General features: G+C 47.7%; 3 protein-coding genes across 4 annotated transcripts in view; all 3 read right to left on the bottom strand.

Moving 5' to 3' along the window:
- Window positions 1–6,603, bottom strand: part of LOC118966155 (transmembrane protein 151A) — a 49,272-nt gene extending 42,669 nt beyond the window's left edge. The window contains exon 1 of the mRNA XM_036989241.1: window positions 6,034–6,603. Coding sequence (XP_036845136.1) covers window positions 6,034–6,105 — 72 coding nt within the window. The 5' untranslated portion in view covers window positions 6,106–6,603. The remainder of the gene's footprint in view (window positions 1–6,033) is intronic.
- A 7,940-nt stretch (window positions 6,604–14,543) lies between these two features.
- On the bottom strand, window positions 14,544–38,495 carry mus81 (MUS81 structure-specific endonuclease subunit). Of its 2 annotated transcripts, XR_005053156.1 has the most exons (17): window positions 38,359–38,495; window positions 37,736–37,912; window positions 37,192–37,321; window positions 36,853–37,049; window positions 32,178–32,258; window positions 31,665–31,753; window positions 31,269–31,430; window positions 30,972–31,148; window positions 29,665–29,792; window positions 27,786–27,898; window positions 27,537–27,656; window positions 25,854–25,949; window positions 22,343–22,483; window positions 19,134–19,237; window positions 15,746–15,829; window positions 15,454–15,669; window positions 14,544–14,560 (listed from the first exon to the last, which is right to left on the bottom strand). XR_005053156.1 is itself a non-coding variant. In XM_036987212.1 (16 exons), exons 2-16 carry the CDS (start codon window positions 37,874–37,876, stop codon window positions 15,603–15,605), a joined length of 1,830 nt encoding a protein of 609 aa, XP_036843107.1. In that variant the 5' UTR covers window positions 37,877–37,912; window positions 38,359–38,495; the 3' UTR covers window positions 15,366–15,602. The 2 variants fall into 2 exon arrangements, 1 of the variants encoding a protein (XP_036843107.1); XM_036987212.1 differs by lacking the exon at window positions 14,544–14,560 and having other exon boundaries at window positions 15,366–15,669.
- A 4,180-nt stretch (window positions 38,496–42,675) lies between these two features.
- Window positions 42,676–62,101, bottom strand: ovol1a (ovo-like zinc finger 1a). Its single transcript, XM_036987211.1, has 5 exons — window positions 61,570–62,101; window positions 56,692–56,921; window positions 56,385–56,543; window positions 48,228–48,372; window positions 42,676–45,090 (listed from the first exon to the last, which is right to left on the bottom strand). Exons 1-5 carry the CDS (start codon window positions 61,667–61,669, stop codon window positions 44,765–44,767), a joined length of 960 nt encoding a protein of 319 aa, XP_036843106.1. The 5' UTR covers window positions 61,670–62,101; the 3' UTR covers window positions 42,676–44,764.
- Window positions 62,102–72,089: the final 9,988 nt, after the last annotated feature.

The following is a 72,089-nucleotide window of genomic DNA, read 5'->3' as shown; positions in this document are numbered from 1 at the left end:
GCAGACATGCAGCAGACTGCACAGGAAATATGGAGGGGGAGATGAAGGGAGAGAGAAAGGGAACGGAGGAGGGATGCAGGCATGGCTGAGGATAGAGAGATGGGAATATCAGCCAAAAGAAACTTCCAGGCTGTCGTCTTGAGTAGGACTAGATCCATATGCTGTGGAATAGGGCAGGCTACAGCCTATTGATAATGTGTTTAGGACAGGCTACAGCTGCCTATTGATAATGTGTTTAGGACAGGCTACAGCTGCCTATTGATAATGTGTTTAGGACAGGCTACAGCTGCCTATTGATAATGTGTTTAGGACAGGCTACAGCTGCCTATTGATAATGTGTTAAGGACAGGCTACAGCTGCCTATTGATAATGTGTTTAGGACAGGCTACAGCTGCCTATTGATAATGTGTTTAGGACAGGCTACAGCTGCGTATTGATAATGTGTTTAGGACAAGCTACAGCTGCCTATTGATAATGTGTGTAGGACATGCTACAGCTGCATATTGATAATGTGTTTAGGACAGGCTACAGCTGCCTATTGATAATGTGTTTAGGACAGGCTACAGCTGCCTATTGATAATGTTTTTAGGACAGGCTACAGCTGCCTATTGATAATGTGTTTAGGACAGGCTACAGCTACCTATTGATAATGTGTTTTGGACAGGCTACAGCTGCCTATTGATAATGTGTTAAGGACAGGCTACAGCTGCCTATTGATAATGTGTTTAGGACAGGCTACAGCTGCCTATTGATAATGTGTGTAGGACATGCTACAGCTGCATATTGATAATGTGTTTAGGACAGGCTACAGCTGCCTATTGATAATGTGTTTAGGACAGGCTACATCTGCCTATTGATAATGTGTTTAGGACAGGCTACAGCTGCCTATTGATAATGTGTTTAGGGCAGGTTACAGCTGCCTATTGATAATGTGTTTAGGACAGGCTACAGCTGCCTATTGATAATGTGTTTAGGACAGGCTACAGCTGCCTATTGATAATGTTTTTAGGACAGGCTACAGCTGCCTCTTGATAATGTGTTTAGGACAGGCTACAGCTACCTATTGATAATGTGTTTAGGACAGGCTACAGCTGCCTATTGATAATGTGTTAAGGACAGGCTACAGCTGCCTATTGATAATGTGTTTAGGACAGGCTACAGCTGCCTATTGATAATGTGTTAGGACAGGCTACAGCTGCCTATTGATAATGTGTTTAGGACAGGCTACAGCTGCCTATTGATAATGTGTTTAGGGCAGGTTACAGCTGCCTATTGATAATGTGTTTAGGACAGGCTACAGCTGCCTATTGATAATGTGTTTATGACAGGCTACAGCTGCCTATTGATAATGTGTTTAGGGCAGGTTACAGCTGCCTATTGATAATGTGTTTAGGACAGGCTACAGCTGCCTATTGATAATGTGTTTAGGGCAGGCTACAGCTGCCTATTGATAATGTGTTTAGGACAGGCTACAGCTACCTATTGATAATGTGTTTAGGACAGGCTACAGCTGCCTATTGATAATGTGTTTAGGACAGGCTACAGCTGCCTATTGATAATGTGTTTAGGACAGGCTACAGCTGCCTATTGATAATGTGTTTAGGACAGGCTACAGCTGCCTATTGATAATGTGTTTAGGGCAGGTTACAGCTGCCTATTGATAATGTGTTTAGGACAGGCTACAGCTGCCTATTGATAATGTGTTTAGGACAGGCTACAGCTGCCTATTGATAATGTGTTTAGGACAGGCTACAGCTGCCTATTGATAATGTGTTTAGGACAGGCTACAGCTGCCTATTGATAATGTGTTTAGGACAGGCTACAGCTGCCTATTGATAATGTGTTTAGGGCAGGCTACAGCTGCCTATTGATGTGTTTAGGACAGGCTACAGCTGCCTATTGATGTGTTTAGGACAGGCTACAGCTGCCTATTCATAATGTTTTTAGGACAGGCTACCGCTGCCTATTGATAATGTGTTTAGGACAGGCTACAGCTGCCTATTGATAATGTTTTTAGGACAGGCTACAGCTGCCTATTGATAATGTGTTTAGGACAGGCTACAGCTACCTATTGATAATGTGTTTAGGACAGGCTACAGCTGCCTATTGATAATGTGTTAAGGACAGGCTACAGCTGCCTATTGATAATGTGTTTAGGACAGGCTACAGCTGCCTATTGATAATGTGTTTAGGACAGGCTACAGCTGCCTATTGATAATGTGTTTAGGGCAGGTTACAGCTGCCTATTGATAATGTGTTTAGGGCAGGTTACAGCTGCCTATTGATAATGTGTTTAGGACAGGCTACAGCTGTCTATTGATAATGTGTTTAGGACAGGCTACAGCTGCCTATTGATAATGTGTTTAGGACAGGCTACAGCTGCCTATTGATAATGTGTTTAGGGCAGGCTACAGCTGCCTATTGATGTGTTTAGGACAGGCTACAGCTGCCTATTGATGTGTTTAGGACAGGCTACAGCTGCCTATTCATAATGTTTTTAGGACAGGCTACCGCTGCCTATTGATAATGTGTTTAGGACAGGCTACAGCTGCCTATTGATAATGTTTTTAGGACAGGCTACCGCTGCCTATTGATAATGAGTTTCAGAGGGCTGCATCAAACATCCTGAAATACACTACATGGCCAAAAGTATGTGGACACCCCTTCAAATTGGTGGATTCTACTATTTCAGCCACACCCGTTGCTGACAGATGTATAAAATAGAGCACACAGCCATGCAATCTCCATAGACAAACATTGGCAGTAGATTGGTCTTACTGAAGAGCTCAGTGTCTTTCAACGTGGCACCGTCATAGGATGCCACCTTTCCAACAAGTCAGTTCATCAAATTTCTGCCCTGCTAGAGCTGCCCCGGTCCACTGTAAGTCCTGTTATTGTGAAGTGGATTCATTTAGGAGCAACAACGGCTCAACCGCAAAGTGGTAGGCCACACAAGCTCACAGAACGGAACCGCAGAGTGTTGAAGCATGTAGCGCATGAAATTTGTCTGTCCTCGGTTGCAACACTCACTCCCCAGTTCCAAAATGCCTCTGGAACCAATTTCAGCACAATAACTGTTCATCGGGAGCTTCACGAAATGGGTTTCCATGGCTGAGCAGCTGCACACAAGCCTAAGTTCACCATGCGCAACGTCAAGCGTCGGCTTTAGTGGTGTGGGGCTGTTTTTCATGGTTCAGGCTAGGCCCCTTAGTTCCAGTGAAGGGAAATCGTAATGCTACAGCATAGAATGACATTCTAGATGATTCTGTGCTTCCAACTTTGTGGCAACAGTTTGGGGAAGGCCCTTTCCTGTTTCAGCATGACAATGCCCCCGTGCACAAAGCGAGATCCATACAGAAATGGTTTGTCGAGATCAGTGCGAAAGAACTTGACTGGCTTGCACAGAGCCCTGACCTCAACCCCGTCAAACACCTTTGGGATGAATTGGAAGGCCGATGGAAGGCTGTTGGAAGGCTGTTGTAGCAGCAATGTTCCAACATCTAGTGGAAAGCCTTCCCAGAAGAGTTGAGGCTGTTATAGCAGCAATGTTCCAACATCTAGTGGAAAGCCTTCCCAGAAGAGTGGAGGCTGTTATAGCAGCAATGTTCCAACATCTAGTGGAAAGCCTTCCCAGAAGAGTGGAGGCTGTTATAGCAGCAATGTTCCAACATCTAGTGGAAAGCCTTCCCCAGAAGAGTGGAGGCTGTTATAGCAGCAATGTTCCAACATCTAGTGGAAAGCCTTCCCAGAAGAGTGGAGGCTGTTATAGCAGCAATGTTCCAACATCTAGTGGAAAGCCTTCCCAGAAGAGTGGAGGCTGTTACAGCAGCAAAGGTGGGGGACCAACTACATATTAATGCCCATGATTTTGGAAGGAGATGTTGGACCAGCAGACATTTTGTAGTACTATGTAGCATATTATACAGAGAGACATTATAGTGCCTGTAAGAGTATTTAGACACGTAAAACTAGTTGTTTTGAATTTTTCACTCTTTTTAGTTAATTTTAATCTTTGCTTATCGACAACAGGTCCACGCTCAGACATAATGTAATTTACAGTAGGCCCCTCTATATGTAGGCCATAATTGTAAATAAGAATTTGTTCTTAACTGACATGTCAAGTTAAATAAATAAAATAAAGAATAAAATATATGTCAGTATGAATGCTATGTCCACAAACCTCTGGTCATGTAGTGTATTTTGGTGAAAGAGGGGCGCATTGCTTTTTACTGCCCTTTTCCCACACCGTGGTAATGGTTTGTCCCTATTTGGATGTGGTAATGGTTTGTCCCTATTTGGATGTGGTAATGGTTTGTCCCTATTTGGATGTGGTAATGTGGTAATGTATTTGGATGTGGTAATGTATTTGGATGTGGTAATGTATTTGGATGTGGTAATGGTTTGTCCCTATTTGGATGTGGTAATGGTTTGTCCCTATTTGGATGTGGTAATGTATTTGAATGTGGTAATGTATTTGAATGTGGTAATGTATTTGGATGGGGTAATGTATTTGGATGTGGTAATGTATTTGGATGTGGTAATGTATTTGGATGTGGTAATGTATTTGGATGTGGTAATGTGGTAATGTATTTGAATGTGGTAATGTATTTGGATGTGGTAATGTGGTAATGTATTTGGATGTGGTAATGTATTTGGATGCAGTAATGTATTTGAATGTGGTAATGTATTTGAATGTGGTAATGTATTTGGATGTGGTAATGTATTTGGATGTGATAATGTGGTAATGTATTTGAATGTGGTAATGTATTTGAATGTGGTAATGTATTTGGATGCGGTAATGTATTTGGATGTGGTAATGTATTTGGATGTGGTAATGTATTTGGATGTGGTAATGTGGTAATGTATTTGGATGTGGTAATGTATTTGGATGCGGTTATGTATTTGAATGTGGTAATGTGGTAATGTATTTGGATGCGGTAATGTATTTGAATGTGGTAATGTATTTTAATGTGGTAATGTATTTGGATGTGGTAATGTATTTGAATGCGGTAATGTATTTGGATGCGGTAATGTATTTGAATGTGGTAATGTATTTGAATGTGGTAATGTATTTGGATGTGGTAATGTATTTGAATGTGGTAATGTATTTGAATGTGGTAATGTATTTGAATGTGGTAATGTATTTGAATGTGGTTATGTATTTGGATGTGGTAATGTATTTGGATGTGGTAATGTATTTGAATGTGGTAATGTATTTGAATGTGGTAATGTATTTGAATGTGGTAATGTATTTGAATGTGCTATAAGGCAACATTACATTAACCAATAATGTATGTTGATGCTACTACTATGTACAATATTCAATTGTGTTTCCATATGATAACAATGGCCTAATATATTTAATATGCCATAACCATATTGGTTTAAATTCACTCAATTCATCCTAATTAACTTAATAATTATGACACACCCTTCGTTGTTGTCATTGGTTACGCTAATTGCATTGTTTTGTGTAAATAACCTGGTTAAAGCATTCATGACGTCACCCTGAAGAAGACACAGTGATGCAGAAACGCTGGTGGGTTGTTTTTTCTACTCAATAAATGACTGGGAGTTTATATATAGAGCTGTTACTTTTTATAGCTTCTAGTTTATTCCCCGTTAGTCAGCACCTCAACATAAAATACGTTTCTCTGGGTGTGCGCCAGCTCATGTTTTTTTATAGGACTATAGACCTACCGTGCCTATAAATTGGCAATTCCTTTCTAGGCTAAAAGTGTTGAGTAGGCCAAGGCATGCGTCTTCAGTCACATGTTATCATCTACAGTAAAACTTGCACCATCACCCATAACAACAAGGCCACGGGAAGCAAAGGTGTCCAATCTATTAAAAAGAAGGATAAATTAAAAAGGCGCGTCTGATCTATTGCTGGACCTTAAAGACAATTAGGCTAAACGCGCGTGTCCCCCATGTAGCCTATACACGCAGCCAGTCAGTCACCCAGTCACACCGCAGTGTTCCCCATGTAGCCTATACACGCAGCCAGTCAGTCACACCGCAGTGTTCCCCTACCTCCTCTCTCCCTGCTCCGTCTTCTAAGGTCTCCTCTCCTGTCTCCGGTGGTACCGGCACCTCCGTCTGCATTTTATCTTTCCTCTTCCACCCTGACACGTGTTCTCCCGTTAGCCCTACGGTTAACGGTGCCAGGGATGGGGACCCACCCCAGCAGTGGCGGCCCTGGCCAGAGGCTGGGACCACCTCCTCGGCACTGCGGGAGTCACCCCATCCGTCGCCGGTCGAGATCCGGTTTCACTGTAGTGATGACAGTACAGCCTGCGGCAAATGCGCATAATCCACGCCGACTGAAAGTCGTCTCTGTCGGGATCAAAAGAGTTCATTCACTCGGTGCCTCTCGGTTCATCTTCACGCCTTCCATGTATGATGAATACACCTTTCCCATACAAACATAGCATAGATTAGACAAAACCCAGATTTCTTCCGTTAATAAAGATTATATTAACGTCTGTTCGTTAGCCCTGTGCGCTTCAGTGCTTGGCCGTGATAAACGCGAAGCTTCTAGGCTTCGTTCTAGGCGCAGGTGGGGCGGTGTGAGTGCATACGCTCGAGATGACTAATGCTGAGTTCATGTGCTAGTCGGAATTAGAAAACTCTGAAATGTCCAACTTGCTAACTGGTTGTAGATATACACGTGCCGCGTTCAACCGGTTAGCAAGTCGAACATTTCCGAGTGTCCTAGTTCCGACTCGCGCATGAACGCGGCATTAGCCAACGGTTACGGTTTCGTTCAGAGTGAGCACGAGGGGAAGGCACGAGAGCGCTGATGTGAAAGATGGATGGGTAGGAGGAGGATGTTTTTCCGAAGGCAGACAGCGATCTCGGTAAAAGGCAAAACCAGGAACAACCGATTCCTTTTCTATTGTAAACTGTTTATGAATTTAAAAACAATTAAAATAACAACGATAAAACCATCTGTGGTAGTTATTTCCTTTCTATTTGTCTCCTTAGAACTAGAAGGTTTCACCTACTCATCCTTCTGTATGCCCACTGACGTCACCCACCACCTGAGCATATAGCCTACATACATTAGAGATGCGCAGGTCAGCTGTTTGTTCACCTGGTCAAGCAGCGTTTGCTAATAACAACATTCTCAACCGCATAATTATATGTGATCAAGTGAACATCTGAGACATGCAAATAGCCTACTGAAAAGTCAGGAAAATCATAAGCAGAAACATAGGACTATCTATATAAAAAAAGAGAGGTTGCTGATGGGTTATTAACAATTGTGGGTGAGGTTGACCAAACAGCTGACCCATGCATCACTAATCCACCACAGGAGGTTGGTGGCATCGTAATTGGGGAGGACAGGCTCATGGTAATGGAGTGGAATGCTATCAAATACATCAAACACATGTAATCCACACAGTATTTCATGACCCTAAAACCGCCAACCACAGCTTCGGACTGCAGTAATGAGCCAACCGGTGGATAACTAATATACATCAACAACATATACAGTAGGTTAGATCTACAGACAACTTACACTGAGTATACCAAACATTAAGAACACCTTGCTAATAGGTGTTCTAGAACACACCTCCCCCTTGTCCTCAGTTCGTTGTGGCATGGACTCTACAAGGTGTCAAAAGTGTTCCACAGGAATGCTGGCCCATATTGACTCTATTGCTTCCCACAGTTGTGTCAAGTTGGCTGAATGACCTGTCGTGGAGGGACACTTGAAGCCAATATTACATTCATAATTCTTTATTATCAGCAAGCTGGAGAGGTTCCAACAAACGCAAACGTAATGCACCATAGTAGACGTCGGTCAGAAGCTCTTCTGAGTAAGTCCCATTAGTTCTCTCATATACGGCTATACAAACAAGTTATATCACCATGATTTACATTATTCATCATTAACTCTGGTGCCTGCATGTGACTGACCAATACCTCACAAGGTTTCTTCTCTCAAAGCTGACGACTTGAAACTGAGATACCCCTTTCGGTTCTCAAAACAATGTTCTGGGCATACTGACAAATTGCTTATACTTATAGTGAGGATCCCTCCAAGGCACGATCAGTCACTCGCATGAATCCAGTGAAATTAGTTGGCAGAAAAGCAACTGTGTACAATCTGATACACACAAACATAACATGTTCCCTCACAGTTCTTTGGGTGAAGGACCATTCTAGATACACACCGGAAACTGTTGAGGATGAAAAACCCAGTAGTGTTGCAGTTCTTGACACAAACCGGTGTGCCTGGCACCTACTACCCGACCTTCTGAATAGCACACATCCATGTCTCAAGGATTAAAAGTCCTCCTTTAACCTGTCTCCTTCATAGTGGGGTTTTAGCATGTAAATCTTGGTTGTGCAAACACATTTTTTTAATGCATGCCAAAGCCACTACACAACACAATATATTCATTGCACTATAACGGTGACGAACGGTGCTACAAATTGTAAACATAATGCTGTCCCAACACCTGACCACTGCTACACCTGGCTTTCAGCGGAGCCTTGTCTGGCAGCGAAACAGTTAATTCAGTCTCATTTACTGCCTTTTAAGAAAACATAACTATTATTGCTGACTTGCTTAAACAAATGTGTTTTTTCTACTGACAATTGAAATGTACAAACTATGGCATAAGGGGACGACGAGTGGATAAGAGGCAATTCGTTATTTAGATTGACATTAATGAGCGAGCTAGGACGGACGTAGTCAATATGGCTTCCGAGTGGCGCAGCGGTCTATGGCACTTCATCTTGGCGCTAGAGGCATCACTACAGACCCTGGTTCGATCCCAGGCTGTATCACAATCGGCTGTGATTGGGAGTCCCATAGGGCGACGCACAATTGGCCCAGAGTTATTCAGGTTAGGGAAGGGTTTGGCTGCTGAAGGCCTTCATTGTTAAATAAGAATTTGTTCTGAACTGACTTGCCTAGTTAAATAAAGGTTTAAAAAATTGTTCGGCACTTTTGAAATGTACAGCGACAGAATTCAGAACATGGTTCGTTCTTCAGTATTCTCCCTGTACACCAAGTCAGAACCATAGGATAAATAAAGGGGGCTTATAAGCAGACAATGAAAGCTCTTACAATATTCGATGATAACATTTATCTAAAACAGGTTATGGGCTACATATGCTCTACCAGGTCAGAACAGTAGGCTAAATTATGAGAGGGAAAAGGGACAAATTATTTGGGTGAGGCACATGGACTAACAGCTTACTACACAACATACACTTAGTATTACTAAGTGCAAATCAACAAGATGAAACAATAACAAAACGACCGCCCCGTCTCTGTTTTGGTAAAAAGCTGAGGGGTGGGCCTGGAGAAATCTAACCACTCTCAGATGAATAGACAAAGCTATGGATGCAAGGACTGACCATCAATGATGTAAAAAAATATAGTTTTAACCATGTTATGAGGCTATGCAGTGTTTGTTTACATTTACAATGTTTAAAAACATTGGGAGTAAAACAAGCTTATATTTTGGGTTCTCATGGAGTGTGACAGCTGAACTAAGCTCATGAGGCATTTATAAGTTATATTCTTCAAGAATCAATGAATATAAAAACATATATATAATTTATAATAAATCCAAAAATGGATGTTGCAACTACAGATTGCCCCTTTAAGTCTATTAAAAGTGTGCGAGTTTGAGCATGACATTAGTCCTACGAATGTTTCACTTTTATTCCATAGGCTGGGATCTGCAATATGCAGCTGTTGTTCCATAGGCTGGGATCTGCACTATACAGCTGTTATTCCATAGGCTGGGATCTGCACTATGCAGCTGTTATTCCATAGGCTGGGATCTGCACTATGCAGCTGTTATTCTATAGGCTGGGATCCACACTATACAGCTGTTATTCCATAGGCTGGGATCTGCAATATGCAGCTGTTATTCCATAGGCTGGGATCTGCACTATGCAGCTGTTATTCTATAGGCTGGGATCCACACTATACAGCTGTTATTCCATAGGCTGGGATCCACACTATACAGCTGTTATTCCATAGGCTGGGATCCACACTATACAGCTGTTATTCTATAGGCTGGGATCCACACTATGCAGCTGTTATTCTATAGGCTGGGATCCACACTATACAGCTGTTATTCTATAGGCTGGGATCCACACTATACAGCTGTTATTCCATAGGTTGGGATCCACACTATACAGCTGTTATTCTATAGGCTGGGATCCACACTATGCAGCTGTTATTCTATAGGCTGGGATCCACACTATACAGCTGTTGTTCTATAGGTTGGGATCCACACTATACAGCTGTTATTCCATAGGCTGGAATCCTCACTATACAGCTGTTATTCTATAGGCTGGGATCCACACTATACAGCTGTTGCAAGATCGCATTTTTCACTGGCTGTCCACTGATTTGAAAAACAATGAATGATAATCAGCTTAAACTTCTGAATTCAACCATTGTTGGGTTCAAATACACATTTAGATTTGTGAACAGCCGTCCAGAATCACCACAATCCGTAAAGCGCAAATAGCTAAATGAGAGAGCAGCAGTGTGATTCACATCAATGCGGTATGTAGATATCAATAAGAAGTGACATCCGTATCGCCGTAGACTACACCACTACTGTCATCCTTACCTCCAAGCGTTTATTCAAGTTGGATAATCTTTGGATGCCGACAGCAGTCGCACCATTGGACGACATAGCTTGGGACTGTGGCCTACAAAAGCCTATTCTTGCTCTTTTCCCACAATCCATCAAACACATTTTATGTGTCATCATAGTGGTCTCTGACATCATAGTGGTCTCTGAATTATGGTCAGACTCGCTCACATTTAACAAATGTAAACATGCTCCTTTTTCAATGCTGATTTGAATGTCATTCAAAAAATATATATATATATATATTTTTTTTTTGTAATCTTCTCGCAAACATCCTTTTTGAATGTAAAAGTAATCAAGTTTTTCAAAAGTATCTAATCTGATTACAATGTTTTTTTTCTGGTAATGTAACGGAATCCCTTACATGTTACTGTCATCAGTTACTCCTCAACCCTGCTGGCATATTACATCATTTCTGAAACAATTAAAGTATTCTCCCTGTACACCAAGTCAGAACCGTAAGATAAATAAAGGGGGCATACAAGGAGACAGGTAAAGCTCTTACAATATTCAATAATTACATTTCTCTAAAACAGGATATAGGCTACATGTGCACCACCAAGTCAGAACAGTAGGTGAAATTAAGAGGTGAAAATAGACTAAATTATCAGGGTGAGGCACATGGGCTACTAAACAGCTTACTACACAACATACACTGAGTATTACTTTCTTAGCTACAGTATACATTTCTCCCTGGTATATTACATCATTAATGCAGCTACATACAATACATTTTTGGACTCATCTTGTGATGTGCTCACTTGAACAGGAAGTTGGCGCGACAATCCTTGTGGGCAAATTCTGTCATCAAACTTTGACATCAAAGTCTGTCATTCTCTGGATTTGTGCTGCTTTCAAGACAACTGGGAACTCGGGGGGGAAAAAACAAGGTTGAATCATGACGTCAGTGATCTTCATGTCGTAGCTCTAGAAAGAGTCCAGAATTCCCGACTTGTAATTGTGAGTTGGATTTGGATTTGACAAAGTATTTTCTCAGTCGGAGCTCATTTGTTCCCCGATGTCTTGAACTCACTGAAGTCATATTTCCCCGTTTCCAGTCGTTTTGAACACGGCACAAATCATGCTTCATTGACAGCATGGCCAATGTTGAATGTTTATTATTTTAAACTAGGAAAATAGACCCTTAATCTTAGACTTGGGACCACACAGCTACTCCACTGAATAGCAGGCTAATGATTGCTTTGAAAATCTTGCAGTTAGCCACTGATTCCTTCCAAACCACTCATTGTTGGATTTGCGATTTCCAGTTTTGTAATTATTTACCTAGGCAAGTCAGTTAAGAACAAATTCTTATTTTCAATGACAGCCTAGGAACAGTGGGTTAACTGCCTGTCCAGGAACAGAACGACAGATTTGTACCTTGTCAGCTCGGGGGTATGAACTTGCAACCTTTTGGTTACTAGTCCAACGCTCTAACCACCAGGCTACCCTGCTGCCTCTACACTCTAACCACCAGGCTACCCTGCTGCCTCTACACTCTAACCACCAGGCTACCCTGCTGCCTCTACACTCTAACCACTAGGTTACCCTGCTGCCTCTACACTCTAACCACTAGGCTACCCTGCTGCCTCTACACTCTAACCACTAGGCTACCCTGCCGCCTCTACACTCTAACCACTAGGCTACCCTGCCACCTCTACACTCTAACCACTAGGCTACCCTGCCGACTCTACACTCTAACCACTAGGCTACCCTGCCGACTCTACACTCTAACCACTAGGCTACCCTGCCACCTCTACACTCTAACCACTAGGCTACCCTGCCGCCTATACACTCTAACCACTAGGCTACCCTGCCGCCTCTACACTCTAACCACTAGGCTACCCTGCCGCCTCTACACTCTAACCACTAGGCTACCCTGCCGCCTCTACACTCTAACCACTAGGCTACCCTGCTGTTTATATTCTTTGGCCGCTGAGCACCGATACATTTGATCTATAATTCATCTTCATATGACAAGGGTTAAAAAAGATTTGCCAGTAGATTGTCGAAGTGATTCATGACGATTGTCTCGCTTGCTAACTAAGATTTAGAAAGTATGATGTTGACATGATCAGTCCCATCAAAGATACGGTAGATATCACGTGATCTGATGTCATTTTATCTGTGGCCAATGATCTTTGAGCCTTCTTGGATGGGCACTTCTTAATGTAACTGCTATTGCAGCACCCAATGGGTTTGAATTTTCAAACTCTCCCCATAGATTTTGCGGCGACGTAGTGTCCTCATGAGTGACAGAACACTGGGCCAATCACAGCTCAACTAGAGAACATCAACCCCTAAGCTCCGTATCTTCCTCTGGCAGCCCCACCACCACAGAAAGCAGCTGAGCTAGACTGGAACACCTGTATTTTGGAGCTGCCTTACTCAAGAAAACAAAACAAAAAAGAGACCATGGTTTGTATGCGGCTTTATTACATTGTTTACATTCTCTGCAAACTGATGTGTGACACACGTAATCAACGCCAAAATAACATAAAAACAAACTTCTTTTCAGCTTAAAAGGCAGGGTTCAAAACAGAATGACGTGTCGCCACTGTCCCTCCTCTTCATCAGCACTAACTGAACCTGTCCCTCCTCTTCATCAGCACTGAACCCGTCTCCTCCTCTTCAGCACTGACTGAACTCGTCTCCTCTTCAGCACTGACTGAATCTGTCCCTCCTCAGCACTGAACCCGTCTCCTCCTCTTCATCAGCACTGAGCCCGTCTCCTCCTCTTCATCAGCACTGACTGAACCCGTCTCCTCCTCTTCATCAGCACTGACTGAACCTGTCTCCTCCTCTTCATCAGCACTGACTGAACCCGTCTCCTCCTCTTCATCAGCACTGACTGAACCCGTCTCCTCCTCTTCATCAGCACTGACTGAACCCGTCTCCTCCTCTTCATCAGCACTGACTGAACCTGTCCCCTCTTCAGCACTGACTGAATCGGTCCCTCCTCCTCAGCAATGAACCCGTCTCCTCCTCTTCATCACTGACTGAACCCGTCTCCTCTTCAGCACTGACTGAATCTGTCCCTCCTCAGCACTGAACCCGTCTCCTCCTCTTCATCAGCACTGAGCCCGTCTCCTCCTCTTCATCAGCACTGACTGAACCCGTCTCCTCTTCATCAGCACTGACTGAACCCGTCTCCTCTTCATCATCACTGACTGAACCCGTCTCCTCCTCTTCATCAGCACTGACTGAACCCGTCTCCTCCTCTTCATCAGCACTGACTGAACCCGTCTCCTCCTCTTCATCAGCACTGACTGAACCCGTCTCCTCCTCTTCATCAGCACTGACTGAACCCGTCTCCTCTTCATCAGCACTGACTGAACCTGTCCCTCTTCATCAGCACTGACTGAACCCGTCTCCTCCTCTTCATCAGCACTGACTGAAGTGGATTTAACAAGTGACATCAATAAGGGATCATAGTTTTCACCTGGATTCACCTGGTCAGTCTCATGGAAAGAGTAGGTGTTCTTAATGTTTTGTACACTCAGTATATTAGGGCCGTTTTAAGCAGAAAATGCTTTAATGTGATAAACTGGAACAGCTCTGGGAGTTATGGGTAATAAATGCATTTATAACAGTGACGACAACAACAAAGAATATTTCTCCAAACTACAGCCAAGACTTTAATTCATTCTTAAACATAATTTCTGGAACTTTTTAAAAACAATACTTTATTTGTTTTATTTTTATCCTTTATTTAACTAGGCAAGTCAGTTAAGAACAAATTCTTATTTTCAATGATGGCCTTGGAACAGTGGGTTAACTGCCTGTTCAGGGGCAGAACGACAGATTTGTACCTTGTCAGCTCGGGGATTCGATCACGCAACCTTACGGTTACTAGTCCAACGCTCTAACCACTAGGCTACCTGCTCTAACCACTAGGCTACCTGCTCTAACCACTAGGCTACCTGCTCTAACCACTAGGCTACCTGCTCTAACCACTAGGCTACCTGCTCTAACCACTAGGCTACCCTGTCTCTAACCACTAGGCTACCTGCTCTAACCACTAGGCTACCCTGTCTCTAACCACTAGGCTACCTGCTCTAACCACTAGGCTACCTGCTCTAACCACTAGGCTACCTGCTCTAACCACTAGGCTACCCTGTCTCTAACCACTAGGCTACCTGCTCTAACCACTAGGCTACCCTGTCTCTAACCACTAGGCTACCTGCTCTAACCACTAGGCTACCCTGTCTCTAACCACCAGGCTACCTGCTCTAACCACTAGGCTACCTGCTCCAACCACCAGGCTACCTGCCTCTAACCACTAGGCTACCTGACTCTAACCACTAGGCTACCCTGCCTCTAACCACTAGGCTACCTGCTCTAACCACTAGGCTACCCTGTCTCTAACCACCAGACTACCTGCTCTAACCACTAGGCTACCTGCTCCAACCACCAGGCTACCTGCCTCTAACCACTAGGCTACCTGACTCTAACCACTAGGCTACCCTGCCTCTAACCACCAGGCTACCTGCTCTAACCACTAGGCTACCTGCTCCAACCACCAGGCTACCTGCCTCTAACCACTAGGCTACCTGACTCTAACCACTAGGCTACCCTGCCTCTAACCACCAGGCTACCTGCTCTAACCACTAGGCTACCTGCTCCAACCACCAGGCTACCTGCCTCTAACCACTAGGCTACCTGACTCTAACCACTAGGCTACCCTGCCTCTAACCACTAGGCTACCTGCCTCTAACCACTAGGCTACCTGCTCCAACCACCAGGCTACCCTGTCTCTAACCACCAGGCTACCTGCCTCTAACCACTAGGCTACCTGCTCCAACCACCAGGCTACCCTGCTGCCCCACTTGACTAGAAAATAGTAGAAAAATCACAACAATAGCAGCATTTTCATATAGGTTTACATTGGCAGGGAATGACTTAAACACTACATTGTAGAGGTGTGTGTGTGTGTGTTGTGAGTGTGAGCGAGAGTGTGTGTGTCTATGACAGTGCTCCTTTCGTACAGTAGAGCTGGTAAACTGTGCGACTCAAAGCTGGACCCAAGTTCCTGAAATGCAAACAGAACCAACAATAAGCAGTCCATTAAATCTCACAAGTCTGCAGTTCTTTTCATACCTTCTCACCTTTTCAGTTTTCCATATCGGATGGAGGAGAGTAGTTTCTCTCTTTCTGTGTCGCTGGGGCACTGCTCATACGCTTTCAACAGACTGGAGGGATGAGAGGAGAGAGAGATGAGTGAGAGATGAGAGAGAGAGAGATGAAAGGAGAGATAGAAAGGACAAGTATAGCCCATCTATAAATAGCCCATCTGTACATAGCCCACCTGTACATAGCCCATCTGTACATAGCCCATCTGTACATAGCCCATCTGTACATAGCCCATCTGTGAATAGCCCATCTGTACATAGCCCATCTGTAAATAGCCCATCTGTGAATAGCCCATCTGTGAATAGCCCATCTGTACATAGCCCATCTGTACATAGCCCATCTGTACATAGCCCATCTGTACATAGCCCATCTGTACATAGCCCATCTGTAAATAGCCCATCTGTACATAGCCCATCTGTACATAGCCCATCTGTACATAGCCCATCTGTGAATAGCCCATCTGTGAATAGCCCATCTGTACATAGCCCATCTGTACATAGCCCATCTGTACATAGCCCATCTGTACATAGCCCATCTGTACATAGCCCATCTGTACATAGCCCATCTGTGAATAGCCCATCTGTGAATAGCCCATCTGTACATAGCCCATCTGTACATAGCCCATCTGTACATAGCCCATCTGTACATAGCCCATCTGTACATAGCCCATCTGTACATAGCCCATCTGTACATAGCCCATCTGTACATAGCCCATCTGTACATAGCCCATCTGTACATAGCCCATCCGTAAACAGTCCATCCAACTACCTCATCCCCATATTGTTATTTATTTATTTATGTATCTTGCTTCTTTTCACCCCAGTATCTCTACTTGCATATCCATCTTCTGCACATCTACCATTCCAGTGTTAAATTGCTATATTGTAATTACTTCGCCACTACGGCCTATTTATTGCCTTACCTCTCTTATCTTACCTCATTTGCCCTCACTGTATATAGACTTTATTGTGTTATCGACTGTACGTTTGTTTATTCCATGTGTAACTCTGTGTTGTTGTTTGTGTCGAACTGCTTTGCTTTATCTTGGCCAGATCACAGTTGTAAATGAGAACTTGTTCTCAACTAGCCTACCTGGATAAATAAAGGTTATATAAATAAAAAATTGAAAGTAGTCAGGCCTCTCTCACCTACGTCAACGGAGGAACCAGCCCTCTCTCACCTACGACAACGGAGGAACCAGCCCTCTCTCACCTATGACAACGGAGGAACCAGCCCTCTCTCACCTATGACAACGGAGGAACCAGCCCTCTCTCACCTATGACAACGGAGGAACCAGCCCTCTCTCACCTACGACAACGGAGGAACCAGCCCTCTCTCACCTACGACAACGGAGGAACCAGCCCTCTCTCACCTATGACAACGGAGGAACCAGCCCTCTCTCACCTACGACAACGGAGGAACCAGCCCTCTCTCACCTACGACAACGGAGGAACCAGCCCTCTCTCACCTACGACAACGGAGGAACCAGCCCTCTCTCACCTACGTCAACGGAGAGACCAGCCCTCTCTCACCTACGACAACGGAGGAGCCAGCCCTCTCTCACCTACGACAACGGAGGAACCAGCCCTCTCTCACCTACGTCAACGGAGGAACCAGCCCTCTCTCACCTACGACAACGGAGGAGCCAGCCCTCTCTCACCTACGACAACGGAGGAGCCAGCCCTCTCTCACCTACGACAAAGGAGGAACCAGCCCTCTCTCACCTACGACAACGGAGGAACCAGCCCTCTCTCACCTACGACAACGGAGGAACCAGCCCTCTCTCACCTACGACAACGGAGGAACCAGCCCTCTCTCACCTACGTCAACGGAGGAACCAGCCCTCTCTCACCTACGACAACGGAGGAACCAGCCCTCTCTCACCTACGACAACGGAGGAACCAGCCCTCTCTCACCTACGACAACGGAGAGACCAGCCCTCTCTCACCTACGACAACGGAGGAACCAGCCCTCTCTCACCTACGACAACGGAGGAACCAGCCCTCTCTCACCTACGACAACGGAGAGACCAGCCCTCTCTCACCTTCGTCAACGGAGGAACCAGCCCTCTCTCACCTTCGTCAACGGAGGAACCAGCCCTCTCTCACCTACGACAACGGAGGAACCAGCCCTCTAAATAAATGAACCAATGATTGACAGGGAAAGACGTAAGGAACGAACCCGAACCCTAACCCTAGCCTAAACATCAGCGCCACAGGTAACTTCCACAAAGCTGTGAACGATCTGAGAGACAAGGCAAGAAGGGCATTCTATGCCATCAAAAGAAACATAACATTTGCCATGCCAATTAGGATCTGGCAAAAAATACTTGAATCAGTCATAGAGCCCATTGCCCTTTATGGTTGTGAGGTCTGGGGTCCGCTCACCAACCAAGACTTCACAAAATGGGACAAACACCAAATTGAGACTCTGCACGCAGAATTCTGCAAAAATATCCTCTGTGTACAACGTAGAACACCAAATAATGCATGCAGAGCAGAATTAGACCGATACCCACTAATTATCAAAATCCAGAAAAGAGCCGTTAAATTCTACAACCACCTAAAAGGAAGCGATTCCCAAACATTCCTTAATAACAAAGCCATCACCTACAGAGAGATTAACCTGGAGAAGAGTCCCTTAAGCAAGCTGGTCCTGGGGCTCTGTTCACAAACACAAACACACCCTACAGAGCCCCAAGACAACAGCACAATTAGAGCCAACCAAATCATGAGAAAACAAAAAGATAATTACTTGTCACATTGGAAAGAATTAACAAAAAAACAGAGCAAACTAGAATAATATTTGGCCCTAAACACAGAGTACACAGTTGCAGAATACCTGACCACTGTGACTGACCCAAAATTAAGGAAAGCTTTGACTATGTACAGACTCAGTGAGCATAGCCTTGCTATTGAGAAAGGCCACCGTAGGCAGACATGGCTCTCAAGAGAAGACAGGCTATGTGCACACTGCCCACAAAATGAGGTGGAAACTGAGCTGCACTTCCTAACCTCCTGCCCAATGTATGACCATATTAGAGACACATATTTCCCTCAGATTACACAGACCCACAAAGGATTAGAAAACAAACCCAATTTTGATAAACTCCCATATCTACTTGGTGAAATACCACAGTGTGCATCACAGCAGCAAGATGTGTGACCTGTTGCCACAAGAAAAGGTCAACCAGTGAAGAACAAACACCATTGTAAATACAACCCATATTTATTGTTTATTATCTACTTCATTTGCTTTGGCAATGTTAACATATGTTTCCCATGTCAATAAAGCCCCTTGAATTGAAAAGCCAAGCGGTCAGCTCTGTGTGTGTGTGTGTGTGTGTGTGTGGGGGGGGGGTACCTGTGTAGAGTACTGTAGTGCTCTAGTATAGCAACAGCCTTATCACCAGAGAGTCCAGAGATCTGCATCAGCTGTCTGGCAAACACCTCTCTCACTGTCTGACACTGTAGAGAGACAGAGATGATTAACAAACACAATCTCACTGTAGAGACAGAGATGATTAACAAACACCTCTCACTGTAGAGACAGAGATGATTAACAAACACCTCTCACTGTAGAGAGACAGAGAGGATTAACAAACACCTCTCACTGTAGAGACAGAGATGATTAACAAACACCTCTCACTGTAGAGACAGAGATGATTAACAAACACCTCTCACTGTAGAGACAGAGATGATTAACAAACACCTCTCACTGTAGAGACAGAGAGGTTTAACAGACACCTCTCACTGTAGAGACAGAGATGATTAACAAACACCTCTCTCACTGTAGAGACAGAGAGGATTAACAAACACCTCTCACTGTAGAGACAGAGATGATTAACAAACACCTCTCTCACCTGTCTGACACTGTAGAGACAGAGAGGATTAACAAACACCTCTCACTGTAGAGACAGAGATGATTAACAAACACCTCTCACTGTAGAGACAGAGATGATTAACAAACACCTCTCACTGTAGAGACAGAGATGATTAACAAACACCTCTCTCACCTGTCTGACACTGTAGAGAAACAGATGATTAACAAACACCTCTCACTGTAGAGACAGAGAGGATTAACAAACACCTCTCACTGTAGAGACAGAGATGATTAACAAACACCTCTCACTGTAGAGAGACAGAGATGATTAACAAACACCTCTCACTGTAGAGAGACAGAGATGATTAACAAACACCTCTCACTGTAGAGAGACAGAGATGATTAACAAACACCTCTCTCACCTGTCTGACACTGTAGAGAAACAGATGATTAACAAACACCTCTCACTGTAGAGACAGAGAGGATTAACAAACACCTCTCACTGTAGAGACAGAGATGATTAACAAACACCTCTCTCACCTGTCTGACACTGTAGAGAAACAGATGATTAACAAACACCTCTCACTGTAGAGAGACAGAGAGGATTAACAAACACCTCTCACTGTAGAGACAGAGATGATTAACAAACACCTCTCACTGTAGAGACAGAGATGATTAACAAACACCTCTCTCACCTGTCTGACACTGTAGAGAAACAGATGATTAACAAACACCTCTCACTGTAGAGAGACAGAGAGGATTAACAAACACCTCTCACTGTAGAGAGACAGAGAGGATTAACAAACACCTCTCACTGTAGAGACAGAGATGATTAACAAACACCTCTCTCACCTGTCTGACACTGTAGAGAAACAGATGATTAACAAACACCTCTCACTGTAGAGACAGAGATGATTAACAAACACCTCTCACTGTAGAGACAGAGAGGATTAACAAACACCTCTCACTGTAGAGACAGAGAGGATTAACAAACACCTCTCACTGTAGAGACAGAGAGGATTAACAAACACCTCTCACTGTAGAGAGACAGAGATGATTAACAAACACCTCTCTCACCTGTCTGACACTGTAGAGACAGAGAGGATTAACAAACACCTCTCTCACTGTCTGACACTGTAGAGACAGAGAGGATTAACAAACACCTCTCTCACTGTCTGACACTGTAGAGACAGAGAGGATTAACAAACACCTCTCTCACTGTCTGACACTGTAGAGACAGAGATGATTAACAAACACCTCTCACTGTAGAGAGACAGAGATGATTAACAAACACCTCTCACTGTAGAGACAGAGAGGATTAACAAACACCTCTCTCACTGTAGAGAGACAGAGATGATTAACAAACACCTCTCACTGTAGAGACAGAGATGATTAACAAACACCTCTCACTGTAGAGAGACAGAGATGATTAACAAACACCTCTCACTGTAGAGACAGAGATGATTAACAAACACCTCTCACTGTAGAGAGACAGAGATGATTAACAAACACCTCTCACTGTAGAGACAGAGAGGATTAACAAACACCTCTCACTGTAGAGACAGAGATGATTAACAAACACCTCTCACTGTAGAGACAGAGATGATTAACAAACACCTCTCACTGTAGAGAGACAGAGAGGATTAACAAACACCTCTCTCACCTGTCTGACACTGTAGAGAGACAGAGATGATTAACAAACACCTCTCTCACCGTAGAGATACAGAGATGATTAACAAACACCTCTCTCACCTGTCTGACACTGTAGAGACAGAGAGGATTAACAAACACCTCTCTCACTGTAGAGAGACAGAGATGATTAACAAACACCTCTCTCACTGTAGAGAGACAGAGATGATTAACAAACACCTCTCACTGTAGAGAGACAGAGATGATTAACAAACACCTCTCACTGTAGAGAGACAGAGATGATTAACAAACACCTCTCACTGTAGAGAGACAGAGATGATTAACAAACACCTCTCTCACTGTAGAGAGACAGAGATGATTAACAAACACCTCTCACTGTAGAGACAGAGATGATTAACAAACACCTCTCTCACTGTAGAGACAGAGAGGATTAACAAACACCTCTCACTGTAGAGAGACAGAGATGATTAACAAACACCTCTCTCACTGTAGAGAGACAGAGATGATTAACAAACACCTCTCTCACTGTAGAGACAGAGATGATTAACAAACACCTCTCACTGTAGAGACAGAGATGATTAACAAACACCTCTCTCACCTGTCTGACACTGTAGAGAAACAGATGATTAACAAACACCTCTCACTGTAGAGACAGAGATGATTAACAAACACCTCTCACTGTAGAGACAGAGATGATTAACAAACACCTCTCTCACCTGTCTGACACTGTAGAGAAACAGATGATTAACAAACACCTCTCACTGTAGAGACAGAGATGATTAACAAACACCTCTCACTGTAGAGACAGAGATGATTAACAAACACCTCTCTCACCTGTCTGACACTGTAGAGAAACAGATGATTAACAAACACCTCTCACTGTAGAGACAGAGATGATTAACAAACACCTCTCACTGTAGAGACAGAGATGATTAACAAACACCTCTCACTGTAGAGAGACAGAGATGATTAACAAACACCTCTCACTGTAGAGACAGAGATGATTAACAAACACCTCTCTCACCTGTCTGACACTGTAGAGAAACAGATGATTAACAAACACCTCTCACTGTAGAGAGACAGAGAGGATTAACAAACACCTTGTTCTTGACAGCTCCTTGGTTGAACTCTGCGAAGGAGATGAGAGAACAGGAGGGGTCCTCTCTCTCCCTCCCTCCACACTCTTCCTCGTTCTGTCCATCCCCCTCTAGCTCCCTGGAGCGACAGACCAACGTACGGTTCTAAATCAGAAAACAATAAGATGAAAATCAGTGAAAACCACTTGATGAATAATGAGATATATGAACACATGGGAAGAGCATCAGAGTTGGCATTTACCATTATATTACAGCTACATTACCATTACATTACCTCTATATTACATGACCACTACATTACCATTACATTACCTCTATATTACATTGCCTCTATATTACATTACCACTATATAACCGCTGCATTGTCGCTGTATTACATTACCATTACATTACCTCTACATTACATTACCATTACATTACCTCTATATTACCACTACATTACCATTACATTACCTCTATGCTGCATTACCTCTATATTACATTACCACTACATTGCCACTATATAACCGCTGCATTGTCGCTATATTACATTACCACTATATAACCACTACATTACCACTATATACCCGGTGCATTATCGCTATGTTACATTACCATTATATTACCACTATATCACCAGTATATTACTGCTGCATTATCACTATATTACAGATACATTACCTCTATATAACCACTACATTACCATTATATTACAGCTACATTACCATTACATTACCTCTATATTACATTACCACTACATTACCTCTGTATTACATTACCTCTATATTACATTACCACTATATAACCGCTGCATTGCCGCTGTATTACATTACCATTACATTACCTCCACATTACATTACCTCTATATTACATTACCTCTATATTACATTATCACTACATTACCATTATATTACCACTAAATCACCAGTATATTACAGCTACATTACCATTACATTACCTCTATTACATTACCACTATATAACCACTACATTACCACTATATAACTGCTGCATTATCGCTATATTGCATTACCTCTATATAACCACTACATTACCACTATATCACCATTGTATTACTGCTGCATTACCTCTATATAACCACTACATTACCATTATATTACCTCTATTACATTACCACTATATTACCACTACATTACCATTATATTACCACTATATCAACGTTATATTACTGCTGCATTATCACTATATTACAGCTACATTACCATTACATTACCTCTATTTTACATTACCACTATAACCACTACATTACCACTATATAACCACTGCATTATCACTATATTACATTACCACTACATTACCACTATATTCCATTATCACTATATTACAGTTACATTACCATTACATCACATCTATATTACATTACCACTATATTACATTACCACTATATTACATTACCACTACCACTATATTACATTACATCACCATTACCACTACATTACCGCTATATTACCACTATATTACATTACCATTACCACTACATTACCACTATATTACATCACCATTACCGCTATATTACATTACCACTATATTATATTACCACTATATTACATTACCACTATATAACCGCTGCATTATCACTATATTACATTACCACTACATTACCACTATATTCCATTATCACTATATTACAGATACATTACCATTACATCACATCTATATTACATTACATCACATCTATATTACATTACCACTATATTACATTACCACTACCACTATATTGTGGCTGCTGCCAACACACTGACACTGACTCAACTCCAGCCACTTTAATAATGGGAATTGATGGGAAATGATGTAAATATATCACTAGCCACTTTAAACAATGCTACCTTATATAAATGTTACTTACCCTACATTATTCATCTCATATGCATACGTATATACTGTACTCTATATCATCGACGGTATCCTTATGTAATACATGTATCACTAGCCACTTTATACTATACTATGCCACTTTGTTTACATACTCATCTCATTTGTACATACTGTACTCGATACCATCTACTGTATCTTGCCTATGCTGCTCTGTACCATCACTCATTCATATATCCTTATGTACATATTCTTTATCCCCTTACACTGTGTACAAGACAGTAGTTTTGGAATTGTTAGTTAGATTACTTGTTATTACTGCATTGTCGGAACTAGAAGCACAAGCATTTCGCTACACTCGCATTAACATCTGCTAACCATGTGTATGTGACCAATAACATTTGATTTGATTTGATATTACATCACCATTACCACTACATTACCGCTATATTACCACTATATTACATTACATCACCATTACCACTACATTACCACTATATTACATCACCATTACCTCTATATTACATTACCACTATATTATATTACCACTATATTACATTACCACTACATTACCACTATATTACATCACCATTACCTCTATATTACATTACCACTATATTATATTACCACTATATTACATTACCACTATATTACATTACCACTATATTACATTACCACCATATTACATTACCATTATATTACATTACCACTATATTACATTACCACCATATTACATTACCACTATATTACATTACCATTACCACTATATTACATTACCACTATATTACATTACCATTACCACTACCACTATATTACATTACCACTATATTACATTACCACTATATTACATTACCACCATATTACATTACCACTATATTACATTACCACTATATTACATTACCACTATATTACATTACCACCATATTACATTACCACTATATTACATTACCACTATATTACATTACCACTATATTACATTACCACCATATTACATTACCATTATATTACATCACCATTACCAGTACATTACCGCTATATTATCATTCTATTCAGTATGGGGCTAGAGTCAAATGCTGAAGTTACCTTTTTAGTTTTAAATGTTTATTCTATTCTAAATAATATAGAATCCTAAACATCAGTATCAAGACCTGGTATAGCTTGGTGATGTATCTGGTCGGTTGTGTGTTTGTGTACAGCACCAGTCAAAAGTTACACCTCCTCATTCAAGGGTTTTTGTTTATTTTTCCTATTTTCTACATTGTAGAATAATAGTGAAGACATAAAAACTATAAAATAACACATGGAATCATGTTGTAACCAACACAAAAAAAAAGTGTTAATTAAAATTAAAATATATTTTTAGATTCTTCAAAGTAGCCACCCTTTGCCTTGATGACAGCGTTCCACACTCTTGGCATTCTCTCAACCAGTTTCACCTGGAATGCTTTTCTAATAGTCTTGAAGGAGTTCCCACATATGCTGAGCACTTGTTGGCTGCTTTTCCTTCACTCTGTGGTCCAAATCATCCCAAACCATCTCAATTGGGTTGAGGTCGGGTGATTGTGATTTTTTACGTTGCACCTTATCAATTATTGTGCAAATCAATCAGGCAATAGTGGGATATAGGCTTTCAGAAGTGCCATGGTCAGGCATCTGGTCAAGTGTGAGTGTGTGTGTGTGTGTATGTGTGTGTATATAGTTACCTGGTAAAGCTTGGAGAGGTATCGGGTCATGACAGTGAGGTAGGCAACAGACTCCTTCACGTCCTGGACCCTCTTCACAAAGAAGCCATCTACCACCTGACAGAGTTGGAAAGGTAAGTTATAGCCAGTAGTCACGAAACAGGGCCAGGAGTCACAAAACAGCGCCAGTAGTCACGAAACAGGGCCAGGAGTCACAAAACAGGGCCAGGAGTCACAAAACAGGGCCAGTAGTCACAAAACAGGGCCAGGAGTCACAAAACAGGGCCAGGAGTCACAAAACAGGGCCAGGAGTCACGAAACAGGGCCAGGAGTCACAAAACAGGGCCAGTAATCACGAAACAGGGCCAGTAGTCACGAAACAGGGCCAGGAGTCACAAAACAGGGCCAGGAGTCACAAAACAGGGCCAGGAGTCACAAAACAGGGCCAGTAGTCACAAAACAAGGCCAGGAGTCACAAAACGTAGGGGGTCTCAGGTTGTATTAACTATAGTCTGCTGTAGGGGGGGGGTCTCAGGTTGTATTAACTATAGTCTGCTGTAGGGGGGGGGGTCTCAGGTTGTATTAACTATAGTCTGCTGTAGGGGGGGGGGTCTCAGGTTGTATTAACTATAGTCTGCTGTAGGGTCTCAGGTTGTATTAACTATAGCCTGCTGTAGGGGCGGGGTCTCAGGTTGTATTAACTATAGCCTGCTGTAGGGTGGTGGGTCTCAGGTGTACCTGTGTATTAACTATAGTCTGCTGTAGGGGGGGTCTCAGGTTGTATTAACTATAGTCTGCTGTAGGGGGGGGGGGGGGGTCTCAGGTTGTATTAACTATAGTCTGCTGTAGGGGGGGGTCTCAGGTTGTATTAACTATAGTCTGCTGTAGGGGGGGGTCTCAGGTGTACCTGTGTATTAACTATAGCCTGCTGTAGGGTGGTGGGTCTCAGGTGTACCTGTGTATTAACTATAGCCTGCTGTAGGGGGGGTCTCAGGTGTACCTGTGTATTAACTATAGCCTGCTGTAGGGGGGGGGGTCTCAGGTGTACCTGTGTATTAACTATAGCCTGCTGTAGGGGGGGGGGGGGGTCTCAGGTTGTATTAACTATAGTCTGCTGTAGGGGGGGGTCTCAGGTTGTATTAACTATAGTCTGCTGTAGGGGGGGGTCTCAGGTGTACCTGTGTATTAACTATAGCCTGCTGTAGGGTGGTGGGTCTCAGGTGTACCTGTGTATTAACTATAGCCTGCTGTAGGGGGGGTCTCAGGTTGTATTAACTATAGTCTGCTGTAGGGGGGGGGTCTCAGGTTGTATTAACTATAGTCTGCTGTAGGGGGGGGGTCTCAGGTTGTATTAACTATAGTCTGCTGTAGGGGGGGGGTCTCAGGTTGTATTAACTATAGTCTGCTGTAGGGGGGGGTCTCAGGTTGTATTAACTATAGTCTGCTGTAGGGGGGGGTCTCAGGTGTACCTGTGTATTAACTATAGCCTGCTGTAGGGTGGTGGGTCTCAGGTGTACCTGTGTATTAACTATAGCCTGCTGTAGGGGGGGTCTCAGGTGTACCTGTGTATTAACTATAGCCTGCTGTAGGGGGGGGGGTCTCAGGTGTACCTGTGTATTAACTATAGCCTGCTGTAGTGTGGTCTCAGGTTGTATTAACTATAGCATGCTGTAGGGGGGGTGGGGGGGGGGGTCTCAGGTGTACCTGTGTATTAACTATAGCCTGCTGTAGTGTGGTCTCAGGTAAACTCAGGTGAGCAGCAGCAGAACCACACTCCTCCACCAGGTAGATGGGCTTCTGTAGACCACACCTCTTCAGACGAAACTGAGAGAGAGATGGAGAGGATGAAATGTCTGAAAACTAACTGCAGGGAAAAAGCAGTATGTTGATGAAACAAACACACACACACACACACACACACACACACACACACACACACACACACACACACACCTTCTGTTCCCTGAATCGTCCGTCGATGATGCTACCACACAAGTCGTCCATCCTCTTCCTCTCGATGATGTAATCAAGCACCAGCTCCCTACTTGGAGGGGCACGCAACTGACCTGGAGGGGGAGGTAATGAGAGAAAGGGAGAGAGAGAGAGGGAGAGAGAGAGGGGGGGGAGGGGGAGAGAGCGATGGGAGAGAGGGGGAGAGAGCGATGGGAGAGGGGGAGAGAGCGATGGGAGAGAGGGGGAGAGAGGGGGGGGGAGGGGGAGAGAGCGATGGGAGAGAGGGGGAGAGAGAGGGGGGGAGGGGGAGAGAGCAATGGGAGAGAGGGGGAGAGAGAGGGGGGGAGGGGGAGAGAGCGATGGGAGAGAAAGGGGGAGGAAGAGTAGGTTGAAATTAAAATAGTGGATATTCAAAATAACCTGTCAAAAAGTATTTATAGTATTTATAGTATTTAAAGTATTTATAGTATTTAAAGTATTTATAGTATTTATAGTATTTAACGTATTTATAGTATTTAAAGTATTTATAGTATTTATAGTATTTAACGTATTTAAAGTATTTATAGTATTTATAGTATTTATAGTATTTAACGTATTTATAGTATTTAAAGTATTTATAGTATTTAAAGTATTTAAAGTATTTATAGTATTTAAAGTATGTATAGTATTTAACGTATTTATAGTATTTAAAGTACTTAAAGTATTTATAGTATTTAAAAGTACTTAAAGTATTTAAAGTATTTGACAATAAGGTCCAGAGGAAAGTGTCAGAACGGTGAATCACGGCCCTTTACAAGGTCGCCATCTAGTGGATAAACATGATATACAGTCTACTATTGACATTCATAACGCCCTCACTTTTAGTACCCAGGGGGAAACAGACGTTTAGTACCCAGGGGGGAAACGGACGTTTAGTACCCAGGGGGGAAACGGACATTTAGTACCCAGGGGGGAAACGGACGTTTAGTACCCAGGGGGGAAACGGACGTTTAGTACCCAGGGGGGAAACGGACGTTTAGTACCCAGGGGGGAAACGGACGTTTAGTACCCAGGGGGGAAACGGACGTTTAGTACCCAGGGGGGAAACGGACGTTTAGTACCCCGGGGGAAACGGACTTTTAGTACCCCGGGGGAAACAGACTTTTAGTACCCCGGGGGAAACAGACTTTTAGTACCCCGGGGGAAACAGACTTTTAGTACCCCGGGGGAAACAGACTTTTAGTACCCCGGGGGAAACAGACTTTTAGTACCCCGGGGGAAACAGACTTTTAGTACCCCGGGGGAAACAGACTTTTAGTACCCCGGGGGAAACAGACTTTTAGTACCCCGGGGGAAACAGACTTTTAGTACCCCGGGGGAAACAGACTTTTAGTACCCCGGGGGAAACAGACTTTTAGTACCCCGGGGGAAACAGACTTTTAGTACCCCGGGGGAAACAGACTTTTAGTACCCCGGGGGAAACAGACTTTTAGTACCCCGGGGGAAACAGACTTTTAGTACCCCGGGGGAAACAGACTTTTAGTACCCCGGGGGAAACAGACTTTTAGTACCCCGGGGGAAACAGACTTTTAGTACCCCGGGGGAAACAGACTTTTAGTACCCCGGGGGAAACAGACTTTTAGTACCCCGGGGGAAACAGACTTTTAGTACCCCGGGGGAAACAGACTTTTAGTACCCAGGGGGAAACAGACTTTTAGTACCCAGGGGGAAACAGACTTTTAGTACCCAGGGGGAAACAGACTTTTAGTACCCAGGGGGAAACAGACTTTTAGTACCCAGGGGGAAACAGACTTTTAGTACCCAGGGGGAAACATACTTTTAGTACCCAGGGGGAAACAGACTTTTAGTACCCAGGGGGAAACGACGAGCCCAGTGTTACCTGACACGGGAGCGACCCTCTCCTTGGCCACCCACAGGAAGTCACCTACGTTTAACTTCCTGACATCAAAGGTTACGCCGTTCCTCTGCAGCTCCTTCACCAGCTCCTGCTTACAGGCCGTGCTGCCCCTACACACACACACACACACACACGGAATGCATTAACACACACTAGGGCTGGGAATTATCAAGGATCTCACGATAACATATTATCATGACAATTAGGTGCTGACACGCATTGTGATTCTCATGATTCTACACGCATTGTGATTCTCATGATTCTACACGCATTGTGATTCTCATGATTCTACACGCATTGTGATTCTCATGATTCTAGATGCATTGTGATTCTCATGATTCTAGATGCATTGTGATTCTCATGATTCTAGATGCATTGTGATTCTATCTGCATTGTGATTCTCATGATTCTACACGCATTGTGATTCTCATAATTCTAGATGCATTGTGATTCTATCTGCATTGTGATTCTCATGATTCTACACGCATTGTGATTCTCATGATTCTAGATGCATTGTGATTCTATCTGCATTGTGATTCTCATGATTCTACACGCATTGTGATTCTCATGATTCTAGATGCATTGTGATTCTCATGATTCTAGATGCATTGTGATTCTCATGATTCTAGATGCATTGTGATTCTCATGATTCTAGATGCATTGTGATTCTCATGATTCATTGTGATTCTATCTGCATTGTGATTCTCATGATTCTATCTGCATTGTGATTCTCATGATTCTAGATGCATTGTGATTCTACACGCATTGTGATTCTCATGATTCTATCTGCATTGTGAAACTCATGATTCTATCTGCATTGTGAAACTCATGATTCTATCGGCATTGTGATTCTATCTGCATTGTGAAACTCATGTTTCTATCTGCATTGTGAAACTCATGATTCTATCTGCATTGTGAAACTCATGATTCTATCTGCATTGCGATTGGATACTGTGATCGTATTTGCTATTGGGATGTTCCCAACATATTCCTCACCATACGTCTGCTTGAGACAAGAGAGAGTCATTAGAAAAGTAGTTTTGATCAGTCATGGAAACACAAGGCCTGAAAACTAAATCGTCTCCCCTATTTAAAAAAGATGGAGAACTATGAAGGAAATATACTGGACATTTGGTGCAGGTACTGCCAACGATCGCAAAAATAATATGATATATAGTCGAAAATAATATCCCGATATGTAACTATCGATTTTTCCCCCACCACTTGTTGTGTCTACCCAGAAACCTCAAACTCAACCACACAGACAGACACACAGACAGACCTCTTACCCAGTAGTCTCAATGAAGTCCACACATAGCACAATGTCATAACTGCCTGGGTACAGACAGCCTCCAGCCGGCCTAGTCTTTGTCTCTGCAGCCTGGGGCTTTTCTGAGGAGTTTACCCCAGGCACCTCACTCCCTCTCTGGGCAACATAGGCTGCCGGGTCAGGCCCCGCTATGGGCCTACCACAGGCCGAGAGAAATAGAGAAAGGAATCTTAGTCAAATACATTACTACAATTATCAAACAAAACCCATCAAAACACCAATGATAAAACATAATTTGTGTCTCTCGTTCACTCACTTTCTCTTCTTTTTCTCATCTTCCTTGGCAGTAAGGTCAACGCCAGGCCCACTTCCCTCCTCTTCTTCTTCCCTCACGTCACTCCTCCTGTCCTCTTCTTGTTCTCTCTCTCCGTCTTCTAGTCTCTCTGCCAGGGCCAAACCCAGCTCAGTCAGAGAATACCTAGGAGAGGGGGATGAGGGACAGAGAGAGAGAGATGGAAAGAGATCACTACAGGGTACCAGACAAAGCTCAGTCAGAAAATACCTAGGAGAGGGGGATGAGGGACAGAGAGAGAGAGATGGAAAGAGATCACTACAGGGTACCAGACAAAGTGACAGATGAAGAGGAACAAACGAGGAAGAAAGAACATGGAGAGTTTTAAAAAGAAGAGGAGTTGATCATCTTGTGGTTTACCTGGCGGGGTTGTGTGTCTTCAGGACCAAGTCTTTCTGTATCAGTGTGCTCACTGAGGACCAGGCTGTGTATTTACTACCCAGATCAGGCTATAGGCAACGAGAGGGAGGAGAGGACAGGGGGGAGGAGGACAGGAGGACAGGGGGAGGGTGACAAGAAGACAGGAGGACAGGGGGACAGGAGGACAGGAGGGAGGGGGACAGGAGGGAGGGGGACAGGAGGACAGGAGGGAGGAGGACAGGAGGGAGGGGGACAGGAGGACAGGAGGGAGGGGGACAGGAGGACAGGAGGGAGGGGGACAGGAGGACAGGAGGGAGGGGGACAGGAGGGAGGAGGACAGGAGGGAGGGGGACAGGAGGACAGGGGGGAGGAGGACAGGAGGACAGGGGGACAGGAGGACAGGAGGACAGGGGGGAGGGGGACAGGGAAAGTCATTGATTGTTTGTGCTAGCATGACAAGAGACCTCAAGAGTAATGCTGTAGCAACGCTGTCTGAATGTGGCTCAGACTCACCACAGAGAAGGACTTGTCAGACAGATGCTGGGCCTCAGCCTGCAGCTCCAGTTTAAACATAAAGCCCTTACCCCCAGGAACCTAGAGCGAGGACAGGGGAGAGGGGACAGGGGAGGGGGGAGAGAGGACAGGGACAGGGGAGAGAGGACAGGGGAGAGGGGGAGAGAGGAGAGAGGACAGGGACAGGGGAGAGAGGACAGGGGAGAGGGGGAGAGGGGACAGAGGGGAGAGAGGACAGGGGTATGAGAGAGAGGACAGGGGAGAGGGGACAGGGGAGAGGGGGAGAGGGGAGAGAGGGGACAGGGGAGAGAGGACAGGGGTAGGAGAGAGAGAGGACAGGGGAGAGGGGACAGGGGGAGGGGAGAGAGGACAGGGGGAGGGGAGAGAGACTATCAACGTCACAAGTCTGACAAACCAAAACAGCATCTTACGTACATTTACTGGGAATCACAAATCCTTCTGCTTTTGATAGAGGAGGGAGTGAGAGGAGGGAAAGATGAAGGATTGGGAGAGAGGCACAGGGAGCGAGGGGAGAGGGACAGGGAGCGAGGGGGCAGGGAGCGAGGGGAGAGGGACAGGGAGCGAGGGGGCAGGGAGCGAGGGGAGTGGGACAGGGAGCGAGGGGAGAGGGAGCGAGGGGAGAGGGACAGGGAGCGAGGGGACAGGGAGCGAGGGGACAGGGACAGGGAGCGAGGGGACAGGGAGCGAGGGGACAGGGAGCGAGGGGAGAGGGAGCGAGGGGGCAGGGACAGGGAGCGAGGGGGCAGGGAGCGAGGGGAGAGGGACAGGGAGCGAGGGGACAGGGAGCGAGGGGAGAGGGAGCGAGGGGAGAGGGACAGGGAGCGAGGGGACAGGGAGCGAGGGGACAGAGAGCGAGGGGACAGAGAGCGAGGGGACAGAGAGCGAGGGGACAGAGAGCGAGGGGACAGAGAGCGAGGGACAGGGAGCGAGGGGAGAGGGACAGGGAGCGAGGGGAGAGGGACAGGGAGCGAGGGGGCAGGGAGCGAGGGGGCAGGGACAGGGAGCGAGGGGAGAGGGACGTGGAGCGAGGGGAGAGGGACGCGGAGCGAGGGGAGAGGGACGGGGAGCGAGGGACAGGGAGCGTGGGGAGGGGTACAGGGAGCGAGGGGAGGGGTACAGGGAGCGTGGAGAATGGTTCAGGGAGGATGGGGAGGGGTACAAGGAGCGTGGGGAGAGGGACAGGGGGAGAGGGGAGAAGGAGCGAGGGGAGAGGGACAGGGAGCGTGGGGAGAGGGAGCGAGGGGACAGGGAGCGAGGGGACAGGGACGGGGAGCGTGGGGAGAGAGACGGGGAGCGAGGGGAGAGGGACAGGGAGCGAGGGGAGAGGGACAGGGAGCGAGGGGAGAGGGACAGGGAGCGAGGGGAGAGGGACAGGGAGCGAGGGGAGAGGTGACAGGGAGCGAGGGGACAGGGAGCGAGGGGACAGGGAGCGAGGGGACAGGGAGCGAGGGGACAGGGAGCGAGGGGACAGGGAGCGAGGGGACAGAGAGCGAGGGGACAGAGAGCGAGGGACGAGGGACAGGGAGTGAGGGGAGAGGGACAGGGAGCGAGGGGAGAGGGACAGGGAGCGAGGGGAGAGGGACAGGGAGCGAGGGGAGAGGGAGCGAGGGGGCAGGGACAGGGAGCGAGGGGAGAGGGACGGGGAGCGAGGGGAGAGGGACAGGGAACGAGGGACAGGGAGCGTGGGGAGGGGTACAGGGAGCGTGGGGAGGGGTACAGGGAGCGTGGGGAGAGGGACAGGGGGAGAGGGGAGAAGGAGCAAGGGGAGAGGGACAGGGAGCGTGGGGAGAGGGAGCGAGGGGACAGGGACGGGGAGCTTGGGGAGAGGGACAGGGAGCGAGGGGAGAGGGACAGGGAGCGAGGGGAGAGGGGACAGGGAGCGAGGGGAGAGGGAGCGAGGGAACAGGGAGCGAGGGAACAGGGAGCGAGGGAACAGGGAGCGAGGGAACAGGGAGCGAGGGGACAGAGAGCGAGGGGACAGAGAGCGAGGGGACAGAGAGCGAGGGGACAGAGAGCGAGGGGACAGAGAGCGAGGGACGAGGGACAGGGAGCGAGGGGAGAGGGACAGGGAGCGAGGGGAGAGGGAGCAGGGAGCGAGGGGACAGGGACAGGGAGCGAGGGGACAGGGACAGGGAGCGAGGGGACAGGGACAGGGAGCGAGGGGAGAGGGAGCGAGGGGAGAGGGATGGGGACAGAGGGGAGAGGTACAGGGAGCGAGGGGAGAGGGACAGGGAGCGAGGGGAGGGGTACAGGGAGCGTGGGGAGGGGTACAGGGAGCGTGGGGAGGGGTACAGGGAGCGTGGGGAGGGGGGAGAAGGAGCGAGGGGAGAGGGACAGGGAGCGAGGGGAGAGGGACAGGGACAGGGAGCGAGGGGAGAGGGACAGGGAGCGAGGGGAGAGGGACAGGGAGCGAGGGGACAGGGAGCGAGGGGAGAGGGACAGGGAGCGAGGGGAGAGGTACAGGGAGCGAGGGGAGAGGGACAGGGAGCGAGGGGACAGGGAGCGAGGGGAGAGGGACAGGGAGCGAGGGGACAGGGAGCGAGGGGACAGGGACAGGGAGCGAGGGGAGAGGGACAGGGAGCGAGGGGACAGGGAGCGAGGGGACAGGGAGCGAGGGGACAGGGAGCGAGGGGACAGGGAGCGAGGGGACAGAGAGCGAGGGGACAGAGAGCGAGGGACAGGGGGAGAGGGGAGAAGGAGCGAGGGGAGAGGGACAGGGAGCGTGGGGAGAAGGAGCGAGGGGACAGGGAGCGAGGGGACAGGGACGGGGAGCGAGGGGAGAGGGACAGGGAGCGAGGGGACAGGGAGCGAGGGGACAGGGAGCGAGGGGACAGGGAGCGAGGGGACAGGGAGCGAGGGGACAGGGAGCGAGGGACGAGGGACAGGGAGCGAGGGGAGAGGGACAGGGAGCGAGGGGAGAGGGACAGGGAGCGAGGGGAGAGGGAAAGGGAGCGAGGGGAGAGGGAGCGAGGGGGCAGGGACAGGGAGCGAGGGGACAGGGAGCGAGGGGAGAGGGACGGGGAGCGAGGGGAGAGGGACGGGGAGCGAGGGGAGAGGGACGGGGAGCGAGGGGAGAGGGACGGGGAGCGAGGGACAGGGAGCGTGGGGAGGGGTACAGGGAGCGTGGGGAGGGGTACAGGGAGCGTGGGGAGGGGTACAGGGAGCGTGGGGAGAGGGACAGGGGGAGAGGGGAGAAGGAGCGAGGGGAGAGGGACAGGGAGCGTGGGGAGAGGGAGCGAGGGGACAGGGAGCGAGGGGACAGGGACGGGGAGCGTGGGGAGAGGGACAGGGAGCGAGGGGAGAGGGACAGGGAGCGAGGGGAGAGGGACAGGGAGCGAGGGGACAGGGAGCGAGGGGAGAGGGAGCGAGGGGAGAGGGAGCGAGAGGAGAGGGAGCGAGAGGACAGGGAGCGAGGGAACAGAGAGCGAGGGGACAGAGAGCGAGGGGACAGAGAGCGAGGGACGAGGGACAGGGAGTGAGGGGAGAGGGACAGGGAGCGAGGGGAGAGGGACAGGGAGCGAGGGGACAGGGAGCGAGGGGAGAGGGACGGGGAGCGAGGGGAGAGGGACGGGGAGCGAGGGGAGAGGGACAGGGAGCGAGGGACAGGGAGCGTGGGGAGGGGTACAGGGAGCGTGGGGAGGGGTACAGGGAGCGTGGGGAGGGGTACAGGGAGCGTGGGGAGAGGGACAGGGGGAGAGGGGAGAAGGAGCGAGGGGAGAGGGACAGGGAGCGTGGGGAGAGGGAGCGAGGGGAGAGGGACGGGGAGCGTGGGGAGAGGGACAGGGAGCGAGGGGAGAGGGACAGGGAGCGAGGGGAGAGGGACAGGGAGCGAGGGGACAGGGAGCGAGGGAACAGGGAGCGAGGGGACAGGGAGCGAGGGGACAGGGAGCGAGGGGACAGGGAGCGAGGGGACAGGGAGCGAGGGGACAGAGCGAGGGGACAGAGAGCGAGGGGACAGAGAGCGAGGGGACAGAGAGCGAGGGACGAGGGGAGAGGGACAGGGAGCGAGGGGAGAGGGACAGGGAGCGAGGGGAGAGGGAGCGAGGGGACAGGGACAGGGAGCGAGGGGAAAGGGACAGGGAGCGAGGGGACAGGGAGCGAGGGGATAGGGAGCGAGGGGAGAGGGATGGGGAGCGAGGGGAGAGGGACGGGGAGCGAGGGACAGGGAGCGTGGGGAAGGGTACAGGGAGCGTGGGGAGGGGTACAGGGAGCGTGGGGAGGGGTACAGGGAGCGTGGGGAGGGGTACAGGGAGCGTGGGGAGGGGTACAGGGAGCGTGGGGAGGGGGGAGAAGGAGCGAGGGGAGAGGGACAGGGAGCGAGGGGAGAGGTACAGGAAGCGAGGGGAGAGGGACAGGGAGCGAGGGGAGAGGGACAGGGAGCGAGGGGAGAGGGAGCGAGGGGAGAGGGACAGGGAGCGAGGGGAGAGGGACAGGGAGCGAGGGGAGAGGGAGCGAGGGGAGAGGGACAGGGAGCGAGGGGACAGGGACAGGGAGCGAGGGGACAGGGAGCGAGGGGAGAGGGACAGGGAGCGAGGGGAGAGGGACAGGGAGCGAGGGGAGAGGGACAGGGAGCGAGGGGAGAGGGACAGGGAGCGAGGGGAGAGGGACAGGGAGCGAGGGGAGAGGGACAGGGAGCAAGGGGAGAGGGACAGACCTGAGACTCTCTGTAGAGTGTTAGCAGAACAGCATATCCACCAGACCTCTTCTGGGGCACGTATTCCCTCTTCCTCCTCCCTCCTTCCCTCTCTTTCCTAGAGGGCTGTTTGGTGGGCTGAGCCAGGTTGTTGTTGCTACGGCGACTAGGGGCCACCGTCACACCGCTGGGAAGGGAGTGGATGGGAGCGTCCGGACCTGGAAGGGGGTGGGAGGGACGGGGAAGAGAAATGTATGATCAATCTGTCACTCCATACATCCATCTCTCTCCATCCATCCATCTCTCTCTCCATCCATCCATCTCTCTCTCTCTCTATCCATCTCTCTCCATCCATCTCACCGTTCTCTCTGTAATGCCTCTGTAACTTCTCATCCAGTATCTTGCAGATTCCGTCTCCAAAGTTCTGTAGAATCTTAGCCTCTCGAGCGTTCTGGAGAGGGAGGGGGTACTTCTTCAACGAACTGATAGCCTGGTAAGAGAGAGAGAGAGAGGGGGTACTTCTTCAACGAACTGATAGCCTGGTAAGAGAGAGAGGGAGGGGGTACTTCTTCAACGAACTGATAGCCTGGTAAGAGAGAGAGAGAGGGGGTACATCTTCAACGAACTGATAGCCTGGTAAGAGAGAGAGAGAGAGGGTACTTCTTCAACGAACTGATAGCCTGGTAAGAGAGAGAGAGAGAGGGTACTTCTTCAACGAACTGATAGCCTGGTAAGAGAGAGAGGGAGAGTCAGGTGTTTTAGTGCTGGTCTGGAACAAAAGCCTGCACACCCTGGGGGACCCCAGTAGCATGCAGAACGTGTCCTGGGGTATAAAGGCTGTTGTGGCTAGTTACCTTGTGATACACCTAGTGCAAGTCCTTATAGCCCAAGTGTGTTTGTTTACCTTCTGATAAACGTACTGGGTCTTCTGTCCCTTCTCTGCCGCCTGGTCCCGGAGCTCTGACAGCCACTGGAGGAAGAGGGGGTTGGGGCACGGGGGCAGGGTGCGCTTCCTACCCAGACGGACATGCTCTACAGCTGGCATCACTGTGCCTCTAGTCCAGCCACATGGCTAATGGTACTGGGAGAGAGAGAGAGAAATTAAGACATGCGGAGTGTTGTTGTTGTTTTGCTCCGCGGCCAGCAAACCTTTTCCCGTTTTCTAAACGTTTTGCGCATGTGCTAACTTTATACAAAACCCTGTGAATACAACAACAAAAAAACAATCATTTTAAGACGATATTTTATCAATATCGTTTATTAAATAGTCTACTCAACTAAACTAGAAGAACATTAAAGTAACGGTACATTTGCCGCAATAACTTGTGTTTAACAGCTGTTAGATGATAAACTAGTTTACACACTGAAGTTGGGTTAAGCAGGCTAACGTTAGCTGGCTAACCATCTACAGTCACTGTCTTGCTCTGACAATATTTAAAACAGCGCGCTGGATGAATACACATCATGTTAAGTCAGATCTGTTTTTCTATTATTATTAATAGTTGCATTAAAAAAAAAAATAGGTACCTTTAGATTGTTGGTTGTGTTTCCACCACGCAACCTGCCGCCTTCCTGGTCAAAGGGTCACGTGACAGGAACAAAACGTCTGATGCGCTCCGACAGCGTTTCAGCGCCGTCCGTCGGCGACAATTACAACTTTTTAAAAGAAAGTTAAAGCTGTATCTTGTATCAAATAAAGAAAGATGAAAGTCAACGATGTAGTTAGTAAAAAAAAAAAAAAAAAATGCCCCAATGAAGCTACATGCACAAAATCTTTTTATTTTATTTTTAAACGCGAGGTAGGAAGCCTAAAGTGCAGAACCAATTGTTATTAAAGAAAAAAGATTTGCAATAACTGAAGCACAGGTGGTTTACGTGCTCATTTTCAAATCAGTATTATGAAATGTTAACTCAGTAAATATGCTTGTGACTTTTAACATTGCCATTGTTTGTTATATATTAGCCTACAAATGTGTAGCCCAAAAATTTCCAGATAAATAGACCTTTGTGATGCAATGTTTTTCCCCAATCAGGCTCCCGTGTAACATGTGTGTGTCTCTCTCTCTCTCTCTGTCTCTCTCTCTCTCTGTCTCTCTCTCTGTCTCTCTCTCTCTCTGTCTCTCTCTCTCTCTGTCTCTCTCATTAAATTCAAAGTGCTTTATTAGCATGGGAAACGTGTTTACATTGCCAAAGAAAGTGAAATAAACAATTCAAAATGAACATTAAACATTACACTCACCAAAATTATAGACGTCATATTATATACAGTGTATACAGCAAGTTAGTTTTAAGAACAAATTCTTATTATCAATGACAGCCTCAGAACAGTGGGTTAACTGGTCTAGGAACAGTGGGTTAACTGGTCTAGGGACAGTGGGTTAACTGGTCTAGGGACAGTGGGTTAACTGGTCTAGGAACAGTGGATTAACTGCCTTGTTCAGGGGCAGAACAACAGATTTTGTACCTTGTCAGCTCGGGGGATATGATCTAGCAACCTTTGCGTTACTAGTCCAACACTCTAACCACTAGGCTACTTGGCTACATAATGATGTGCAAATAGTTACAAAAGTACACAAGGGAAAATAATTAAACATAAACATGGGTTGTATTTACAATGGTGTTTGTTCTTCACTGGTTGACCTTTTCTCGTGGCAACAGGTCACAAATCTTGCTGCTGTGATGGAACACTGTGGTATTTCACCCAGTAGATATGGGAGTTTATCAACATTGGATGTGTCTTCAAATTCTTTGTGGGTCTGTGTAATCTATCTCACACACACAGCTCTTATTTTCTATTCAGTTAAACAGAATAAAAAACTGAAGTGATTGAACTACAGATACACAGTAGGCCAATATTTTATACATTCCAGGAAATAGATTTAATATTGAGTAATAAGTGTCACCATGATTGTCATATAAAACACCGCCTGAACACACAGACAGCATTCACAACCCATCAACCAATCAAAACAATCTTTTGGCGTTAACCGACAGCAAGGCAAGCTTTGCAACATGGTAAGGAAAGTCTTAGAAAGAAATAAACATTTTCAAATCTCCCTGTTTTACTGGCCGTAGACAACAACAAACAAACGCAGTAGTGGTTTTTGATACAGTACACAACTAAATAGAACAATTTGATACAACAAGTTACATTTTTAGTGTGATAAACCCAAAAAAACAAAACCCCAGATACAACCAGGTCCGTATTTATTGCCACCCTGGATAAAGATAAGCAAAAATAAAACAATATAACATACTGAGATATATTTCATTAAAAAAAAACAAAAAAAAGTGGAATTAAACTATTTTATAACAATACAATTTCTCAGAAAATGAGATTTTGTTGAACAGGAAATACGTACAACCCCCCCCCCCCCCCCCCCCCGCCCCCCCCCCCCCCCCTAAAAAAAGATTGGGGTTCTTGGCACACCTGTTGTCAATGCTCCAGCACCCTGCGAGGATAACACCACTGAGCCCATTTCTAAAATGTTTTATGTGACTGGAGAACACGTTGGGAGGGATCTTAATCCATTCCTCCACACAGAATCAAAAGCCCCGGGGACTGAGGTGACTATTGCAGCATTTAGATGTGTGGGTAAATGTTCGATTCGTCCTGGGGTTCATTATCATCTTGATGGAAGATCCATTTGTGTCAGCCTCCTTGGCAGAAGAAATCAGGTTTTTGGCACACACACACAGAAAAATAATGTCCTGGTACTGGATAAAGTTCCTGATGCCCGTTGACCTTAAACAAGTGTCCCATGATCAGTGGAAACAAAACAGCCCCATAACATCAAAACATCCACCACCATGTTTTACAGTAGGTACGGAGGTTCGTTCCTGCATTTTCTTCTGTTCTTCAACGGCAAACCCACCACTGTTGTGCGTTGAGGAGCTCTATTTACAGGTCATCTGACCAAAGCACCGGTTCCAATGCCGTTTAGCAAACACCAGGCGGTGGAAACACCAGGCAGGCGGTGGAAACACCAGGCAGGCGGTGGAAACACCAGGCAGGCGGTGGAAACACCAGGCAGGCGGTGGAAACACCAGGCAGGCGGTGGAAACACCAGGCAGGCGGTGGAAACACCAGGCAGGCGGTGGAAACACCAGGCAGGCGGTGGAAACACCAGGCAGGCGGTGGAAACACTAGGCAGGCGGTGGAAACACCAGGCGGTGGAAACACCAGGCGGTGGAAACACCAGGCGGTGGAAACACCAGGCAGGCGGTGGAAACACCAGGCAGGCGGTGGAAACACTAGGCAGGCGGTGGAAACACCAGGCGGTGGAAACACCAGGCCAGATGACATGAAAATATAGTTCTCTTTCGCTGAGCAATTGTATTGATATAAAAAAATATACCATTTCTCCATTTTGTTGAGCAGGCAATATCGCTCAGAATTAGTATTTTGTACAGAATTATTTTGCTAATCTGTATCAAGGGGGGGGGGGGGGGGGGGGGGTAATAATGACGGACCTGACCATACCTACAGTACAGTCGTCATTCAAATGCCTGTCATCAATAGAAAACATCCCTATCCCTCTCTCTCTAACGATCATTGTGATCTCAGCAATGCAGAAAGCAGATCGCCATTTTGGTTCTCTTTAATTTATGAGTAGTCAGGCACTTAGACAGTAGAAACACACACACAAACTAAATGCAGATTCCCAATCTCTAATAACAATGCCACATACAACAAACAGAAAACCGCACATCAAACATATGAATATGAAAACCTACAACAAACGCTACTTACAGAAAAAACAACAGTGTTTTATAGTGGAGTTCTTTGTAACCCAAGAATCAGTCTAAATCCTATACTACACCTACAACAAATCTTAGCCTGGTTCTAGATCTGTTTGTGTTGTCTTGTCAGATGCAACAGGAGTTGGCTACACAGCACGAAACAGATCTGAGACCAGGATAGAATAAACGAACTGTGCTTTTCCAGTATGCTAGCAGTAATCTCTTCCATCAGAAGTTATATCGCTTCAGAGTCCTACTGGATATGAATGTAAACACGACTGGCACTTTGTCTCGCAGTCTCGGTCTTTAAACAGTAGTTACTGTTATAGGACACAGGGTTGGGATCAATTCCATTTAAATTCCAGTCAATTCAAATTGCACCTTTCAGAAGCTGTGGCATCACCCAGGTGGGTGCTACATGTTCGGCAATGGAGGTCCAGTACCTACAGAGGTCCAGTATCTACAGAGGACCAGAGGTCCAGTACCTACAGAGGACCAGTACCTACAGAGGTCCAGAAGTCCAGTACCTACAGAGGACCAGTACCTACAGAGGAGCGGGTCCTGTGGTGGAGGAGCGGGTCCTGTGGAGGAGGAGCGGGTCCTGTGGTGGAGGAGCGGGTCCTGTGGAGGAGGAGCGGGTCCTGTGGTGAGGAGCGGGTCCTGTGGTGGAGGAGCGGGTCCTGTGGTGGAGGAGCGGGTCCTGTGGAGGAGGAGCGGGTCCTGTGGAGGAGGAGCGTTGGAGAAGCAGGTGCGGTGCACTGATAAAGAGCTCTGGGTCTGTTTGTCAGACTGTCTTTGTTTCTCTCTGTATCGTCGAGGTCCCCTCCTCTCTCTGTATCGTCGAGGTCCCCTCCTCTCTCTGTATCGTCGAGGTCCCCTCCTGTCTCTGTATCGTCGAGGTCCCCTCCTGTCTCTGTATCGTCGAGGTCCCCTCCTGTCTCTGTATCGTCGAGGTCCCCTCCTGTCTCTGTATCGTCGAGGTCCCCTCCTCTCTCTGTATCGTCGAGGTCCCCTCCTCTCTCTGTATCGTCGAGGTCCCCTCCTCTCTCTGTATCGTCGAGGTCCCCTCCTGTCTCTGTATCGTCGAGGTCCCCTCCTGTCTCTGTATCGTCGAGGTCCCCTCCTGTCTCTGTATCGTCGAGGTCCCCTCCTGTCTCTGTATCGTCGAGGTCCCCTCCTGTCTCTGTATCGTCGAGGTCCCCTCCTCTCTCTGTATCGTCGAGGTCCCCTCCTCTCTCTGTATCGTCGAGGTCCCCTCCTCTCTCTGTATCGTCGAGGTCCCCTCCTCTCTCTGTATCGTCGAGGTCCCCTCCTCTCTCTGTATCGTCGAGGTCCCATCCTCTGGAGCGACACTGCCTTTCCAATCCAAACGGCCTCAACTCCCAGCCTTCCATCCCAAGTCAAACAGAGACATTCAGTCTCTCCACCATCTCTATTTTAAAATTTGCTGTTTGTTTATTTTCCTTTTTATGTGTTTTGAGATTATTTTCTGTCATGAAAAGTGCTATACAAGATGAATAAATTATTATTGCTATTATTTATTCAAAGGCAACCCAAATTCCGATTCCAAATGTTGCTCATTGAAAAGCATTGGAAAACTTCCTGAATTGACTGGAATTGCCCCCAACCTTTGCAGTAGTAGTATAGGGTAATGTAGTGACAGCACCTTACAGTGGTATAGGGTAATGTAGTCACAGCACCTTACAGTAGTATAGGGTAATGCAGTTACATCACCTTACAGTAGTATAGGGTAATGCAGTTACAACACCTTACTGCAGTATAGGGTAATGTAGTTACAACACCATGCAGTGATGTAGGGTAATGTAGTCACAGCACCTTACAGTTGTATAGGGTAATGTAGTTACATCACCTTACTGTAGTATAGGGTAATGTAGTTACATCACCTTACTGTAGTATACGGTAATGTAGTTACAGCACCTTACTGTAGTATAGGGTAATGTAGTTACACCACTTTACAGTAGCATAGGGTAATGCAGTTACATCCCCTCACAGTAGTATAGGGTAATGTAGTTACAGCACCTTACAGTAGTATAGGGTAATGTGGTTACACCACTTTACAGTAGTATAGGGTAATGTAGTTACACCACTTTACAGTAGTATAGGGTAATGTAGCTACACCACTTCACAGTGTATAGGGTAATGTAGTTACATCACCTTACTGTAGTATAGGGTAGTGTAGTTACAACACCTTACTGTAGTATAGGGTAATGTAGTTACAGCACCTTGCTGTAGTATGGGATAATGCAGTGTCAACACCGTACAGTGGTATAGGGTAATGTAGTTACAGCACCTTACTGTAGTATAGGGTAATGTAGTTACAGCACCCTACAGTAGTATAGGGTAATGTAGTTACAGCACCCTACAGTAGTATATGGTAATGCAGTTACAGCACCTTACTGTAGTATAGGGTAATGTAGTTACAGCACCCTACAGTAGTATAGGGTAATGTAGTTACAGCACCCTACAGTAGTATAGGGTAATGTAGTTACAGAACCTTACTGTAGTATATGGTAATGTAGTTACAGCACCTTACTGTAGTATAGGGTAATGTAGTTACAGCACCTTACTGTAGTATAGGGTAATGTAGTTACAGAACCTCACTGTAGTATATGGTAATGTAGTTACAGCACCTTACTGTAGTATAGGGTAATGTAGTTACAGCACCCTACAGTAGTATAGGGTAATGTAGTTGTGCAAAAGATTTCTTACAGCATACCGTTTTCCCTTTTCAGAAGTGTAAACCCAAAAACAAACATTGTCTCTTTTTATCAATCAAATTCATAACATACACATATTCAATTTATAACAAAATAAATATATTAAACCCTTTACTGCATAATATATATATATATATATATATGTTTTTCTTGATAAGAACCATAACAATCTCAAACTAGACATAATCTCAATCCTAATCTCACACGTTGCCACTACGTTAGATTTCATTTACATCTACCTGGGTCGTTTTCATTAGGCACCAAACCGAAGTAAATGGCCTGAAACAGGCAGAGACGACCTTGCATCTGTCCAATAGGAAACGTTAAATTGTCATGAACACATTACTTTACATGCCCTAATGAATACGACCCTGTAGATGGTTTTGTCAAAAACGCAACTCCCTCTCCTCATCCCTCCCTCTCTCCCTCTACTGCCCCCTCCCTCCCTCCCTCTACTGCCCCCCTGATCCTGTAGTATCATCACTATATTGACTGTTCGAAAGCGGCGACCCAGGCATTGACTCCTCACCCCCCTCACCCCCTCTCCCCCCCTTCGCCCTCAGGAAGGCGGAGTTGGGGTGGAGGGCGTGGTAGTGTTTGAGCAGTACATCCTGGGAAGAGGCGGTGTGGCCACACTCCTCACAGACGTAGAGTTTGTTGCGTCTCTCCTTATAGGCGTACTGCAGGGTCACACCGTGGATCTTCTTCATGTGAGACTCTAGAGAGCAACGCTGGGTGAAGGCCTTGTCACACAGAGAGCACTTGTAGGGACGCACTCCTAGAGGGAGAGAGGGACTGGATTAGAGATGGAGGGAGAGAAGGACTGGATTAGAGATGGAGGGAGAGAGGGACTGGATTAGAGATGGAGGGAGAGAGGGACTGGATTAGAGATGGAGGGAGAGAGGGACTGGATTAGAGATGGAGGGAGAGAAGGACTGGATTAGAGATGGAGGGAGAGAGGGACTGGATTAGAGATGGAGGGAGAGAGGGACTGGATTAGAGATGGAGGGAGAAAGGGACTGGATTAGAGATGGAGGGAGAGAAGGATTAGAGATGGAGGGAGAGAAGGATTAGAGATGGAGGGAGAGAAGGATTAGAGATGGAGGGAGAGAAGGATTAGAGATGGAGGGAGAGAAGGATTAGAGATGGAGGGAGAGAAGGATTAGAGATGGAGGGAGAGAGGGACTGGATTAGAGATGGAGGGAGAGAAGGATTAGAGATGGAGGGAGAGAAGGATTAGAGATGGAGGGAGGGAGGGACTGGATTAGAGATGGAGGGAGAGAAGGACTGGATTAGAGATGTAGGGAGAGAAGGATTAGAGATGGAGGGAGAGAGGGACTGGATTAGAGATGGAGGGAGAGAGGGACTGGATTAGAGATGGAGGGAGAGAAGGATTAGAGATGGAGGGAGAGATGGAGGGAGGGACTGGATTAGAGATGGAGGGAGAGAAGGATTAGAGATGGAGGGAGAGAAGGATTAGAGATGGAGGGAGAGAGGGAGAGAAGGATTAGAGATGGAGGGAGAGAGGGACTGGATTAGAGATGGAGGGAGAGAGGGACTGGATTAGAGATGGAGGGAGAGAAGGATTAGAGATGGAGGGAGAGAAGGATTAGAGATGGAGGGAGAGAAGGATTAGAGATGGAGGGAGAGAAGGATTAGAGATGGAGGGAGAGAAGGATTAGAGATGGAGGGAGAGAAGGATTAGAGATGGAGGGAGAGAAGGAATAGAGATGGAGGGAGGGAGGGACTGGATTAGAGATGGACGGAGAGAAGGACTGGATTAGAGATGGAGGGAGAGAAGGATTAGAGATGGAGGGAGAGAGGGACTGGATTAGAGATGGAGGGAGAGTGGGACTGGATTAGAGATGGAGGGAGAGAGGGACTGGATTAGAGATGGAGGGAGAGTGGGACTGGATTAGAGATGGAGGGAGAGTGGGACTGGATTAGAGATGGAGGGAGAGAGGGACTGGATTAGAGATGGAGGGAGAGAAGGATTAGAGATGGAGGGAGAGAAGGATTAGAGATGGAGGGAGAGAGGGATTAGAGATGGAGGGAGAGAGGGATTAGAGATGGAGGGAGAGAGGGATTAGAGATGGAGGGAGAGAGGGATTAGAGATGGAGGGAGAGAGGGACTGGATTAGAGATGGAGGGAGAGAGGGACTGGATTAGAGATGGAGGGAGAGTGGGACTGGATTAGAGATGGAGGGAGAGTGGGACTGGATTAGAGATGGAGGGAGAGAGGGACTGGATTAGAGATGGAGGGAGAGAAGGACTGGATTAGAGATGGAGGGAGAGAAGGACTGGATTAGAGATGGAGGGAGAGAGGGACTGGATTAGAGATGGAGGGAGAGAGGGACTAGAGATGGAGGGAGAGAGGGACTGGATTAGAGATGGAGGGAGAGAGGGATTAGAGATGGAGGGAGAGAAGGACTGGATTAGAGATGGAGGAGAGAGGGATTAGAGATGGAGGGATGGAGGGAGAGGAATGAGAGGAGATGGAGAAGCACTGGGTGGAGTTAGGGATGGGTGGGAGTTTAGTGATGGGTGGGTGGGGTTTAGTGAGGGGTGGAGTTAGGGGTGGGTGGGGTTTAGTGAGGGGTGGGTGGGGTTTAGTGAGGGGTGCAGTTAGGGGTTTAGTGAAGGGGTGGGCTGAGGGGTCTAGTGAGGGGTGGGCTGAGGGGTATAGTGAGGGGTTGGCTGAGGGGTGGGCTGAGGGGTGGGCTGAGGGGTATAGTGAGGGTGGGTTGGCGGGTTTAGTGAAGGGTGGGCTGAGGGTTATAGTGAGGGGGTGGGCTGAGGGGTATAGTGAGGGGGTGGGCTGAGGGGTATAGTGAGGGGTGGGCTGAGGGGTTTAGTGAGGGGTGGGCTGAGGGGTTTAGTGAGGGGTGGACTGAGGGGTTTAGTGAGGGGTGGACTGAGGGGTTTAGTGAGGGGTGGGCTGAGGGGTTTAGTGAGGGGTGGGCTGAGGGGTTTAGTGAGGGGTGGGCTGAGGGGTTTAGTGAGGGGTGGGCTGAGGGGTTTAGTGAGGGGTGGGCTGAGGGGTTTAGTGAGGGGTGGGCTGAGGGGTTTAGTGAGGGGTGGGCTGAGGGGTTTAGTGAGGGGTGGGCTGAGGGGTTTAGTGAGGGGTGGGCTGAGGGGTTTAGTGAGGGGTGGGCTGAGGGGTTTAGTGAGGGGTGGGCTGGTTAATGGTTCGTGTGGTGTACCTGCGAGTCTGTTTTTCTGTACATCTCTCTGTCCGTGTGCCTGTGTGTGTCTTACCCGTGTGTGTGTGTGTGTGTGTGCGTGCTTGTGTGTGTGTGTGTGTGTCCTACATGTGTGTGCGTGTGTTCTTCCTGTGCGTGTATGTGTGTGTTCTTCCTGTGAGTGTATGTGTGTCCTACCTGTGTGTGTGTATGTGTGTCCTACCTGTGTGTGTGTATGTGTGTCCTACCTGTGTGTGTGTATATGTGTCCTACCTGTGTTTGTGTATATGTGTGTCCTACCTGTGTGTGTGTGTGTGTGTGTTCTTCCTGTGCGTGTCCTACCTGTGTGTGTGTGTGTGTGTCCTACCTGTGTGTGTGTGTGCGTTCTTCCTGTGCGTGTCCTACCTGTGTGTGTGTGTCCTACCTGTGTGTGTGCGTGTCCTACCTGTGTGTGTGTGTGTCCTACCTGTGTGTGTCCTACATGTGTGTGTCCTACCTGTGTGTGTGTGTGTGTGTCCTACCTGTGTGTGTGTGTGTGTGTGTTCTTCCTGTGCGTGTCCTACCTGTGTGTGTGTATATGTGTGTCCCACCTGTGTGTGTGTGTGTTCTTCCTGTGCGTGTCCTACCTGTGTGTTTGTGTGTGTGTGTGTGTGTCCTACCTGTGTGTGTGTGTGTGTGTGTGTGTCCTACCTGTGTGTGTGGATGTGTGTGTGTGTGTGTGTGTGTGTCCTACCTGTGTGTGTTCTGACGTGTCTCTTCAGGTCGAAGGTGTCGTTGAATCCTTTACCACAGTGGTTACACAGGTGTCTCTTAGTATCACTGTGACACTTCAGGTGTCGGTTCAACATCCTCTGGTACTGGAACACCTTCTGACACACCTGATCGGTTACACAGGAACAGGAGAGAGAGAGAGAGACGGGTCACACAGGAACAGGAGAGAGAGAGAGACGGGTTACACAGGAACAGGAGAGAGAGAGAGAGACGGGTCACACAGGAACAGGAGAGAGAGAGAGACGGGTTACACAGGAACAGGAGAGAGAGAGAGACGGGTTACACAGGAACAGGAGAGAGAGAGAGACGGGTTACACAGGAACAGGAGAGAGAGAGACGGTTAAAGGACATAACATAAATATATAAACAGAGGGAGGGGAGAGGGGGGGGATTAGACAGAGGGAGAGGAGAGGGGGGGGATTAGACATGGAGGGAGAGGGGGGGATTAGACAGACTGAGAGGAGAGGGGGGGATTAGACAGACTGAGAGGAGAGGAGAGAGGGGGGGATTAGACATGGAGGGAGAGGAGAGAGGGTGGATTAGACATGGAGGGAGAGGGGGGGATTAGACAGACTGAGAGGAGAGGGGGGGGATTAGACATGGAGGGAGAGGAGAGAGGGGGGGATTAGACATGGAGGGAGAGGAGAGAGGGTGGATTAGACATGGAGGGAGAGGGGGGGATTAGACAGACTGAGAGGAGAGGGGGGGATTAGACATGGAGGGAGAGGAGAGAGGGTGGATTAGACATGGAGGGAGAGGAGAGAGGGTGGATTAGACATGGAGGGAGAGATGGGGGATTAGACATGGAGGGAGAGGGGGGGGATTAGACAGAGGGAGAGGAGAGGGGGGGATTAGACATGGAGGGAGAGGGGGGGATTAGACATGGAGGGAGAGGGGGGGATTAGACATGGAGGGAGAGGGGGGGATTAGACATGGAGGGAGAGGGGGGGATTAGACATGGAGGGAGAGGGGGGGATTAGACATGGAGGGAGAGGGGGGGATTAGACATGGAGGGAGAGGAGAGAGGGTGGATTAGACATGGAGGGAGAGATGGGGGATTAGACATGGAGGGAGAGGGGGGGGATTAGACAGAGGGAGAGGAGAGGGGGGGATTAGACATGGAGGGAGAGGAGAGAGGGTGGATTAGACATGGAGGGAGAGGAGAGAGGGTGGATTAGACATGGAGGGAGAGGAGAGAGGGTGGATTAGACATGGAGGGAGAGGAGAGAGGGTGGATTAGACATGGAGGGAGAGGAGAGAGGGTGGATTAGACATGGAGGGAGAGGAGAGAGGGTGGATTAGACATGGAGGGAGAGGAGAGAGGGTGGATTAGACATGGAGGGAGAGGAGAGAGGGTGGATTAGACATGGAGGGAGAGGAGAGAGGGTGGATTAGACATGGAGGGAGAGGAGAGAGGGTGGATTAGACATGGAGGGAGAGTAGAGAGGGTGGATTAGACATGGAGGGAGAGTAGAGAGTGGGGGATTAGACATGGAGGGAGAGGAGAGAGGGGGGGATTAGACATGGAGGGAGAGGAGAGAGGGGGGGATTAGACATGGAGGGAGAGGAGAGAGGGGGGGATTAGACATGGAGGGAGAGGAGAGAGGGGGGGATTAGACATGGAGGGAGAGGAGAGAGGGGGGGATTAGACATGGAGGGAGAGGAGAGAGGGTGGATTAGACATGGAGGGAGAGATGGGGGATTAGACATGGAGGGAGAGGAGAGAGGGTGGATTAGACATGGAGGGAGAGGAGAGAGGGTGGATTAGACATGGAGGGAGAGGAGAGAGGGTGGATTGGACATGGAGGGAGAGGAGAGAGGGTGGATTGGACATGGAGGGAGAGGAGAGAAGGTGGATTAGACATGGAGGGAGAGGAGAGAGGGTGGATTAGACATGGAGGGAGAGGAGAGAGGGTGGATTAGACATGGAGGGAGAGGAGAGAGGGTGGATTAGACATGGAGGGAGAGGAGAGAGGGTGGATTAGACATGGAGGGAGAGGAGAGAGGGTGGATTAGACATGGAGGGAGAGGAGAGAGGGTGGATTAGACATGGAGGGAGAGGAGAGAGGGTGGATTAGACATGGAGGGAGAGAGGGGTGGATTAGACATGGAGGGAGAGAGGGGTGGATTAGACATGGAGGGAGAGAGGGGTGGATTAGACATGGAGGGAGAGGAGAGAGGGTGGATTAGACATGGAGGGAGAGGAGAGAGGGTGGATTAGACATGGAGGGAGAGGAGAGAGGGTGGATTAGACATGGAGGGAGAGGAGAGAGGGTGGATTAGACATGGAGGGAGAGGAGAGAGGGTGGATTAGACATGGAGGGAGAGGAGAGAGGGTGGATTAGACATGGAGGGAGAGGAGAGAGGGTGGATTAGACATGGAGGGAGAGGAGAGAGGGTGGATTAGACATGGAGGGAGAGGAGAGAGGGTGGATTAGACATGGAGGGAGAGGAGAGAGGGTGGATTAGACATGGAGGGAGAGAGGGGTGGATTAGACATGGAGGGAGAGAGGGGTGGATTAGACATGGAGGGAGAGGAGAGAGGGTGGATTAGACATGGAGGGAGAGGAGAGAGGGTGGATTAGACATGGAGGGAGAGGAGAGAGGGTGGATTAGACATGGAGGGAGAGGAGAGAGGGTGGATTAGACATGGAGGGAGAGGAGAGAGGGTGGATTAGACATGGAGGGAGAGGAGAGGGGGTGGATTAGACATGGAGGGAGAGGAGAGGGGGTGGATTAGACATGGAGGGAGAGGAGAGAGGGTGGATTAGACATGGAGGGAGAGGAGAGAGGGTGGATTAGACATGGAGGGAGAGGAGAGAGGGTGGATTAGACATGGAGGGAGAGGAGAGAGGGTGGATTAGACATAGAGGGAGAGATGGGGGATTAGACATGGAGGGAGAGGAGAGATGGGGGATTAGACATGGAGGGAGAGGAGAGAGGGTGGATTAGACATGGAGGGAGAGATGGGGGATAGACATGGAGGGAGAGGAGAGAGGGTGGATTAGACATGGAGGGAGAGAGGGGGGATTAGACATGGAGGGAGAGGAGAGAGGGTGGATTAGACATGGAGGGAGAGGAGAGAGGGTGGATTAGACATTGAGGGAGAGGAGAGAGGGTGGATTGGACATGGAGGGAGAGGAGAGAGGGTGGATTGGACATGGAGGGAGAGGAGAGAGGGTGGATTAGACATGGAGGGAGAGGAGAGAGGGTGGATTAGACATGGAGGGAGAGGAGAGAGGGTGGATTAGACATGGAGGGAGAGGAGAGAGGGTGGATTAGACATGGAGGGAGAGGAGAGAGGGTGGATTAGACATGGAGGGAGAGGAGAGAGGGTGGATTAGACATGGAGGGAGAGGAGAGAGGGTGGATTAGACATGGAGGGAGAGGAGAGAGGGTGGATTAGACATGGAGGGAGAGGAGAGAGGGTGGATTAGACATGGAGGGAGAGAGGGGTGGATTAGACATGGAGGGAGAGAGGGGTGGATTAGACATGGAGGGAGAGGAGAGAGGGTGGATTAGACATGGAGGGAGAGGAGAGAGGGTGGATTAGACATGGAGGGAGAGGAGAGAGGGTGGATTAGACATGGAGGGAGAGGAGAGAGGGTGGATTAGACATGGAGGGAGAGGAGAGAGGGTGGATTAGACATGGAGGGAGAGGAGAGGGGGTGGATTAGACATGGAGGGAGAGGAGAGAGGGTGGATTAGACATGGAGGGAGAGGAGAGAGGGTGGATTAGACATGGAGGGAGAGGAGAGAGGGTGGATTAGACATAGAGGGAGAGATGGGGGATTAGACATGGAGGGAGAGGAGAGAGGGTGGATTAGACATGGAGGGAGAGATGGGGGATTAGACATGGAGGGAGAGGAGAGAGGGTGGATTAGACATGGAGGGAGAGATGGGGGATAGACATGGAGGGAGAGGAGAGGGGGGGGATTAGACATGGAGGGAGAGGAGAGAGGGGGGGATTAGACATGGAGGGAGAGGAGAGAGGGGGGGATTAGACATGGAGGGAGAGGAGAGAGGGGGGGATTAGACATGGAGGGAGAGGAGAGAGGGTGGGATTAGACATGGAGGGAGAGGAGAGAGGGTGGGATTAGACATGGAGGGAGAGGAGAGAGGGTGGGATTAGACATGGAGGGAGAGGAGAGAGGGTGGGATTAGACATGGAGGGAGAGGAGAGAGGGTGGGATTAGACATGGAGGGAGAGGAGAGAGGGTGGGATTAGACATGGAGGGAGACGAGAGAGGGTGGATTAGACATGGAGGGAGAGGAGAGAGGGTGGATTAGACATGGAGGGAGAGGAGAGAGGGTGGATTAGACATGGAGGGAGAGGAGAGAGGGTGGATTAGACATGGAGGGAGAGGAGAGAGGGTGGATTAGACATGGAGGGAGAGGAGAGAGGGTGGATTAGACATGGAGGGAGAGGAGAGAGGGTGGATTAGACATGGAGGGAGAGGAGAGAGGGGTGGATTAGACATGGAGGGAGAGGAGAGAGGGGTGGATTAGACATGGAGGGAGAGGAGAGAGGGTGGATTAGACATGGAGGGAGAGGAGAGAGGGTGGATTAGACATGGAGGGAGAGGAGAGAGGGTGGATTAGACATGGAGGGAGAGGAGAGAGGGTGGATTAGACATGGAGGGAGAGGAGAGAGGGTGGATTAGACATGGAGGGAGAGGAGAGAGGGTGGATTAGACATGGAGGGAGAGGAGAGGGGGTGGATTAGACATGGAGGGAGAGGAGAGAGGGTGGATTAGACATGGAGGGAGAGGAGAGAGGGTGGATTAGACATGGAGGGAGAGATGGGGGATTAGACATGGAGGGAGAGATGGGGGATTAGACATGGAGGGAGAGATGGGGGATTAGACATGGAGGGAGAGGAGAGAGGGTGGATTAGACATGGAGGGAGAGATGGGGGATAGACATGGAGGGAGAGGAGAGAGGGTGGATTAGACAAGGAGGGAGAGAGGGGGGATTAGACATGGAGGGAGAGGAGAGAGGGTGGATTAGACATGGAGGGAGAGGAGAGAGGGTGGATTAGACATGGAGGGAGAGGAGAGAGGGTGGATTAGACATGGAGGGAGAGGAGAGAGGGGTGGATTAGACGGAGGGAGAGGAGAGAGGGGTGGATTAGACATGGAGGGAGAGGAGAGAGGGTGGATTAGACATGGAGGGAGAGAGGGGGGATTAGACATGGAGGGAGAGAGGGGGGATTAGACATGGAGGGAGAGAGGGGGGATTAGACATGGAGGGAGAGGAGAGAGGGTGGATTAGACATGGAGGGAGAGGAGAGAGGGTGGATTAGACATGGAGGGAGAGGAGAGAGGGGTGGATTAGACATGGAGGGAGAGGAGAGAGGGTGGATTAGACATGGAGGGAGAGATGGGGGATTAGACATGGAGGGAGAGGAGAGAGGGTGGATTAGACATGGAGGGAGAGGAGAGAGGGTGGATTAGACATGGAGGGAGAGATGGGGGATTAGACATGGATGGAGAGGAGAGAGGGTGGATTAGACATGGAGGGAGAGATGGGGGATTAGACATGGAGGGAGAGGAGAGAGGGTGGATTAGACATGGAGGGAGAGGAGAGAGGGTGGATTAGACATGGAGGGAGAGGAGAGAGGGTGGATTGGACATGGAGGGAGAGGAGAGAGGGTGGATTAGACATGGAGGGAGAGGAGAGAGGGTGGATTAGACATGGAGGGAGAGGAGAGAGGGTGGATTAGACATGGAGGGAGAGGAGAGAGGGTGGATTAGACATGGAGGGAGAGGAGAGAGGGTGGATTAGACATGGAGGGAGAGGAGAGAGGGTGGATTAGACATGGAGGGAGAGGAGAGAGGGTGGATTAGACATGGAGGGAGAGGAGAGAGGGTGGATTAGACATGGAGGGAGAGGAGAGAGGGTGGATTAGACATGGAGGGAGAGGAGAGAGGGTGGATTAGACATGGAGGGAGAGGAGAGAGGGTGGATTAGACATGGAGGGAGAGGAGAGAGGGGGGGGTTAGACATGGAGGGAGAGGAGAGAGGGGGGGGTTAGACATGGAGGGAGAGGAGAGAGGGTGGGATTAGACATGGAGGGAGAGGAGAGAGGGGGGATTAGACATGGAGGGAGAGGAGAGAGGGGGGATTAGACATGGAGGGAGAGGAGAGAGGGGGGATTAGACATGGAGGGAGCGGAGAGAGGGTGGATTAGACATGGAGGGAGAGGAGAGAGGGGGGATTAGACATGGAGGGAGAGGAGAGAGGGTGGATTAGACATGGAGGGAGAGGAGAGAGGGTGGATTAGACATGGAGGGAGAGGAGAGAGGGTGGATTAGACATGGAGGGAGAGGAGAGAGGGTGGATTAGACATGGAGGGAGAGGAGAGAGGGTGGATTAGACATGGAGGGAGAGGAGAGAGGGTGGATTAGACATGGAGGGAGAGGAGAGAGGGTGGATTAGACATGGAGGGAGAGGAGAGAGGGGGGGGTTAGACATGGAGGGAGAGGAGAGAGGGGGGGTTAGACATGGAGGGAGAGGAGAGAGGGGGGATTAGACATGGAGGGAGAGGGGGGATTAGACATGGAGGGAGAGGAGAGAGGGGGGATTAGACATGGAGGGAGAGGAGAGAGGGGGGATTAGACATGGAGGGAGCGGAGAGAGGGTGGATTAGACATGGAGGGAGAGGAGAGAGGGGGGATTAGACATGGAGGGAGAGGAGAGAGGGTGGATTAGACATGGAGGGAGAGGAGAGAGGGTGGATTAGACATGGAGGGAGAGGAGAGAGGGTGGATTAGACATGGAGGGAGAGGAGAGAGGGTGGATTAGACATGGAGGGAGAGGAGAGAGGGTGGATTAGACATGGAGGGAGAGGAGAGAGGGTGGATTAGACATGGAGGGAGAGGAGAGAGGGTGGATTAGACATGGAGGGAGAGGAGAGAGGGTGGATTAGACATGGAGGGAGAGGAGAGAGGGTGGATTAGACATGGAGGGAGAGGAGAGAGGGTGGATTAGACATGGAGGGAGAGGAGAGAGGGTGGATTAGACATGGAGGGAGAGGAGAGAGGGTGGATTAGACATGGAGGGAGAGGAGAGAGGGTGGATTAGACATGGAGGGAGAGGAGAGAGGGGGGGATTAGACATGGAGGGAGAGGAGAGAGGGGGGATTAGACATGGAGGGAGAGGAGAGAGGGTGGATTAGACATGGAGGGAGAGGAGAGAGGGTGGATTAGACATGGAGGGAGAGATGGGGGATGGATTAGACATGGAGGGAGAGATGGGGGATGGATTAGACATGGAGGGAGAGGAGAGAGGGTGGATTAGACATGGAGGGAGAGGAGAGAGGGTGGATTAGACATGGAGGGAGAGGAGAGAGGGTGGATTAGACATGGAGGGAGAGGAGAGAGGGTGGATTAGACATGGAGGGAGAGGAGAGAGGGTGGATTAGACATGGAGGGAGAGGAGAGAGGGGGGATTAGACATGGAGGGAGAGGAGAGAGGGTGGATTAGACATGGAGGGAGAGGAGAGAGGGTGGATTAGACATGGAGGGAGAGGAGAGAGGGTGGATTAGACATGGAGGGAGAGGAGAGAGGGGTGGATTAGACATGGAGGGAGAGGAGAGAGGGTGGATTAGACATGGAGGGAGAGGAGAGAGGGTGGATTAGACATGGAGGGAGAGGAGAGAGGGTGGATTAGACATGGAGGGAGAGAGGGTGGATTAGACATGGAGGGAGAGGAGAGAGGGGTGGATTAGACATGGAGGGAGAGGAGAGAGGGTGGATTAGACATGGAGGGAGAGATGGGGGATTAGACATGGAGGGAGAGGAGAGAGGGTGGATTAGACATGGAGGGAGAGGAGAGAGGGGGGATAGACATGGAGGGAGAGGAGAGAGGGGTGGATTAGACATGGAGGGAGAGGAGAGAGGGTGGATTAGACATGGAGGGAGAGGAGAGAGGGTGGATTAGACATGGAGGGAGAGGAGAGATGGGGGATAGACATGGAGGGAGAGGAGAGAGGGGTGGATTAGACATGGAGGGAGAGGAGAGAGGGGTGGATTAGACATGGAGGGAGAGGAGAGAGGGGGGATAGACATGGAGGGAGAGATGGGGGATGGTGAGAGAGGAGGTTATTTGACATACCTGGCACACGAACGACGCCTGAGCACCTGTCCCTGACTTCGTTACTGTGGAGACCGGTGCAGTAGCGGACGTCGTCAAGGCAACAGGTGTGGTGGTGATTTCGGGGACGGCAGGCTGGGGAGGTATTGGAATCTCACTGGGTAGCTGACCTGTAGTCACCTATAGAAGAGACAGAGGAAAAGACAGACAGGAGAAAAAACAAGTTAAGAGATGATTGGGGGTTTTATATTCCCAGAACAACAAACACGATGACAACAACAACAACAACAAAAAAGACTACATTCCCCATGATGCCTCAGTCACTCACCTTGATTTTGGAGCGGACGTAGGTGCTGCTCTGTGCCCTCCTCTTGACCTCTAACCCCCGACCCAGCAACGTGCACGAGGGCAGCTCCGCTCTCGGGGCCATCACGCTGTGCTCGTCACGCAGGAGGGAATCCGTGCGTTTGGTGAACTCGTAGCGTGTCGTCGTGGAGAGGCAGAGAGCGGTCTCTGCTGGGCTGGCTTCAGTCTCCTCCAATAAGGGGAATGCAGACACTGGAACAAGAGAGGAGAAAAGATACATTACATACAGAATATATAACCTACAATAAGGTCACACACACACACACACACACACGTGTGTGTTAAAGGCATTGTCTTGTGCCTCACACACACTATAGTTACCGTTGGACCAGTCTGACCGGCCAGTCCAGAGACACAGGTTCCTGCTGTAAGCTCCTCAAACACACAGACACACCTCCAGGCAGTACAGACACACCTCTCCAGGCAGTACAGACACACCTCTCCAGGCAGTACAGACACACTCCTCCAGGCAGTACAGACACACTCCTCCAGGCAGTACAGACACCCCTCCAGGCAGTACAGACACCCCTCCAGGCAGTACAGACACCCCTCCAGGCAGTACAGACACCCCTCCAGGCAGTACAGACACCCCTCCAGGCAGTACAGACACCCCTCCAGGCAGTAAGTGTAGAGACGTATGTGTGTGTGTGTGTGTTCTATAAATGTCAGTTGATCACAGAATTGAATCTGTTGATTCTATAACAGGACAGGAGCCAATCGGATAACTCGTAAATCAAAGCATTGCGTGAGGTCACGTTGTTTTGTGTGTCTCATAATCAGGGGTGTCAACCAAAAACCCTGAGGGGCTTTTTTTTTTTTAAAGAAAGTAAAATATGCACCCCTGCTCAAATCTGGGTAAAAGATTGAAAGGAATGTGAGTCTTATTCAGTACATGTAGTTGTTGGCTGCTTTTCTAAAGTCTAATAACCTTGCCAACAGGCTTGCCAGCTAAGATAGTTAGACAAGATAGCAATTCAAACTTGATTTATAGCTTGAAATGGCTTCTTGGTGGTCAATTGAATATACAAGCATTCGTTCCACATTTTGTTACGTTACAACACCACTTCTCCAGGTGGAACAACACCACTTCTCCAGGTGGAACACACAACACCACTTCTCCAGGTGGAACAACACCACCACTTCTCCAGGTGGAACAACACCACCACTGCTCCAGGTGGAACAACACCACCACTTCTCCAGGTGGAACAACACCACCACTGCTCCAGGTGGAACAACACCACCACTGCTCCAGGTGGAACAACACCACCACTTCTCCAGGTGGAACAACACCACCACTTCTCCAGGTGGAACAACACCACCACTTCTCCAGGTGGAACAACACCACCACTTCTCCAGGTGGAACAACACCACCACTTCTCCAGGTGGAACAACACCACCACTTCTCCAGGTGGAACAACACCACCACTGCTCCAGGTGGAACAACACCACCACTTCTCCAGGTGGAACAACACCACCACTGCTCCAGGTGGAACAACACCACCACTTCTCCAGGTGGAACAACACCACCACTTCTCCAGGTGGAACAACACCACTGCTGCCTGGTACAGTCTGTGTGCTCCCTCCTCAAAATACAGCTGACAGATATTGTTTTATAAATAATTATGATAAAACATGGCCTTTAAAATGTAGTTTAGTAATTAATATATATATATATATATATATATATATGTAACAGTTTAATCTGAGGGAGCAGGTTCCACCTATTCCCAGTGTCATATTGGGACAGAATGAAGTTGGTTTTAATTTATCAGTTTAATTGCTCAACTGAAGTCATATTTATTTCACTTCAAACAATATAAAACACACACACACGTTGGTGAATTGTTAACGAGCTGTTTGCTCACCCCTCCCTTCCCTCACTCCAGCGTTAAGCGCACCTCCAGGCAAACAATGACTATCCATATAACCAGATATTATAACACGGATATTTGAAACCTTGGTTCAGTCTCATCTTTTAAAAGCTAATTCATGTTATCAAACAGTCTGAAACGAACCAGCCTGTTCTCATAGACTAGACCAGGGGTGGGTATCCCTGTTTCTGGAGTGGCGTCGGTGTGTTGAATTTAGGCAGTCACTGAACAAATCAATTAGTTTAATTGGTCAGGTGTGGAACAAACTCCTGCAGTACCTGCGACCCTCCAGGAACAGGGTTGCACACCCCTGGACGAGACGTTAATATAGTCAACGTAAATCCTGGACACTCAAATGAGTATAATATTTAATGTCTGGTATAGCTACAGAAGACAAAAAGGTTACTTAAAGGCAAAACTAAAGTAGGCTGGTATAACTCAAAGGCTGTGTTTTCAAATCTCATCGCGGACAACTTTTCTACTACTTACAACTTTTTAGTTAGTTTGCAACTATTTAGCATGTTAGCGAACCCTTCCTCTAACCCTAACCCTTTAATCTAACCTAACCCCATAGCCCCTAACCTTAACCCCAAACGATAACTCCTAACCTAGTCAAAGTTAGCCACCTAGCCAAAGTTAGCCACCTAGCCAAAGTTAGCCACCTAGCCAAAGTTAGCCACCTAGCCACAACAAATTGAAATTTGTAACATATCATACATTTTGCAAATTTGTAACAATGTACGTATTGCACATCAAATGGATGATAGACATCGACAATTTAATACATGCCATATAAAAAAAAATATCATACTAATTGGAGTGTCCAACAAATTGAAGTGTACTATGTTACGTCTATCCCTGAGTACAGGCTGAACTAACGGTTTAATGAAAAGTGTCAAACACAGAGGAGGATGAAGTCAAAGACAATGTAAAGGGATGATATTCAAACAAATCGGCCTAGGTGCTATCTTAACCTCCCACGGAGAGAGAGTCAACAGAAGAACAGTGGTTTGGTGTGTTTGCTAAGGGTGTGTGACTTGTGCGTTGGGAGACGAGGGTACTAGCCCTATAGTCCGCTATTTCACCCAGCATTTACCATCCTCCTAAACATTACCCAGACGGCGGGGGCGCGTCCAGCGCACTCAATGAAGAATGCTTCTTCCCAAATGTGCACAGGTACTGTTAGCAGCGTTTTTTCCCCTCTCTTCTCAACATAGAAAAAAATATCTCCTGTGCCATTTTATTTATTTATGTATTAGTTGAAGCTACAAAAATAATAGAATAGCTACTAATCACATGCGTTTCAATGTCCAATTATCTTGCTCAGAATGATGGTGAGAAATGTGTAAAACTAACCTAATGCTAAACGCATAATGTGATAAACGCCATGGAAATATTGTTAGTTAGGGACAAGGATCCCCGCCGTAGTTGGAGTGAAACACAGGGGCAGGTAACTTCACACATCCGGGTAATAACTAGGTTATGGGATGCTGCTGATAGCGTCGTCACCATGACGACTGCTGGTGATTTTTGCTCTTCAGGCAAATAACCTAAACGTTCACATCTTTGGAGTTTGAAATAGTCTTGGTTTTCAATCGTTTTCATTAAAAACATATTAAACTTAGACAATTTGTTGATAACAATAAAATAAATACACATCAGCAACAACAACAAAAATAGATCTTTACAAAGCCTACCCCATAACCATACTGAAAGGTTTGGTTTGTTTCTTACTTAAAGCGTTTTTAATGTTTTTAAAAAATGTATTAGTTCAGGAAGTGAAACCTATCTCCTGTTGGGTGCTAATCTAACGATCGTTTTCAGTACCAGAGACTTTTACAGGATCTAAAAGGTAATTATTAAAAGTTAGCTGTGGTGGGGGAAGGAGGTCTTAGGTGAACGTGTTCACATTGACATTTTAGTCATATAGTAGGCGCTCTTATACAGACCGACTTACAGGAGCAATTTGGTGTTTGGTGCCTTGCTCAAAGGAAAACGTCGATAGACTTTTCATCCAGTCGTCTCGAACCAGCAAACTTCCAGTTACTGCACCAACGCCATTAACCGCTAGGCTTCCTGCCCGCTATCGGTTATCTGATACCACAGTCCATAACAAATAACAAAAAGCCCACCGGTACTGTGACGCAAGAGAGACATATCTAGTCTAGTTAAAATAAGGGAAAGAGGAGAAACGTCACGTTACCGGTCACGTTAAGTATTAGGCTACTGTGTGGATTATGGCAAAATATATATATATATTTATATACATATATATTAGTCTGCATGTCAAGCAGTTGAAAAGGCTGTTCTACACAGTAGAGTTTACATCTAAAATCTATTGCAAACCAATATGCTATTTTTTCATGAAGCGCCGCGGTATAGACTGCCTATAAGGCCAAACAATGCAGTCTATACCGCGGCGCTTCGTGAAACAAGTGGGTCTTGGTTTACAAGAGATATGACAGGCCGTATGGGTGAGGTAGATTGGGGCAGTGCTGCAACCGGTTTTAACCCCCCCTCTCCCTCTCTCTCTCCTACAAGGAAACTACTCGGGTCTGGAGATCGGACAGTGGGAGTTGTAACGGGTGTCCTGGTTATTTTGTGGCACACAGGGGAACAATGCCACACGCACTATAGTTGGGCCTGGCCCGCTCCAATGCAGTGTCTTTACCTCTAGACCAAGAACACTTCAATAAAACCCACACAACATGGTATTGGAAGTCCTATGATCTATCCTGGAATATGTCCTGCAACGACAGTGTAAAAATGATGCCAAAACGTTCCACCCCGATACTGTTGTAATGTAGCCTACATACACTTTTGGATTTATGTTAAACCGTTATAGTTAAAGCCTAACAATTTATCAATCGTGTCATTGAACACTGATTTCCCGTTATTCGGTGCCGCTGTGTGCTGCTGCTCGTGTTCCACCGAAACAAAATGGTTTATTAACGGAACACAACCCTCACCTGGGATATAGACGTACCCGCGCTCGTGGTCTGGCAGCTCGCTCCAGTTCCGCTTACCGGGAGAGTATCTCGCCTTCTTAACGAGGAAGGCTCGCGGCATGGTCGGTTTTTACGGTTAATCTGTCGCCTTCGTCTAATCAATATACTTTATGTAAACTCGTGAGAAAAAAAAAAAACTTCCCGCTGGAAAAAAATAAATAAACCGTGGGGATTGTTCCCCTCCCTCCTTCTCCACCTTAACAACAAACTTTGTAGCTCTGTAGTTTGTCTTCTACCTATCCCGTTTTCTTTCTCTTTTTCTCCGTTGTTGTTCTCCAAGCCCACACTCCACGAAAACCGCCCCGGTAGCGTCTCTGCAGGTGAGTTCGCTTGTTCAGGTGTGCCCGTACCTTCAGGCGACGTTCTATCCTCGGAGTTTGTCAGGTAGACCGCCGATAAGTATTCCGATTCACAGCCACACAACACAACACGGTGAATTCAGAGGTTTGTCAGAGGCAACACAGGTAGGCTATTCCTTTCTTTCCTTTATTCAGGAAGCACAGGTAGCAGCGCGCATGCGCCTCAGAAATAACGGTGACAAACTAGATCTGGGCCAGGCTAGTACCTGTTCGACCGGTTTCTTCTTCTTTCTTACACACTCCCTCTCGCTTTCTCCATTCCGCTTCGAGGTGGGAACGAGAAGAAGGGTAAGAAAATATATTAGAAAGGGGAGGGGTAATATTAGTGTATGGCAAAGATTGACAGCGGAGTACGTATAGAGGATAAATACATAGTTGATGAGTGGGAAAGGGGGAAGAGCTTCGCCACAGTGGCGCACGAGGAACAGGTATGGGAGGCGCTATTCACATTTATTTTATTCCCGTGTGTTTGTTCTGGTGAGGGGTGGGGGAGTGCATTCGGAAGGTATTCAGACCCCTTGACTTTTTTCCCATTTTGTTAAGTTACAGCCTTATTCTTCACATAAGTATTCAGACCCTTTACTCAGTACTTTGCTGAAGCACCTTTGGCAGCGATTACAGCCTCAAGTGTTCTTGGGTATGACGCTACAGGCTTGGCACACCTGTATTTTGGGGAGTTTCTTCCATTCCTCTCTGCAGATCCTCTCAAGCTCTGTCTGGTTGGATGGGTAGCATCGCTGCACAGCTATTTTTGATTGGGTTCGAGTCCGGGCTCTGACTGGGCCACTCCAAGACATTCAGAGACATCCCCACAGCATGATGCTGTCACCACCATGCTTCACTGTAGGGATGGTGCCAGGTTTCCCCCAGACGTGACGCTTGGCATTCAGGCCAAATGGCCAGACAGGTGTGCATAGTCACTTCACCCCCACCTACAGGTACAGATTACCTCAACTAGCCTGTACACCTGCACACTGACTCGGTACCGGTGCCCCCTGTATATAGCCTCCACACTGACACTGTACCGGTGCCCCCTGTATATAACCTCCACACTGAATCGGTACCGGTACCCCCTGTATATAACCTCCACACTGACTCGGTACCGGTGCCCCCTGTATATAACCTCCACACTGACTCTGTACCGGTGCCCCCTGTATATAACCTCCACATTGACTCGGTACCGGTGCCCCCTGTATATAGTCTCCACATTGACTCGGTACCGGTGCCCCCTGTATATAACCTCCACACTGACTCGGTACCGGTACCCCCTGTATATAACCTCCACATTGACTCTGTACCGGTACCCCCTGTATATAACCTCTACACTGACTCTGTACCGGTGCCCCCTGTATATAACCTCCACATTGACTCTGTACCGGTGCCCCCTGTATATAACCTCCACACTGACTCTGTACCGGTTCCCCCTGTATATAACCTCCACATTGACTCGATACCGGTGCCCCCTGTATATAACCTCCACACTGACTCTGTACCGGTACCCCCTGTATATAACCTCCACATTGACTCTGTACCGGTGCCCCCTGTATATAACCTCCACATTAACTCGATACCAGTACCCCCTGTATATAACCTCTACACTGACTCTGTACCGGTGCCCCCTGTATATAACCTCCACACTGACTCTGTACCGGTGCCCCCTGTATATAACCTCCACACTGACTCTGTACCGGTGCCCCCTGTATATAACCTCGTTATTCTTATTGTATTACTTTTCATTATCACTTTTTATTTTAGATCGACTTGGTAAAATATTTTCTTAACTCTTGTTGAACGTCACTGTTGGTTAAGGTCTTGTAAGTAATCATTTCAAGGCAAAGTCTACACTTGTTGTATTCGGCGCAAGCGGCTAATAAAGTTTGATTTGATTTGAAATAGTTCAATCTTGGTTTCATCAGACCAGAGAATCTTGTTTCTCAGGGTCTGAGTGTCTTTACGTGCCTTTTGGCAAACTCCAAGCTGTCTGTCATGTGCCTTTTACTGAGGAATGGCTTCCCTCTGGCCACTCTACCATAAAGGCCAGATTGGTGGAGTGCTGCAGAGATGGTTGTCCTTCTGGAAGGTTCTCCCATCTCCACAGAGGAACTCTGGAGCTCTGTCAGAGTGACCATCGGGTTCTTGGTCACCTCACTGACCAAGGCCCGTCTCCCCCGATTGTCCAGTTTGGCCGGGCGGCCAGCTGTAGGTAGAGTCTTGGTGGTTCCAAACGTCTTCCATTTAAGAATGATGGAGGCCACTGTGTTCTTGGGGACCTTCAAAGCTGCAGAAATGTTTTTGGGACCCTTCCCCAGATCTGTGCCTCGACACAATCCTGTCTCGGAGCTCTACGGACAATTCCTTCGAACTCACGGATTGGTTTTTGCTCTGACATGCACTGTCAACTGTGTGATAGACAGCTGTGTGCCTTAACAAATCATGCCCAATCAGTTGAATTTACCACAGGTGGACTCCAATCGAGTTCTGGAAACATCTCAAGGATGATCAATCAATGGAAACAGGATGCAGCTGAGCTCAATTTCGAGTCTCATAGCAAAGGGCCTGAATAGTTAGTTAGTTATTAGTTATGTAAATTAGTTTTTTTCAGTTTTTTATTTTCATAAATTTGCAAACATTTCAAAAAACTGTTTTCACTTTGTCATTATGGGGTATTGTGTGTAGATTGATGAGGAACAAACACTACTTTAATACATTTTAGAATACGGCTGTAATGTTTTTTTTTGTTGTTGAAAAAGTCAAGGGGTCTGAATACTTTCCAAATGGACTCTCGTTGTTGTGTTGTGCGTCCTTGAACAGGAAGTGGCACGGCGGTCCATCGTGGGCAAATTTTGTCATTAAACTTTGTCGTCAAAGTCTGCCATTCTCTGGATATATGCTGCTTTCAAGACAACTTGGAACTCGAAAAAACCGACACCTTTTATCATGACGTCAGTGATCTTCAGGTCGTAGCCCTAGCAAGAGACCCGACTTCCGGATTTACAACTCCGAGTTGGATGAAAGTTCAAAACATATTTTCCCAGTCGCTCGTTTTTCCCCGAGTTCCCAGTTGTCTTGAACTCACTAAAATCTGATTTTGCAGTTCCTAGCAGTTGTTTTGAGCGCGGCACAAATAATGCTTCATTGACAGCATGGCCAACGTTGAATGTTTATCATTTTAAACTAGGAAAAGAGACCCTTAATCTTAGACTTGGGACCACACAGCCACTCCACTGAATAGCAGGCTAATTATTGCTTTGCATTGCTTGCAGTTAGCCACTGATTCCTTCCAAACCACTCATTGTTGAATTTGTGATTTCCAATTTGTTGTGTAATGTTTATGTCCAATGGCCGATGAGCACTGATAAGTTTGACCTATAATTACACTCCCTCCATCTGTACCTGTTACTCTCCTCCTCCTCTCTCTTTCTCCATCTGTACCTGTTACTCTCCTCCTCCTCCTCTCCCTCCATCTGTACCTGTTACTCTCCTCCTCCTCCTCTCCCTCCATCTGTACCTGTTACTCTCCTCCTCCTCTCTCTCCCTCCATCTGTACCTGTTTCTCTCCTCCTCCTTCTCTCTCTCTCCCTCCATCTGTACCTGTTACTCTCCTCCTCCTCCTCTCCCTCCATCTGTACCTGTTACTCTCGTCCTCCTCCTCTCCCTCCATCTGTACCTGTTTCTCTCCTCCTCCTTCTCTCTCTCTCCCTCCATCTGTACCTGTTACTCTCCTCCTCCTCCTCTCCCTCCATCTGTACCTGTTACTCTCGTCCTCCTCCTCTCCCTCCATCTGTACCTGTTACTCTCCTCCTCTCTCTCTCTCTCTCTCCCTCCATCTGTACCTGTTACTCTCCTCCTCCTCTCTCTTTCTCCATCTGTACCTGTTACTCTCCTCCTCCTCCTCTCCCTCCATCTGTACCTGTTACTCTCCTCCTCCTCCTCTCCCTCCATCTGTACCTGTTACTCTCCTCCTCCTCTCTCTCCCTCCATCTGTACCTGTTACTCTCCTCCTCCTCCTCTCCCTCCATCTGTACCTGTTACTCTCCTCCTCCTCTCTCTCCCTCCATCTGTACCTGTTACTCTCCTCCTCCTCTCTCTCTCTCCCTCCGTCTGTACCTGTTACTCTCCTCCTCTCCCTCCGTCTGTACCTGTTACTCTCCTCCTCCTCCTCTCCCTCTGTCTGTACCTGTTACTCTCCTCCTCTCTCTCTCTCTCTCTCCCTCCATCTGTACCTGTTTCTCTCCTCCTCCTCCTCTCTCTATCTCTCCATCTGTTACTGTTTCTCTCCTCCTCCTCTTTCTCCCTCCATCTGTACCTGTTACTCTCGTCCTCCTCCTCTCCCTCCATCTGTACCTGTTACTCTCGTCCTCCTCCTCTCCCTCCGTCTGTACCTGTTACTCTCCTCCTCCTCTCTCTCTCTCCATCTGTACCTGTTACTCTCCTCCTCCTCTCTCTTTCTCCATCTGTACCTGTTACTCTCCTCCTCCTCTCTCTTTCTCCATCTGTACCTGTTACTCTCCTCCTCCTCCTCTCCCTCCGTCTGTACCTGTTACTCTCCTCCTCTCTCTCTCTCTCCCTCCGTCTGTGCCTGTTACTCTCCTCCTCCTCCTCTCCCTCCGTCTGTACCTGTTACTCTCCTCCTCCTCCTCTCCCTCTGTCTGTACCTGTTACTCTCCTCCTCTCTCTCTCTCTCTCTCCCTCCATCTGTACCTGTTTCTCTCCTCCTCCTCTTTCTCCCTCCATCTGTACCTGTTACTCTCCTCCTCCTCTCCCTCCATCTGTACATGTTACTCTCCTCCTCCTCCCTCTCCCTTCATATGTACCTGTTACTCTCCTCCTCCTCCTCTCCCTCTGTCTGTACCTGTTACTCTCCTCCTCTCTCTCTCTCTCTCTCCCTCCATCTGTACCTGTTTCTCTCCTCCTCCTCTTTCTCCCTCCATCTGTACCTGTTACTCTCCTCCTCCTCTCCCTCCATCTGTACATGTTACTCTCCTCCTCCTCCCTCTCCCTTCATATGTACCTGTTACTCTCCTCCTCTCTCTCTCTCTCTCTCCCTCCATCTGTACCTGTTTCTCTCCTCCTCCTCTTTCTCCCTCCATCTGTACCTGTTACTCTCCTCCTCCTTCTCTCTCCATCTGTACCTGTTACTCTCCTCCTCCTCTCTCTCTCTCCATCTGTACCTCTGGCAAGGCTTTTCTTTAGTGTATAGAATGACAGTTTATCATCACCACCTATTCTTTACAGTTGCAGGCAGTAAAACATATTCACTGTGGTACAGGTGTTGTGGATACATTTTTATAAATGTAACGTTTATTTAACTTGGCAAGTCAGTTAAGAACAAATTCTTATTTATAATGATGGCCTACACAGTCCAAACCCAGACGACGCTGGGCCAATTGTGCGCCGCACTATGGGACTCCCCATAGACTCCCCATCCCCTGTATCACAACAGCCGGTTGTGATACAGCTTGGAATCGAACCAGGGTCTGTAGTGACGCCTCTAGCACTGAGATGCAGTGCCTCAGACTACTGCCCTACTCAGGAGCCCCAAAATGATGTATATAAGAGACGATAGAGAACCAATAGTTCTGCCAAAACACGCTGCCTGACTTAACTTGACCTGTGACATAATATACCGTGTGTATAAATTAGAATCAGAGTTTCCCTTGAACAGGAATTTCACTTGCTGGTCTTTCTACATATCAATTTGTTCAGGCCCCTTAACTACATACCCTATAGTGGCAGCAACTTCACAGAGAGACAAGAGAAGGACGGATGGAAGAGGGGGAGGAGAGAGAGGAGAGGGAGAGGGGGAGGAGAGGAGGAGAGGGGAAGGAGAGGAGAGGGGGAGGAGAGAAGGATGGATGGAAGAGGGGGAGGAGAGAGAGGAGGAGAGTAGAGGAGGAGGAGAGGGGGAGGAGAGAAGGTTGGATGGAAGAGGGGGAGGAGAGGAGGAGGAGAGGGGGAGGAGAGAAGGTTGGATGGAAGAGGGGGAGGAGAGGAGGAGGAGAGGGGGAGGAGAGGGGGAGGAGAGGGAGAGGAGAGGAGGAGAGGTACACTACAAGCTGAACCTATAGTAAGTGAAGACAAATAAACAGATACATATTGGCGGTATTTACAATGTCTCTCTCTCCCCTCTCTCCCTCTTTCTCAATCTCCTCTCTCTCCTATCTCCCTCTCTCTCTCTATCTCCCTCTCTCTCTCTCTCTCTCTCTCTCTCTTTCTCTCTCTGTCTCTCTCTCTGTCTGTCTCTCTCTCTCTCTCTATCTCTCTCTCTGTCTGTCTGTCTGTCTGTCTGTCTGTCTGTCTGTCTGTCTGTCTGTCTGTCTGTCTGTCTGTCTGTCTGTCTGTCTGTGTGAAATGTCACTAGCTAAACACGGTGTGTTATTCCCCAAAGTACGTCTAGTCATTCAGGCCAAACCGTTCTACATTCAAGAGAGAGGGGAGACGGACCCACTGGTTGCCCTCTAGGGTACAGAGAGCTGGTAGTCCCATCCACCAAACTACCAGGTGTGAAACAGGGAAGGGACTCAGGGGGTATGCTAATTTGATATAGAGCAGACTTAACTCACTCCATTAAATAAAAATCAAATTTTATTGGTCACATACGCATGGTTAGCAGATGTTAATGCGAGGGTAGTGAAATGCTTGTGCTTCTAGTTTCGACAATGCAGTAATATCTATCAAGTAATCTAACCATTCCCCAACAATGACCTAATACACACAAATCTAAAGGGGTGAAAGAGAATCTGTACATATAAATGGATGAGAAATGGCCGAGCGGAATGGGCAATGTACAATTGATAGAATAAAATACAGTATATACATACAGTTGAAGTCAGAAGTGTACATACACTTAGGTTGGAGTCCACAAATTTGTGGTTCCACTCCACAAATTTCTTGTTAACAAACTAGAGTTTTGGCAAGTCGGTGAGGACATCTACTTTGCATGACACAAGTAATTTTTCCAACAATTGTTTACAGACAAATGATTTAACTTATAATTGTCACGACTTCCGCTGAAGTCGGTCCCTCTCCTTGTTCGGGCGGCGTTCAGCAGTTGACGTCACCGGCCTTCTAGCCATCGCCGATCCACTTTTCATTTTCCATTTGTTTTGTCTTTGTCTTACACACCTGGTTTCAATTCCCCAATTACCTGTTCATTATTTAACCCTCTGTTCCCCCATGTCTGTTTGTGAGTAATTGTTTGTATGTAATACGGTCCGTTATGTGGGCTACCTTTATTGTATTTGTCTATTTTTAAGTAAATTATGTTTATTTACTCATATCTGCTGTCCTGCGTCTGACTCCTCTACACCAGCTACACACAGACCTCATTACAACAATTCTCTGTATCACAATTCCAGTTGGTCAGACGTTTACATACACAGAGTTGACTGTGCCTTTAAACAGCTTGGACAATTCTAGAAAATTATGTCATGGCTTTAGAAGCTTCTGATTGACTCAAATTATGTAAATTAGCCTATCAGAGGTGTACCTGTGGATGTATTCCAAGGCCTACCTTAAAACTCAGTGCCTCTTTGCTTGACATCATGGGAAAATCTAAAGAAATCAGCTAAGACCTCAGAAAATGATTGTAGACCTCCACAAGTCTGGTTCATCCTTGGAAGAAATTTCCAAACGCCTGAAGGTACCACGTTCATCTGTAAAAACAATAGTACGCAAGTATAAACACCATGGGACCACACAGCCGTCATACTGCTCAGGAAGGAGATGTGTTCTGTCTCCTAGAGATGAACCTATTTTGGTGCGAAAATTGCAAATCAATCCCAGAACAACAGCAAAGGACCTTGTGAAGATGCTGGAGGAAACAAGTACAAAAGTATCTATATCCACAGTAAAACGAGTCCTATATCGACATAACCTGAAAGGTCGCTCAGCAAGGAAGAAGCCACTGCTCCAAAACCGCTATAAAAAAAGCCAGACTACGGTTTGCAACTGCACATGGGGACAAAGATCGTACTTTTTGGAGAAATGTCCTCTGGTCTGATGAAACAAAAATAGAACTGTTTGGCCATAATGATCGTTGTTATGTTTGGAGGAAAAAGGGGGAGGCTTGCAAACCGAAGAACACCATCCCAACTGTGAAGCACGGGGGTGGCAGCATCATGTTGTGGGGGTGCTTTGCTGCAGGAGGGACTGGTGCACTTCACAAAATAGATGACATCATGAGGCTGGAAAATTATGTGGATATATTAAAGCAACATCTCAAGACATCAGTCAGGAAGTTAAAGCTTGGTCGCAAATGGGTCTTCCAAACGGACAATGAGCATACTTCCAAAGCATACTTCCAAAGTTGTGGCTCCATGGCTTAAGGACAACAAAGTCAAGATATTGGAGTGGCCATCACAAAGCCCTGACCTCAATCCCATAGAAAATTTGTTGGCAGAACTGAAAAATCGTGTGCAAGCAAACCTGACTCAGTTACACCAGCTCTGTCCGGAGGAATGGGCCAAAATTCACCCAACTTATTGTGGGAAGCTTGTGGAAGGCTACCCGAAACGTTTGACCCAAGTTAAACAATCTAAAGGCAATGCTGCCAAATACTAACTGAGTGTATGCAAACTTCTGACCCACTGGGAATATGATGAAAGAAATAAAAGCTGAAATAAATCATTCTCTCAACTATTATTCTGACATTTCACATTCTTAAAATAAAGTGGTGATCCTAACTGACCTAAGACAGGGAATTTGTAATAGGATTAAATGTCAGGAATTGTGATAAACTGAGTTTAAATGTATTTGGCTAAGGTATATGTATGTAAACTTCCAACTTCAACTGTATGAGTAATGTAAGATATGCAAACAATTTTAAAGTGACATTGTTTAAAGTGACTAGTGATTGGGTCTCAATGTAGGCAGCAGCCTCTCTGAGTTAGTGATGGCTGTTTAACAGTCTGATGGCCTTGAGATAGAAGCTGTTTTTCAGTCTCTCGGTCCCAGCTTTGATGCACCTGTACTGACCTCGCCTTCTGGATGGTAGCGGTGTGAACAGGCAGTGGCTCGGGTGGTTGAGGTCCTTGATGATCTTTTTGACCTTCCTGTGATATCGGGTGCTGTGGGTGTCATGGAGGGCAGGTAGTTTGCCCCCGGTGATGCGTTGTGCCGACCGCACCACCCTCTGGAGAGCCATGCGGTTGAGGGGAAGCAGTTTGTCAGGGTTTTGGGTGACAAGCCAACTTTCTTCAGTCTCCTGAGGTTGAAGAGGTGCTGTTGCACCTTCTTCACCACGCTGTCTGTGTGGGTGGACCATTTCAGATTGTCAGTGGTGTGTACGCCGAGGAACTTGAAACTTGACACCTTCTTCACTACTGTCCCGTTGATATGGATACGGGGGTGCTCCCTCTGCTGTTTCAAGAAGTCCACAATTATCTACTTTGTTTTGTTGATGTTGAGTTAGAGGTTATTTTCCTGACACCACACTCCGAGGGCCCTCACCTCCTCCCTGTCGGCTGTCTTGTTGTTGTTGGTAATCAAGCCCACTTGTTGTGTCGTCTGCAAACTTGATGATTGAGTTGGAGGCGTGCATGGCCACGCAGTCGTGGGTGAACAGGGAGTACAGGAGGGGGCTGAGGATGCGCCCTTGTGGGGCCCCAGTGTTGAGGATCATCATATGTTGTTTCCAACCTTCACCACCTGGGGGTGGGCCCATCAGAAAGTCCAGAACTCAGTTACACAGGGCGGTATTGAGACCCAGGGCCTCCATCTTAATGATGAGCTTGGAGGGTAGTGTGGTGTTGAACGCTGAGCTGTAGTCAATGAACAGCATTCTTACGTAGGTATCCCTCTTGTCCAGATGGGATAGCGGCAGTGTGCAGTGTGATGGCGATAGCGTCATCTGTGGACCCGTTGGGGCGGTATGCAAACTGAAGTGGGGGGGTCAGGTAAGGTAGAGGTGGTATGATCCTTGACTAGTCTCTCAAAGCACTTCATGATGACATAATATACTATGGGGAAATAATACGTGTGGAAAAAGATACAAGGGGCAGTGTTTTTGTTTATTCTTGTCTCACACACACAAAAAGGAATGCGCGTGTGTGTGTGTGTGTGTGTGTGTGTGTGTGTGTGTGTGTGTGTGTGTGTGTGTGTGTGTGTGTGTGTGTGTCTGTG

The sequence above is a fragment of the Oncorhynchus mykiss genome, chromosome 9, assembly GCF_013265735.2.
Source record: "Oncorhynchus mykiss isolate Arlee chromosome 9, USDA_OmykA_1.1, whole genome shotgun sequence".
NCBI lineage: Eukaryota > Metazoa > Chordata > Actinopteri > Salmoniformes > Salmonidae > Oncorhynchus > Oncorhynchus mykiss.
This window is presented reverse-complemented; position numbering and strand designations above follow the sequence as displayed.

Excerpts from the sequence above, each read along its gene's own strand:
- mus81 (XM_036987212.1), bottom strand. The coding sequence starts at position 37,876 with ATGCCAGCTGTAGAGCATGTCCGTCTGGGTAGGAAGCGCACCCTGCCC. Across the intron at positions 29,793-30,971 it reads GACTTCATTGAGACTACTGG|GGGCAGCACGGCCTGTAAGC; the intron begins GTAAGAGGTCTG and ends GTGTGTGTGTAG. Across the intron at positions 15,830-19,133 it reads CACTACAGTACTCTACACAG|TCTGTTGAAAGCGTATGAGC; the intron begins GTACCCCCCCCC and ends TCATCCCTCCAG.
- ovol1a (XM_036987211.1), bottom strand. The coding sequence starts at position 61,669 with ATGCCGCGAGCCTTCCTCGTTAAGAAGGCGAGATACTCTCCCGGTAAG. Across the intron at positions 56,922-61,569 it reads CGGGTACGTCTATATCCCAG|TGTCTGCATTCCCCTTATTG; the intron begins GTGAGGGTTGTG and ends CTCTTGTTCCAG. Across the intron at positions 48,373-56,384 it reads AGGCGTCGTTCGTGTGCCAG|GTGTGTCAGAAGGTGTTCCA; the intron begins GTATGTCAAATA and ends GTAACCGATCAG.